General features: G+C 54.0%; 3 protein-coding genes and 8 pseudogenes across 7 annotated transcripts in view; all 11 read left to right on the top strand.

Moving 5' to 3' along the window:
- The window catches only part of MYT1 (myelin transcription factor 1), a 41,640-nt gene extending 40,984 nt beyond the window's left edge, over window positions 1–656 (top strand). Inside the window, exon 23 of the mRNA XM_016146794.2 lies at window positions 134–656. Within this exon, the coding sequence (XP_016002280.2) occupies window positions 134–274 (141 nt within the window). The 3' untranslated portion in view covers window positions 275–656. The remainder of the gene's footprint in view (window positions 1–133) is intronic.
- An 8,542-nt stretch (window positions 657–9,198) lies between these two features.
- PCMTD2 (protein-L-isoaspartate (D-aspartate) O-methyltransferase domain containing 2) lies at window positions 9,199–25,125 on the top strand. 5 transcript variants are annotated; one of them, XM_016146849.2, is made up of 7 exons: window positions 9,199–9,246; window positions 13,028–13,359; window positions 16,574–16,676; window positions 17,389–17,560; window positions 20,316–20,439; window positions 22,905–23,179; window positions 24,158–24,175. In XM_016146849.2, exons 2-7 carry the CDS (start codon window positions 13,053–13,055, stop codon window positions 24,158–24,160), a joined length of 984 nt encoding a protein of 327 aa, XP_016002335.2. In that variant the 5' UTR covers window positions 9,199–9,246; window positions 13,028–13,052; the 3' UTR covers window positions 24,161–24,175. The 5 variants fall into 5 exon arrangements, with proteins under 5 accessions (XP_016002335.2, XP_036085002.1, XP_036085006.1 ...); XM_036229109.1 differs by lacking the exons at window positions 9,199–9,246; window positions 22,905–23,179; window positions 24,158–24,175 and adding an exon at window positions 20,635–21,278 and having other exon boundaries at window positions 9,538–13,359; XM_036229113.1 differs by lacking the exons at window positions 9,199–9,246; window positions 22,905–23,179; window positions 24,158–24,175 and adding an exon at window positions 20,623–20,714 and having other exon boundaries at window positions 9,548–13,359.
- Window positions 25,126–37,226: 12,101 nt separating this feature from the next.
- Window positions 37,227–37,345, top strand: LOC118610269 (annotated as a pseudogene).
- A 6,654-nt stretch (window positions 37,346–43,999) lies between these two features.
- LOC118610080 lies at window positions 44,000–44,123 on the top strand (annotated as a pseudogene).
- A 3,016-nt stretch (window positions 44,124–47,139) lies between these two features.
- Window positions 47,140–47,254, top strand: LOC118610497 (annotated as a pseudogene).
- A 739-nt stretch (window positions 47,255–47,993) lies between these two features.
- LOC118610079 lies at window positions 47,994–48,117 on the top strand (annotated as a pseudogene).
- Window positions 48,118–49,319: 1,202 nt separating this feature from the next.
- LOC118609999 (collagen alpha-3(IX) chain-like) lies at window positions 49,320–53,436 on the top strand (the record flags this gene model as incomplete). The annotated part of the gene is made up of 2 exons (XM_036229573.1): window positions 49,320–49,445; window positions 53,383–53,436. Coding segments are annotated over 2 exons (180 nt in total), but the record flags the coding sequence as incomplete, so codon positions are not given.
- On the top strand, window positions 51,171–51,285 carry LOC118610496 (annotated as a pseudogene).
- On the top strand, window positions 52,025–52,148 carry LOC118610078 (annotated as a pseudogene).
- A 2,382-nt stretch (window positions 53,437–55,818) lies between the features above and the next one.
- LOC118610077 lies at window positions 55,819–55,942 on the top strand (annotated as a pseudogene).
- A 4,667-nt stretch (window positions 55,943–60,609) lies between these two features.
- On the top strand, window positions 60,610–60,728 carry LOC118610583 (annotated as a pseudogene).
- Window positions 60,729–67,500: the final 6,772 nt, after the last annotated feature.

The following is a 67,500-nucleotide window of genomic DNA, read 5'->3' as shown; positions in this document are numbered from 1 at the left end:
CGGTGCAGCCACCGTGGGTGTGCGCTGGTCTCAGGGTGGCGGGAGGTGGGTTGCACACGCCCCCTCCCATCCCCTTCTCAGTGAGCCGGGCTGCCGTGCAGGACGGGGCTGGCTGAACTGTTTTGCCCGCCAGGAGCCGATATGTGAGCAGAACTTCGACGCCTACGTGAGCACCCTCACCGACATGTACTCCAACCAGGAGTGCTACCAAGACCCCGAGAACAAGGACCTCCTGGAAAGCATCAAGCAGGCCGTGAGGGGCATCCAGGTCTAGGCCTTACCTTGCCGATCCGGGGCGCCTGGCACCCCGACTTGGCGCCATTGTTTACCTCCCTCGCCCTGCCCTCCCGGTGGAGAGTCCCAACTCACAGCGACTCTGCGTGCGGCCCCGATGGCCTTGGGGGCTTGTCCAAAGGGAAGCCTCCCGACCTCCCCGGGCGCGTGCGTGTGAAGGCGACAAATCGATTTATTTTTGTTTCCTGACAATAATCTGAAGAGCAGCTTGAAGTCCCAGTGGAAGCTCATGGACAAGGTTCTCAGGGAAGTTCCGGAGTTCGCGACCAGTGTTCCTGTCTGTCTGTCGAGGCCGAGGCCGGGTGGGTTGTGTGTGTCGTGTGGTGCCCGGGCGCGCGTCCGCCCAGCGAGGCCAGCGTGGCACAGGTGTTTCTGTTTTCATTTAACTTGGTTTGGTGTGGGACGAAGCCCTGGCCCAGAGGGCACGCGGGGGGCAGGCCTGCAGCCTGCCCGCTCTCGGGAGCTCGCCTGGGACGACCCTGGCCCTGGCTGCGTGCGGCTGGGCTGTGGCCTTTGATCCAGGTCTGGCCAGGTCCAGGGTCTTCCCCTCTGTGCGTCCACCCAGGCCCGGGACCCATCGCTGCCGACTCACCCAGGTCACGGCAGAGCCTGCCTGAGATGGGAGGGGACAAATCCCTCATTACAGACCGCCAAGGTTTCACTTACTTTTAGATCTATTCGAGATGCAGAAGAAGGTAAATTTTAACTTGACGTGTTAAAAACACAACGTTCCTACATGTAAATAGAGTCGAAGTCGATTGTGACTGCAATTCCAAGTTAGTATTTAAAAGTAGAGAAATTGCTCTTCCTGGAAGAAATTAAAAAGTAGTTAGTTTAATTATTCTGTAAATTATTTAATTTTGTCGAGATGTAAGTATTTATATTCACAATCTTTTATGTTAATGTTTGCTATTTATTTAACATTTTTATTTATTAATTTTATACTATTTCAACTAGACCCCAAACCAGGATACCATGAGAGAAATACCTGATATCAAAGCAAAATTAACTATTTGACTATGAGACAGGCCACACAGAAAATCTCACTATAACAACTTCCAGTTATAATTTCGATGCAACCAAGTTATTTTTAATATATTTTGTTATTTATTCTTTTAATGATGGAATTTTTTAAAAAGTGTTTTGTGCCTGGGGAATGTTGGCAACTCGGGGCATTCTTCCCTCGGTCCAGTGGAAGAAGAGGCTTTTGGTTTTCTGTGCCCTCGCGGGTCCCTCCGCCCCAGGGCGGACGGCGGCGGCGGGTCTCTGTGCCCACGCTCTGCTGGCGCGCAGCGCAGGTGTGTGTGCTTGGTGTGCTCCCCGGGTCGCGTCTGTGTGCCGGACCTCGATGGCCAAGTCATGCTGCTGACGGAGCCCGTCCCTCCGACAGCTGATACTGTGACCCTCCTCCTCAGGAAATGCGTCGGGCCCACAGCACAGCCCTGCTCGGCGCATTCACAGGCTGATTCCCTAATAAAGGTCCACTCTGACTGTGTGTGGGAGCCCTGAGTGCATCTTGTCACCCGCGTGTGCTGTGAGGACGCCGCCTCTGTCCCTGACAGCCCTGACAAGTCACCTTCCTGGGGGTGGGGACACTCCTGTCTCAGGCCTCGTTCTGATGCCACATGGGGAACGCCATCTCCCCCTCAAGGTGGGGTTCCAGGCAGCTAAGTCTCTGCGCCCTGCCCCTTCCCCATGGCCAGGTGTGTGCAGGTTGGTCTCAGGGCAGAGAGGAGCCTTCCTGCCTGGGTTCTTGAGCGGGGCGTGGGGTGGGGATGCGGCCCTGGGCTGGCTTCCCGGCCACCGGAGGAAGTGTGCAGGGGCAGAGGGTGGAGGCAGGGCTGAGCTAGAGAACAGTGGAGCTGAGTGGGGAGGAAGTGGGCGCTCCTGGACCCAGGCGCTCCCGAAGCCCGTCTCCCATTGCGCTCCCCAGTTCTGTGAGGCAGCAGATTCCTTCTTCTGTTTGCTCGGCTTTGCCGCAGCTCCTTGGCATCCGAGCCTTCCGCTTCAGGTGGAGCTCTCGCTCTCCCGGGCTGAGACATGGGTCAGGGGCTTCTGGTCACAGTCAACTGAGACTGTCAGCACGCCATGGCCTCCCTGGGCGTCCGGCCTCCAGGGAGGGAGCCTCAGCTTGGCTTGGGGTCCTGGCTCTATAACAGGCAGGCTGCCAGTGGGGGTTTGTGGGGGGGGGCACCTCAAACCTTTTCAGAAGGAGTCCATTAACCCCGTGTGCCCACATCTGTGGTCTGCTTCCCTCGCCTGGGGGCAGGCTGGGTCTGCAGCCTGGGTGTGCCAGGCAGGCGGCCCCTTGCACCCCACCAGTGACACCTGTTCCCATCAGGGCGATGAGGCGCAGAGGGCAGTTGTGGGTGGGGCAGAGGTCACCAGGCTGAAGCCCTGGTGTGGGTGGGGTGCCTGGGAAGTGGCCACAGAGTGGCACGCAGGCCCTGGCGATGATGAAGCCACCAGACCACCGGCAGCAGCCACAACTGTCGGGAGCCACAGGACTGGTGAAGTCCGAGAGCTGACGGGCAGTCCGCAGGGGACTCCTGTCCCTCGCTTCAGGGTGCTGAGCCCCCAGGAGAAAAGCAACCAGTGGCCTCTGGTTTGTAAATAACGTCGATTCAAGATGTGAGGAGGTGGCTGCAAAGAGAAGGTGAAGGTATTGGTCTCCTTTCACCTTGAGCTAATTCCAGACTGGGCCTTCTTTCCAGAATGAGAGGAGATGGCAGACTGCAGACCAGTGTGTCCGCCTAGTGGCCCAAGGCACCTGGTGCCCCGCTCGGCAGTGTGGGACAAGCCAGGGCAGAGAGTGTCGTAACCAACCGGAGCCCCTGCCTAAATATAGAGGTCTTGCGTTCCCAGGCCCAGAAGACATGCTTCTCCTTGCTCTGGCTCCAGGTCACAGTGCCCCTTGTCCTCTGATGGGACGGGGGTGGACCACTCACGGTATTCTTTCTAGATCGTTCCACCTTCACTGTGAGCTGAGGATGGTGGAAGCCAAGAGGTGGGCCGGGTCAGCTGTCAGGGAGTGGCCTTGTGAGCAGGAAGACACTGGGAGTCTAGTGAACCAGGCCGGCGCCCCCAGGACCCCTCCAGGTGACCCGGGTGAGGAGGCGCTGTCACTAGAACCAGCCAGGCTTGTCCACAATCTCTTCTCCGGACTCCCAAAAGCAGTTTCTTTTGATGCACACACTTTAGTCAGAAGCAGAAAGGAGAGTCATGGTGTTGCATAGGGACCACACCCTCCAGAACCTTCCAGATCATTCCAGAGCCACCTCCTGGAGGCCCCTCGCACTTGTGTGGTCTTAGAGTGTCCAACGGCAGGCTAGCCCTGTCTCACATGCTGAGCCTGGCGGGGCAAGTTCCGGCAGCTCCCACAGAGCCCAGGCCTGGACGCGGGTCTGTGATCACACAGTGGACCCCAAGCACACTTTCTTTGGCAGAGACGAGTCTAGGGGGACCTTTCTGGAGTCCAGAACCCCTTAAAGCTGTTTGAGAAATTATGTGTGCAGGTGCAGAGGGGGATTTTTCTCCTGGTCCACAGCCATCCCCGCATTCTGTGGCACAGGAGGGAGGCCTCCCAGCTCACAGTCCCATGTGTCCTGTGGATATGGCACTCAGGGTGGCCGCAGGCCAGGGACCCTGCTTTGCACCACCCAGGCCCTGAGCAGCTTGGCCCGCAGCGGTGTGTGCACCAGCACGGAACACCCACACTCACTGCAGTGGGGACCGGGCCCTTCTGAAGAATGTGGTGCCTCCAACCCCCAGCTCAGGGGCCCCGGCGAGAGCGGTCGTGACACTGGTGGTGAGCTGCACCCCGCAAAGCTCTGCCTTAAATGCTACCCCCGCCCTCGCAGTCACCTGGCTGCAGCGCCTGGGGCAGCTCTGAGTCCCACGCGCCCCTGGTGGCCAGCAGCATGTGGGCAGCGCCCAGGGTCAGGACTAGCGCCCCAGGAGCACTTGAACCCCCTGAACGGCAGGTCTCATGGAACCCCCACTCCGCTCTGGTGAGGTTCATGGCCAGATGGGCCCTTCCCGTCAGAGGGTCTCTAGTTCCCCCCTCGCCAGCCAAGTACAGAGTCCCGGAGGCCTGACGGGAAGTCAGCCGAGCACAGGGCAGTGTTGGGGGCTGCAGGGCCGGGCGGATCTGGAAGTGTGTCCAGATAGGGCTGCGGCCAGGTCTGAGGGAAGGCCCTAGACGAGTTTGGGATGCTGGGTGAGGTCCCCCTCATGGGGACCCCTGGTTTCTGATAAGAGCTGCAGGTGGAAGCTCTCTGAGCTGGAGTCGGCCCATCTTATAACTGAGAAGTTCGGCAGGTCACTTCCAGACTCTGTGCCTCAGTTTCCTTCTCAAGAAGGGGTCCACGGCATATGCTACTGAAGGAGGAAGGGAAGGAGGGAGGAGTCCAGACCCCACGTTACCTACCACTCCCAACACTCTGAGGACACCCTCAAACCCACCTCCCCTTCCTTGTACCTCCCCATTTGTACCAACCACACCACTCCCGGTTTTGAGATCTGCCCCTGGTGGGTGGCTAGCCCCTCGAGGTCGGACCTCTGCTGCCAGCTAAGCCCTGGGTCTGGAGGTAGCACCCAGGGCTCTCCAATCTGCACCCACAGATCTAGCTGCCACCCACCTGGTGCCCACAGAGTGCATTCGTCTCCACCGACAGCCGCAGTCGGGGCTGGGAGTCTGCTCTGCCCAGCCTGGCCCCATGTCTCTAAGGCTGCCAGCCCCTCACGCTCTTCTCCTCTCCCAGGCCACTGACCTCCGGACAGTGATGAAAACGTCTGTGGTTCTATGTCCTCCCAGTCTTCGGGGTCTTCAGTGTTCCAGATTTTGGCCATTTTGACAGGAGTACAGTGGTGTAGCACTGTTGTTTTAATTTTCATTTCCCTGATGACATCTTTTGAGCATCTTTTCGTAGCTTGCTGGGCATGTGTGTATTTTTTTTTTGCTGAGGCATCTGTTCAGGTCTTCGGCTCATTTTTGTTTATTTATTTATTTTCGTTGTCGTTGAGTTCTAAGAGTTCTTTATATATTTTGGATACCAGTCCTTTATCAGATACGTGTGTTTTGCGAATATTTTCTCTCGATCTGTGGCTTTTCGTTTTCCTAACAGTGTCTTTAACGGCACGTAAGTTGAACAGTGATGAAACCCACCTCACCAATTCCTCCTTTCTCGGATCACATGTTTGAGGCCGAACATGAGACATCATTGCCAAGCTCATAGTCACCTAGATCTCTGTTATCTTCTAGCACTTTTATGTGAAAATTGTGAGGTTTGTGTCTAGACTCATCTTCATGCACATCGATGTCTAGCTGCCTCAGCACTGACTGTTGAAGAGACTGTCCTCTCTCCACTGAGTCGCCTTTGCGCCTTTGTCAGAGCCGGTCGGCTGTACTTGTGGGGTCTGTTTCTGGGCTCTCTGTGCTGTCCACTGACCTGTGTGTCCAGTACTTTGCCAACACCACGGCACCTTGATCACTGTAGCTTCTCTCCTGCAGTACTGCGTTGGCTAGTCTGTGTGGTTTTGTTCTGTTTTCCTCCCAATATAACCTTAGAATCAGTTTGTTGGTATCCACAAAATACCTTAGTAGGCTTTTGATTGGATTGTATTAAATCTATAGATCAAGTTGGGAAGAACTGACATTTTAACAACATGGAGTCTTCCTATTTGTGAACATGGAATATCTTTCCATTTATTTTGATGTTTGATTTCTTCCATTAGGATTTTGTAGTTTTACTCACATAGATCTTAGATCTGTGCTTAAGTATTTCCTTTTCTTTTGGCGCTAATGTAAATGGTGTTGTGTTTTTAATTTGAAATTCCAATTGTTCATTGCTGGCATATAGTCAGTGACAGACCGTGTATATAACGGGGTCCCATACTGTTACAATGAGCTGAAAAACGCCTATGGCAGTGACGTTGTTGCCCAGGAGTTCAAAGGATTTGCCAAGGAGGAGAAGGCTGCAGTTGAGAAGGCAAACGAACTGCCCCGGGGAGTGGGTGAGGAGGACGTGGGGGAGCCCCTGAAGGACCGGAGGGGCCGCTGGAACTGGAGCAGGAATGTGCAGCTGAGGAGGCCAGAGAACAGCAACTGCAGAAGAACCCCCAAGAAAGCCCACAGCGAAGGGGTTCACGGAAGCTTCGCAGACCACAACAAGCTCCTTAAAATGTCTGAGATCATGAGCTTGAACCCTGAAAGGTTTTCATTAACAGAGAGATATGGCACATTATCTGGCTATGAGCAAATCTACGAAGAAAGAAGACACAAGCCAAGCGAACCGTGATGGGCATACCTCTGACGCCTCCTCAAGAAGAGCCTCAGGCAGATCCTTCCAGAGGTGTTCCAGAAGGCGACAGCTGCCAGTGCCCCTGAACACCTTCCAGCGAGTCATGATGCAGTGGTGGGAGACAGTGATACTGATGATCCTGAGCCCGTGTAGCTGAGGCTAAGGCATGTGTTTGTGTCTTACTTTTTAACCAAGAAGTTTAAAATGCAAAATTAAAAAAAAAAATTTTAGTAGGAAAAGGCTTAATACTAAGGATATACAGAAGATATCTTTGTGCAGCTGGACAATGTGTTATTGCAAAAGTTTGTCAAGTGAAAGAGTTACAGTAGGTCCAGGGCGCAGCTCAGTCCTCGCTGCGGTGTGCGGCAGGGACCTGCTGCAAGGTCCCCTCGCGTGCGTCCGCCAAGGTCCACGTCGGTTCTGGGCCAGTTTCAATTGATTGATTTTTCTCATTATCAGTAGTGTTTTCTTCCATCTTTGTATGTCTGAGAATTTTAGATTGGATGCTGCGAATTTGACCCTGTTGAGTGCTAAAAATTTTGTATTCTTATAAATATTTGTAAGCTCTGTTCTGGGACAATTACTAGAACAGTTTGATCCTTTCGAGTCTTTCTTCCATTTATTAGGTGGGGTCTGAGCAGTGACCAGTCTGGGGTAATTATTCCTCACACCTTAGGCAAGAGGCTCCGTGCACTCCCCCAGCTCCCCGGGAGCCATGAGGTTTTCCCATCTGGCTGGGGAACGGGCACCACTTCCTGCTGTGAGGGACTGTGGTCAGTGTTGCCGCTGACGGCTGGTTGCAGTTCTGTCCCTGGCCGCGGGTCGTTTCCTCACACGCATGCTCCGAGATCTTCCTCAGTCCTGGCACGCGGTTTTGTGCTGCTAGCTGCCTTGGTCTGCGTGCAGTTTTATTTCCTCGACTGAGGGAGCCCCCCAGGCCCTGCTTGGGTCTCCCCTCTGCACTGCAGCCTAGAATTCTCACAGCAATAAGACGGGGCAACTGTAAGGCTTGGCCCGTGGCTTTCTCAGGAGTCACTGAGCTGTGTTAGATAATGTCCACTGTCCTAAGAACTGCTGCTTCACACATTCCGTCCATTTCTTGGTTGCGTCGGGCCCAGCTTCTGCGGCTCCATCTTGGTCAGTTTCAGAGTTTCTTGGTATAGAGCTTTAGTTCTGAATGATGAAAGAAATCTGGAGGTGGTGGTGGCGATGGTTACACAACGATGAAAATGTACTTAATGCCACTGAACTCCACACTTCGTAATGGTTAAAATGGTAAATTTCATGTTATCTATACAGTACCACACCAAGAGAAAACTTTTAAAAAGGGTTCCATGCACCAAGGGAGTCTTAGTGCTGTACTCTGAAAACAATGCAACCCAGAGTGACCCCGCCCGGCGCTCATCAGGGGCCTGCAGCACCGTCACTGGCGAGGGCCATGGGTCAGCCCGGGCAGGGTCCACCCGCTGGCCAGCAACAGCCCAGAGCCTGAGGCTGTGGATCACAACCCCTGCTCCTAGACCTGGCCTACCTTCCACAGCCAGGGGCCCCGCCTCCCAGGCCAGGGCGCTCAGGTCGCTCAGCCCCGACCCACCCTGAGATGAACAAGGTGCGCACGCGCTCACCCAGCACCTTCTGTGTGGGGCGTACATACACGTACCCCGAGTCCTCCAAGTCTGTGGGGCCCCCGGAGCACCCTGTGTCTTCACAGGTGGCCCACCCAGGACACTGTCCCGGCCACTTCCTGATCCCCTCTCCCGTGCAGCTCGGGAGTTCGCCGCTCCTGTCCACATTATTGCTATTCGGATCATTAAAAAAAGGTCTCTGCTTTGTGGGACCCAAAGAAATTGTACCGGTCGTCCGCCTTGCCCGAGCTCCACCAGCCCCCAGGTCACAGTCGGTGACGGACCTCGCCGGCCTGCAGGCGGCGCTCTGCGCCTCGGGGCGCCGCGCGCGGAATTCGAGCGCCGGCCCGGCCCGGCGCCCCCGTCGGTCTCCCCTAGACGTGCAGGCGGCTCGCGGTGGCTGCGCGCAGCGAACGCCCCCCCCCCCCGCCCCCCAGGACTCTCTCCTCTTCGGATCGCACTGCGCTGGGCCTGGTCGCGGGCCGAGCCTGCGGCTGCGCGTGACGGCCAGAGCAGCGCCCCTCCGCCCCCCGCGCACGGGCCGGTCGGTCCGCGGCTCGCGGCGCTGGGGGGCCGCGGCCTTCTCTGCGGGCGCGGCGAATGGGGCGCCCCGCCGGGTGCAGAGGGGGGCGGGCGGCCTGGGCCCGTCCGGCCCTGCGGGTCCTCGCTCAACCGTCCCTTCCGAGCCGCCGCCGCCAGGTGCGGCCCCGCAACCCGACTCCTCGTTTCTGGCTGACATGTCGCCCCCTCCACGGAACGGCCCCCGGCCAGGCGCGGACCCCGCGCGCCGCACTCTCAGGTGGCCCCGCGGCTCGCGCGCGGACACCAGGCGCCGGGCGGGCGGCGCACGCGCAGTCGGGGGGGGGGGGGCCGCGCGCACGCGCAGTCGGGGGGGGGGGCCGCGCGCACGCGCAGTCGGGGCGCCCCGTGCGCAGGCGCAGTGCGGCGGGCGGGGCGGCGCGCACGGAGCGCGGACGCGCGGGCGGCGCTCGGCAGCGGCGGGTCGCGGCTTGCGGAGCCCCGAGGTAGAGCCGCCCCGGCCCCCGCCCGGCTGTGGCGGCGGCGACGTTTCCCCCAGCCCCCTGCGCGCTCGCCATCTGCGCCGGGCTGGGGCGCCCCCCCCGTCCCCGGCGCCCCCCGTTCGCGTCCCCGGCGCCCCCCGTTCGCGTCCCCGGCGCCCCCCGTCCCCGTCCCCGGCGCCCCCCGTCCCCGTCGCCCCCCGTTCGCGTCCCCGGCGCCCCCCGTTCGCGTCCTCGGCGCCCCCGAGCCCCGCGCCCGCGGCGTCTGCGCCGCAGCCGGGCTTTCCCGAGCGCCGCACCCCTGGGTCCCCGCGTCCGGGCGGACGCGCCGCTCCCCCACGTCCTCCGCCGGGGACAGTCGCGGTCAGTCGGTCAGTCGTGAGGCGGGCGAGGAGCCTCCAGGGCTTAAAGCCCGGACCTTTTCGGGGGCGACAGCGCATGGACCCCAGCTGTCCCGGCCGTGGCGCCACAGACCCGACGCGGCTGGAGAAGGGGAGCGGCCGGCGCCGGGCCGGTGTTCCGGGTTTCGTAGGGGATGCGAAAAAGTCATCTAAATCCCTTCTCCCTTTATTCATGTACCTGTAATCGTTTTCTTCGTCTTTTCTGGCAAAGGGGCGGCAGAGTAAACAATTCTGGCTGGGTTTTTGGATAGATTTTCATTGAAAAACGGGTGAAGTCGGCTCCCTATAAACCAGCGAGTCCTGGTGGCAGAGCTTGGCATAAAGAGCCCTGCCCTGGGCCGGAGGCCACCTGGGAGTCAGTGCTTCCCCCAGGACTCACTGGCTAGGACCTGGGACATCCCTGGGGGCGAGACTGTCCACTTTATGAGAGTGATTTGTGTTTTGCGATCCCGGGTGTTAGAATGCTTTCCTTTACGTTTCGTAGAAGTTGCTTCCGCCGGGCGTATTTTCCACTGGTCCAGCTTTTGTGAGCCCCGGGGATGTGTACACATAGCAGCCTGTGAAGTTCTTAAAAGCCCCTCTGTGTCTCTGCACGAGGTCTAGTTTTGAGATGAGAATCTCAGCTTCACCCATCACTCCTCCAGCAGGAGGTGCGGCTTTCGCTCCTTTTCCCCTGTCATCCACGTGAATCGCTTTGTCCGTGTCCCCAAGAAGTGACATTCGCATTGGAATGTGGCCCTCCGTGTGCAGGCTGACAAACACGGGACTGGAATCCTGGCCCCCGTTGTCAGGGCTCTGGGCGGTGTTGGCCTCCACCCGTCAGTCCCGAGACCCTCCAGGGCCTGCTGCCGCACAGCCTGTTCTGGCCACACCTGGCACGGACTTGGAAGGAGCCGTCTGAGAGTGAGGCGGGCCTGTGGGGCTGCGGCCAGTTACTGGAATAAGAATTATATTAGGGTTGCAAAGTATAATCAAGGGCAGCATCCAAGAAATCATTTACTGTTACTTTGAAAAATTGGATTTAACCGGATCGTAGATCCAGATTTGGTTTGACAAAGGTGTGTTTGAACCTGTTGTTGGTGTTTTTGGTGGCGTTACGACTGGGCACATTGATGGTCAGTAATAAGCATTGACTTTCCAGTGTGAAGGAAGTTAGATTTCCTGCCAATATTAATGATACATGTCAGACCCTACAGATGGTCACATGCATCCTGCCGTTGGCGACAGGTAAGGTGACCCCATAGTTATTCAGTCTGTCACGCTTGGACACGGGTTACCAGTGTGTGACGTGTGGAAGACACTTGCTTTCTGAGAATTTTTAAAAGCTGCATTTGCTTTGGCCAGGTGACGCTGGACTTGACTTCCAGCCCTCTCCTCACACATAGGTGTGGGATCGTGAGCAACATAACTACCCAGTTTGCCTTATAACGTGAAGACCAAATGAGATCGTGACTAGCAGGTGGTGCCTGTGAAAAGGTTGTAGCTTATTTTTACTAAAATACTTGCCTTTGCTGTGGAATAAATTTTCAAAGTGAGGCAAAGTTGAAAATAATTGGTACCTAACTTAGTGGACAATAAAGCACACCTAATACACAGTTTGAATTTGCTTTCTAGAAGTCAAGTGATGGTGTCGACCTAGAGTGATAGCACGTCACCTGTAGGCTTCTGGGCAGAAGGTGGTGGCATTCAGACCCAGCCTGGAGGATGTGTGGTCCTGATCTTTCCCTCAGCAGACCCAGAAGCAGCCAGGCAGCACTCCATAGCTAAACAGTGACCCACATTTGAAGATGACTGTCCTAGACTAGGGGTGTGGACTTGAGCCTCAGAACCCGGTGGCTTATTCAAGATTAGACTTGACCTCATTAGCATTGTGTGCCATCCGGCCGTGTGCACTGGCCATGGACTAAAACCTAACGAGGGCTCTGAGACTAAACGGGGTGGAAAGCAAGTGATTTGTAAAATCTCATGTTCTGCTCTAAAAATCTTGCTCCTGAAGACAAACTCCTAATCGTAAAATGAAAGAGCGTTTGTGATAAGCCCCACCGTTCACACAGCTGTGTAGGGAGCTGGAGAGTCACGCGTGTGGTCATTTCTCATTCCTGGGTAAATCTCTTCGACCACAGGTGCCGACTGTGTGAGTGGGTGTGTGTGTGTGTGGAGTTAGCAGCCCCAGTGTGTCCGTACGACTCCCCTTCTCTTACACGTTCAGAGGGGAGAGCAAGTATAAACTTTGTGATAACATAATTATAGTATGTTACTTGCTAGTTGCCTGATTCAGAAAATGTGTTAGTCTTGGAGAGGTCAGGTGTTTAACCTCCCCCCCCCCCAACAATTTAGGAGATGTTTTGTAAAACATTACGATTTTATGTGAAGTGAAACCAGTATTCTGAAAAAGTTAGGTGGAGGCAGTTCAGTATAAATTGGAAAAGCCCTTCGTGTGAGTGTAGGGAAGTCAGACCCCTGAGGGCGCTTTCCCTGAGTTCCATGAAGGTGCCAGAGGGGAACACGTGTCCCTTTTTATTCTCAGAGGTGGCTGGGAAGGAAGCAGAAAGCAGCGAAGGCCTGCGAAGGTCGCAGAGCCCGGCCCCTCCTGCGGGGGGGGGGGGGGGCGGGGAGGTGTAGGGCTCCTCTCAACTGTAGCCAGCTCAGACTTTGTGTTTGTTACAGGCACGGTTTGTCACAATATGTTCTGTTGGGTAAGAGTTTTGTGGATGTTGTTTCCGCTTGAAATCTGTGCATCAGAATATGCAGATCAGCAGATGGGAGCTTCCTGGGCTTGGCGTGTATGCGCGCGGAGGGCGTAGAGCTGCCAGATGAAAAGCAGAAGCCACTTATCTCTGAATTTCAAATAAGTGATGAATAATTTAGTGTTTGTTGTTTACCCGAATTTCAGTTACTTTTTTTTTTTTTTTGCTTGAAAGATTTATAAAAAATGACATTACAAAATACCTATTTGAAATCTTCAAACAGAAGTTGCTCTTGGAGTGATTTCTTAGACTCGTCTGCTCCCCTGTGTTCTCAGCCAGCCGCGGTACCCCCTGTTAGGCAGATTGATGTTTAAGATCATTTTAACCCTAAAATCTTGACTCCCTAGATTCAGAACTCATATTTTAATGGTATTTTAAAGTTGTTAAATATTTTTTAGTTTTCATAAGTTCTTTTGAATTCACTTGATACTATAAATTACAAACTAACTTCTGGATGGATATAATTGAATTTCACGTTTAACTGTTTTTCCCCTCTGAATTTGGCATCTTGGGGGTGGGGTAGGTGGGTGTTGACAATTTCAGAATTCAGAATTTGAGGTTGGTATGTGTTCAGAACTTTTACTGTTCTGCTCTTGGCTTTGATGTAAATAGCTCTTTAAAAAAATTTGTTGATTGCAGTGTTGGTCAGAAGTCGACCTTGACCATGGGAGGCGCTGTGAGCGCTGGAGAAGACAACGACGAGCTGATCGATAACCTGAAGGAAGCACAGTACATCCGGACGGAGCTGGTGGAGCAAGCTTTCCGGGCCGTCGATCGTGCCGACTATTACCTTGAAGAATTTAGAGAGAATGCGTACAAAGACTTGGCGTGGAAGCATGGGAACATCCACCTGTCGGCCCCCTGCATCTACTCGGAGGTGATGGAGGCGCTGGAGCTGCAGCCCGGGCTCTCGTTCCTGAACCTGGGCAGTGGCACTGGCTACCTCAGCTCCATGGTGGGGCTCATCCTAGGTAACGGGGGGCTTGGGAGACACGGCCCCCGGGGGAGGAGAGCAGAGTCTGCTGGCGGTTTCCTCGTGGGGACGAGGTGACTGCCCTGGGCCTTCCCAGCAGCTGGGCCATGGCGCTTCCCAGGCCGGGTAAGGGAAGGCCCCTCTCGTGCCCGCCGCCTCCTGCCTGTACCTCCACCGCCTGTTCTGCACACCGCCCGGGGCAGCCTACGGCCTAGAGAGGTGCGTAGGCCTGGGCCTCACTGCCCGCCTTGTCACTCTGCTTCTAAACTAAGGACACTCAGCGTTAAAGTCTCCTGGGAATTAAAGTTCTCTCAAACGGTTTTCTTTTTTTTAATACCATAAGAGATAGTACCTGTAAATTTTTTATTTTTAGATTAATTCCAGGGATGAAAGGGATTTCACAAGTTATCGTATTTGAAGCCATTTAGCCTATTTTTCCAAACAAGTAAGATTTGCAGCTATACTTGGGAATCTGCTATTTTTACTATGTAAACAACAATATCAGATAACTGAGGATTAATTTAATTTCCACTGTGTGTAAAATGTGTGGGCGAAATGTGTGTTAATAACTTTCACGGCCAGAAGCTTTTCTGGGAAAAAAAAAGGGGGGGTTTATTGAGCCCTCTGCAAGCCAGAAAGAGGACTGGGCCCTAGGCCCTTTTATTGCAGTGAATTTGGAAAGAAGCTTGTTGTTTTGAAAGAATTTAGGGTGCCGTAGAGGAGGGGGAGGGTGAAGGCCTCGGTGAGTGAGCAGAGCGCGACGTGCGGGGCCTCGCGGGCTGGCCGGAGGCCTCTGCCTTCGCTGTCTGACTCCCGATCGGCCCCTACCCTCCAGCCTGCTGAGGTGTGCTGGAGGACACCTCCGAGTTCTCCCTCGTCGACATCTCTTCCCACTCTGAGTGAGAACCGGTCTTGCCAGAGTGACAGCAGGGACTGGTCCCTGCCCTAGGGGGAGTGGTGGCCAGTCCATCGGTGCTGGGCATCTGTGCGTTTTGAGGTTGGAACTGACAGGGTTTGCTAAATACTAAGATTGTCTCCTAAGGATTTACCTTGAGTATCGTAACGTCGTCAAGTCAGCGTGAGCCCGTGCGTGGGGATGATGTCAAGTCACGGGGCCAGGGTCAGGCTGCTCTAGAAAATCTCAGCAGTGACACTTGGCTTCTGTGAACAGGGAATGAAATTTTTGGTTTCTTTATACATTTACATACTTTGGAATTTGCTGAAAACCTGTGGCCGTATTTACATTTTGGGTGAGTCAGAATTCCTATGCAGATTTCGACTGCAGGGTTGGTACCCCTAGGCCTGGCCTGGTTCAGGGGCCGGTCGACTGGCCCAGGGGTTCCGTTAGGTGTCGGGCGATCCACAGGGAGGAGAGCGATCCGCAGGGAGGAGAGCTGGGTCTTCGCCTGTAACGGACACCGCGTCCTGCCCTGGCACATTTCATGGCGGTAACAGGAGAGTTTGCCGTCGTGGACCTGCAGGGCGAGGCCCGCGTGTGTCCCAGGCCGGCCTCCGGGCTTTCTGCAGCCTTAGCACCGTTTCTCGCAAATCCCTGCAGAGGTGAGAGCCTTGCTGGCCACGCAGCACCTGCACACGTGACACAGGCCGCGACTCTCTGACCTCAGCAGCCTTTCTGCCTGGCCCTGAACTCCACGTGCCTGGGCTTGTTCTGTGGGATCCCATCCCTGGCTGAGGGCTGGCCTTTCCCGTGGTCCTGAGCTGCGAGGAGGGGACCGAACACCTGCCTCACACATGACACGTGAGCTGTGCAATGTGGGAGCGGCTCTGCCCGGGGCAGCGCGGGGCTGACCTCAGTGCCATGCCCTCTGACCCCGTGACCTCCCTCCCCTGCTAGCCATCTGTTCACGGGGGTGGCTGGGGGGGGGGGCGGTGTTACCACGGCGTTTAGTGCTGGGCCTCTTGGGAGCAGGAGCTGCGTCCTGTAACTCTTACTAGAATCACCTGCCCCAGTGCGTCAGGGAGAGGCGGGCGGCCAGGGAAGCAGGAAGGCAGGGTCTCCTGAAGTTCGCTGTGGTTCGATGCACACAGGGAAGTGTGACTTCCCAGGTGGGGTGTGTTTGACAAGAGCACGTTCAGCAGCAGCCGTGTGATGGCAGGTGGAGGTGTGCCCCTTTACCCACGTCCCCTCAGGACGCTGCTGCCCTGTGCCTGGGCACGTGTCCGGTTCCACGTGGCCTGTTGGTATTCAGAAATTTGGGTGTAACACAAACGTGAAAATGCACTTGTGCAGCTCGGTGGGTTTGCACACACGTCCCCGCCCCCACGTAAGCACATGCTGAACAAGAATTGGCCCCGGAGGCTCTCGTGCCCCCTTCCCCGTAAGGGTCCCCCCCGAGGGTGAGCGCTGCCCCACCCTCCACCTGTACGGATGAGCTTTGCTTGTTTCTGACCTGCATAGAGGTGGTTCTCGCTCCATGGAGACTTACCTGAGGGGCGTGTGCCCGATCTCAGCAGATCTGCCCGCAGGAAGTTTTACACAGAGGGAACGTGACCATCACTAACTGGCTTAAGCTGTATTTTCCATTATGGATAAATTTCCTTTGATATAAAAAGTATTTCACTTGGATGGGAGACCACCTAGGAAGACCAGGTGCCATAGGCGTAAAAATAAACAAACAAACAAGTAAATAAGGATTGTAAGATGACAAGGTCCTTGCAATCTATGAGGTCAACCAAGGGTTGCCTTGCCAAAAAAAAAAAAAAAGGGTTTCATCGTGATTTGGAATTATGGTTTTATTTTAATGATGATTAAAACCTGTTTTATGAGAGTTATTAAAATGTCCACATCTGAGTGTTTGGGGGGCTTTTAATGGAAAATAGTCCTGTATCAAGTTTCATTTGCAGGTACATGTTTCTTCTTCAATTTTTTAGTAGAATCTTGAACTCTTGGTTTCAGACCTTGACTTTTTTATCTTTTTCAAATAATAGTTTAAAAGGTAGAGAGCATGCAGGCTCAGGCTTCGCAGAGCTGTGGAATCCAGAGCTCAGAGAAGTGAGTGTTCGCAGATGCTGAGCAGAGGCCGCCTGCGTGTTCAGAGGTTGGCGCGGGCCAGTGGTGCCCTTAGCCGTCAGCCCTGTGGACCTCTGAGATCACACATACCGAGTCCGACACGTCTCAGTGGATAGATAGAAACGGGGAGTAAGAGTCCTTGCTCTAGGTCTAAAGGCGTTTCTGTTCTGAAACCTCTCAGGTCCTTTTGGAGTGAACCACGGTGTGGAGCTTCATTCGGATGTTATAGAGTATGCAAAGCAGAAGCTAGACTTCTTCATCAGAACAAGCAGCAGCTTTGACAAGTAAGACCGAGTCCTGTCCGTTGGCCCAGGGTGTCCTAAACAAACTAAACCCCCGATGAGACGGAAGGAAGTCGGGTCCTCGGCAAATATGACCGCGGGCGGCGGGAGGCCCAGGAGTGTGCCCGAGTGTGTCCTAACAACCTAAACATATTCCGTGATGGGAAGCGCTTTGGGTTTCTTAGCTGTGATACCTGGTGAAGATTATTCTTCACCAATATAAGAAAAGGAGATAAAATGTTCATTTTACTCAGTTTTCATGTTTCCGGTAGAGACATTTATCACTCTATTATGTCTAAAATGTAATGTTGCGTTTGTCTTTAAACAATATTTATAACTGGCTCTTGCCATTTTTTAACAAGATGTTAAAGCTCCCCGGGATTAACATTTTTAGAAAAACCAGGTGTAACGTTCCCTCATTTCACTTGCTCCGTGGAAGATCGTGAACGAGGTGACGGATCGTAAAAGCGGAGCAGAGACGATGGTGCCTGGAGGGCGGGCGATTCCAGCTCGGGTCGCGCTCATGCTGGTCGCGCTCATGCTGGTCCCGCCATGACGTTTCGTTTGAATTTCTGACGTTCTAGTCAGTGGTCTGCTTCTGGGAAGTCTGGCTTCCAGCCTCTGTCTCTGCACATCAGGACTGCGGTTAGCGCAGATGTACTGTGGAGCCGTGATACGGTGTGATCGGTTTCGTCATGGAAACCCGTCCTTCCAGGTTTGACTTCTGTGAACCTTCCTTCGTTCCTGGCAACTGCCTGGAGCTCTCCCCGGGCTGTTCTCAGTACGACCGGGTGTACTGCGGGGCCGGCGTGCAGAAGCAGCACGAGGACTACATGAAGAGCCTCCTCAAGGTCGGGGGCATCCTCGTCATGCCGCTGGAGGAAAAGGTCAGGCCCCGCGCGCCGGGCGCGGTCCACTTCCCCGAGCGTCCAGGTCTGTGTCAGGAAGTCTGCGTGTGTTTTCCTGGTAGCCCTCGTGACAACGCCCTCCACGTCCCAGAGGAGCAAACGGGCAGGGACAGGCCATGGGGACAGCCGCGGCAGGGCTGGGCCCGGCTCCCGTGGGCTGCCCAGAGCCTCCCCTCCCCTCCCTCTGCTGCCCCTGCCCTGGTCCCCCTCCTCTCCCACGGCTAGTTTGTTAGGCCTATGTCATTGTTACAAGTGGTACAGGAAAAACTGTCAGAGCGAGTCCATTTCGCTTGTTAGTCTCAGCGTTAGAACCTGCGGTGGCATTGTGCAGGACTCCCTTGCCTGGTAGGGAGCTTTGCTCGTTCACGTTCCTGCCTGTTTTCGAGACTGTTTCAGTGGGGGAAACAGTGTCGTAAGTGAGCACATGAATCCGACATGCGTTGGTCATCAGGAAGACTGTCCCTCAGTTAGAGGGAACTAGGAAAAACAAATGATAGAAATTAGGAGATGATGCATTTTTCCCCCAATTTTCTGCAATTTTCAACTGTTAGCATTCAATTAATCTTCTTTGAAAAGTAACTGTTCATTTTAGAAAATCCAGGAGACGTGAGTATTCGGGAACACTGCTCACAGTTCCCGCTCTGATGGCCGAATGGGTGGGCCTTGTACCTGTGTCTGGGCCGTTCTTTTTCAGAAAGCTAACTGTGCGAGTGATTTCGAACGCACGCCCTTGGAGAGTGCACGACTTGTAAGTCGCGTGCCCCCCCCCCCCCCCCCGCAGCACCATTCCTCGTGCTGGGGAGGAGGGTGCTGAGTTGTCAGCCCCAGGTTGTCGTTTAGTTCATATAATTGGACGTTAGGCTGTATGTACTTTGTCACTTATTAACCGTTATCTAAAGACTTATGTGAAAAATTTTATGCATAAGTGTTTCAGTATATATTTGTAAAAGATAGGGGCTCTTTTTAAAACATTATCACAAAACCATCATCAACCTAAAAAATTAGTAGCGATTTCTTAATATCTTCAGATGTCCAAATAGTGTTCAGATTTTCCTGATTGTCTCAAAATTTGTTCGACGAGTTTATTTGAATGAAGCTCCATGTTTAAGATTTATGTATTGCATTTGATTGATATATCTCTTAAGTGTTTTTAAATCTGTAAGTTCGTTCTTTTATACTTTTCCTTTCAGTGTGTTTGTTGAGGAAATCAGGTCATTTGATAGAGCTCCTGCATTTCTTTCCTTGGTTTCACGTACGTTGGGAGTGGGATTTCCCGACCTTTTCAGCCTCGTCCGTCCGTCACCTTTCTCTCATGCTGCAAGTCTCGGTCCCCTCCCCCCCGCCCGCCCAGTTTCCTGTTGGTGCCGCCACTGTCACTGGCTTTCTGACTTCTGGAACTGGTTCAGGGTTTGGGGGCGTTTTGTGTCCTTCTGCTCCATTGGGGAGGTGCACGTGTTCGGCTGGCATCCTCGCTGCGGCTCTGAGGAGCTCTCTGCCAGGGAGTGGCAGGGCTAGACGTCCCGTCCTCAGGCTCCATTCTCTGAATAGTCTTTTCGGTGTGTCAAGCACACGCTTTCAGAGGTCTTGGTTGTATCACAGAAGTATGTGCGACCTTCGATTGGGGTTGCCACGGCTCGATTAACCTGACAGCTGCAGGCATGGCCCTGATGCCCACCCGCTCACTCGGAACTTGGCACAGGGGTCCTAGTTTGTTTAAGGGCTCACACATTGCTTATTGATTATATTTAAATATTTGACATTCATTATAACTAGAAATTTTCCTTTTACAAACGTTTTTGAAAGAGAGTTGTTGCTGGTTTACAAGAATGTGAGTGGCGTCTCACTACTCATCGAGTACGTGGCTGCTCATCTGCGTCTGAGGTTCATAACGTAGAATCTCAGTCTTAGAGGATTTGCCGGCTTAGGTATTTTTAGGTAAGAGAGCATGTGATCCTAGCATGTCAGAGCTGGCCAGAAATAGCACGGTGACCTGTTCGGTCATTTGGAGACTGGCGCAGTCACACAGAACGCCCAGGAGGCCGAGTGGTCGACTCGGTTCTTTCTTCTGATGCTCCCAACACTGGGCTTCACAGCAGTGTTGTGCCCGCGCCTAACCCCGCGTGTCTTCAGGACACGTGGGCGTGTGCCGCCCGAGCCATCTAAGCCCCTGCGCACCCGGGGTGGCCTGGCGCCTCTGAGGGCGTGGCGGTGACCGCAGACACAGCTGCTGTGCGGTCTGCGGCTGCGAGCCCCTGCTTGTCACAGGAAGCTTGTTTTACGGTTCCCATTCTCCAGAAGTGACATTTGGGGTTTAGTGGAGGTCGAAGCCTTGCAGGCGATGGTGTGTGTCTTACGACTTCCACCTCAGAACCGGCCCCCCTTGCCTTCGCCCGCTCTGGACTTCTGTGGAGAGCCCAGGAGAATTGTCCCGTTAGAGTCCCCTTGACCCTCCTCTGATTTTCTCTTCTGCCCTTGACTTCTGTCTCTGTCATTTATGGTTTTTATGAGCACGGGTGAGGTCTGGAAGCTTGAATATATTCAGACTAAACTTATTTGCAAGAATATTAAGTTATGTATGCTTCACGTCATATCATATTGGGGGCCTGTATCGTCAGGTTATTTCATAATTAGCATATCTGTGTCTTTCTAGGTTATATATAGGGATGATTGTATTTAAATATAACGTACCAGGCGCCAAACCGTTTTCCATGTTCTCATTTTGTCTTTGAGATAGTTGACTAAGATAACGCGTACCGGCCCTTCTGCTTGGGAAACCAAAAAGATTCTGGCTGTTTCTTTCGCTCCTCTGATCCAGCCCTGCCATTCCGAGTCAGGAAAGTCACGACTTGTCCAGCTGCGTAAGTAACAAGATCTGAACTTTGAGATCTTTTAAATCTCGTTAGAATTTGAAGGGAAACAAAATTGATGAGGAATCTTTTACTATTAAAGGACGTTTTCTCATCTACGACCTTACATTTCCATGTGATTTTTAGTCATTTAAAAAATTAAGCCTATTTTCAGCAAATTTCACATTATTTTAGCTTGCCTTTAAGTCTTCAGAGCTGTTGCTGGTCATGCTGTCGGAAGCAGAGGACACACGTGGCAGGGAGGTCCCCGCACTGCCGGGCCGGAGCACCCGCGGCCGTGGGTGCCTGTGCCCCGCGGGGCTGCTGTGCGGCCCGTGGCAGCCAGCCTGCTGGCGGGTGGCGGCGGGCTCGCTCGGCCAGGCCCTGCCGTCCAGCCCCTCGGGGGGCAGACTGACTGTCGGCCAGCATAGGGCCGGCACCCATGCACGTGTTGTGTTCTGTGTTAAACAAGAGCTCACACAGCCACAGGAATCCCACATGATTTTACTTAAAATAAAACCATTCGGCATGGACTCTGATTTCTGATCATTTGGAAAATTTGGAAAATGTAAAAAAAAGAATGAAGAAAAAAATTACCTTTAACCTCAGCACCCAGAGGGAGTGCATGTGGGCGAATGCTTTTGGGAACTGTGCTTTTAGTTTACGAGGAATCACCCGTCAGATAGTGGCCTCGGCCGCTCCCTGCTGAGTACAGGTCACGTGGAACATACGTGGCGGCAGCGAGGCAGGGCTGCCGCAGGCCGGGACGCGATGCCGCACGTGGCTCCGCAGGGCGAAGGTCCCTCGGGAGAGCGGCGGGGCAGGCGCCGTCCCCAGTGCGGTCCGCGTGGCGAAGCTGGGCTTGGGCTCGTCACACGGGCTGCAGGGAGCCCTTAGGGCTTTCGCATCCGCGCTGCGGCCCGTCTGTCCTCAGGGCCCCAGTGCCGAGGCGGAGGGTGCCTGTGCTCCCTGGGAACCCCACCCGGCACCCCCTGGAACACGTCAGTGAGGGCCTTGCTGGCGGGGGGCGTGGTCGCCGTCTCTGGGGCCCCTTGCGGGTCCAGCTGAAGACCAGCGTGTCGGTGCGGGGCTCGATCAGGCCTGGATCTGCACCGTGACGGCGTGGAGGGCACCCTGAGGTGTGTGTTTTCAGGCCGGGCTGTCACAGTGAGTGTTGAGTGATGAGAAGTATGATGTCTTTGCGCAGACCAGTTATTTGCAAGTTTATGTTCCTGGGCCACAGTGTCCCAAATGAGGAAAGTTGTGTAGAAGACAAGGACTAAAGAGGCCGTACGGGTGCCCAGGGCGGATGGGGTCAGCTCTCAGGTGCATCGGCCAGTGACGGACTGCAGGCAGGAAGCAGTTCCAAGGCTCCTGGTCTCTTCCAGGTCAGAGATGAAGGTGAAAACCCACACCCTGGCCTCTGCTGTGGAAAGGACTCCGGGCCAGGCAGCTGGGGCCCTTCCGAGGGGGGTATGGGAGTCAGCTGTGGGTGCGGGTTTGCAGGAGGCTCAGGAGCAGGCGGGACTGGGTCAGGACCCTGGGAGTGGCTGGGCGATCTCTCTTAATTGTAGCCACAGGAAGAGTAAGCGTTCGTAGGGGAGATGGTAAAGCCAGAGCCGTGGGCAGCAGCACTAGCCGGGGTGCCGAGGGGCAGCCCCAAGAGAGATTTGCTCCCCACAGCAAACGAGGTTTGTTTCCCCCGCATGCACCTCGGGGAGGCGGGACTGGGGGGAGGTCTGATGACCTGTGAAGAGGTCACGTCTGCAGGCTTAGGAGCAAAAGCAAGTGGGTTGGTGGCCTTCGAGCAGGACGCCGCGCTCGATCGTGGTGCCTGGGGCAAGAAAGTGCTGGAGTCCACCGTGGAGGCAGGGGAGGGGACGGAGGGCGGGGAGCAGGGTGGCGCGCACATGGGGAGAGGGTGCCGGGGCCTGGGCGGGAGCTCTCTGAGACCCCGCTGGGACGGCGGGCGTTGGCCAAGGTTCTGCGCAGCCCCCTTTGGTTTGGGCGACCTGTGGGACCCGGGAGCCGTCCCGAGGGCGGGCACTGGAGGGGACAGTGACGCCGATTTTCAGTTTAACGTGTTTAATCGCGGCCCCGTGTCCCGCTGCGAGCAGCCGCGTTCGCCTGTGTTAAGCTGAAGTTGAATTTGACAGACATCATTTTTCTTTGGTGTGCTTTGGAGTTTTTGTCTCTAGAAATAGGATTTGCGTTTCTGTAATAAAATAAATACGCAATTTGTAAAGCACCACGGAAACGTTAAAATAGGTAGGAAGCTGGGGCCCGGTATTCGCTGCGTTGCGGACGAAACGGTACAGGAATGAGGACGGGCCGTGGAGCGACGGGCTGCGAAAGGCGCGGGCGGGTCGCCCAGGCTCTCCCGGGCGCGTGCGCCCCCCTTTGGGGCGCGGGCGGGCGGGGGCGGGGCGGGCGGAGGGAGCGTGGCAGGTGCAGGTGACGCGTGCGCCTCCCCGCAGCGCCGCCGGCCGTCCGCAGCCTGCAGGACCTGGCCCGCCTCGCCATCCGCCGCGCCATCAAGCGCGCCCTGCAGCAGGAGGTGGTGGGCGCGCGCGGGGCGCCGCGCAGCTCGCCCCGGGCCCGGCGCCGGCCGCGCCGCCGGCGCATGGAGACCGCCGTCTTCCTGGACAAGGAGGTCTTCGCCAGCCGCGTGTCCGGCCCGGCCGGCGACAGCAGCTGTGAGGACGCGGCGGAGGAGCGGCCGGAGCCGCCGGCGAACGCGCTGCGCGAGAAGGTGCTGCGCCTGCCGCTGCCCGCGGCGCTCAAGGGCTACGTGCTGTACTACCGCGAGGGGTGAGCGGGGCGGGGGGCGCGGGCGGGGTACGGGGGGGGGCGCGGGGGGGGCGGGGGGGCGGGGCGCCGGGCCCCCAGCCCCGCGCCTCTCCCACCCGGGCCCCCCCCCCCCCCGCCCCGCGCCCACCCCCACCCGGGTCCCTCCCCCCGCCCCGTGCCCACCCCCCGCCCGGGCGCCCCCCGCGCCCCGCCCGGGCCCCCCGCGCCCCCGCGCAGCTCGCCCTCGGCTCCAGTAAATTAACTAACCCGGATGTGAGTTGTCGGTTGTAATTTAAAAAAGAGAAATCGCGGCGGGGCGGGTGCCTGAGCGCCAGGCTGGGCTCGGCCCGGGCTCCACGGCGTCTCCTCCTGACGCCTGTCGCTACCTTGGAACCGAAGGTCCGGAGCCCCAAGACGGCGACAGCGCCCCGCGGCGGCGGGAGGCGCCGGGCGAGGGCGCGGCCGGCGCTTTCGCCGCTTGGGTTCGCTCTCTTCCTGTTAACCACGGTAGAGTACTGATTCATAGATTTTATCTTTTGTAACTCTGGAGAAAGATTTGTTAGTTTTGTAATTTTTCTTAAGAACAAATATATGCATTTTACTAGCTCCATTGCATTAGAATGATTTAACTCACGGTGACCTGCGAAACTGGCCTGCAGGCCTGGAGGCAAAGGGACCTGTCAGCTGCCCCCACGGTGTTTGGGAGTCACGTGGCCTGTTCCGAAACATCGGTTCTTTCCAAATTCTTTTTCACCTAAAGAAAACAAGAGTGTTAACTGTCAACAGCCAACCCAAGCCCAGTGCTGACGTGGCGTTGTTCACCCCGATTTCCCGATTGACTTTATCCCTTGCCCTCTGGGGTGTTGCTGAGGTTCAGGTGGCTCTGTGGTTTCACCAGCTTAACTAAGTTTTTTTTTCTTCCATTTTTGCTTTTTTGTAGTAGCTGAGTCATTTTTGTCACAGGATGCTGTGAGCATGCAGAGCTGGGAAAACACGGGTATCATGCTAGGTTTGTGAGTTTGAGCTGCTGTCGAGGTTGCTTTACAGCGGGGTCCCTGCCTTTAGACGTGCTCTCTTCCCGTAACCACGTTAGAGTACTGATTCATGCCGATTCACAGCCCCGTCCTTCAGAGAGAGAAGCATGGTCTACGCTGACGTGCTGATGGTTCGCGGTTTGACATTATTCTCACCGATGTGTAGAGAACTGTGCAATACATGGACGTTTTTGGGTATAATATTAAGTAATTGATGTCTGTGAAATCTGTTACATTATGTTGCTTGATTAACTTTCCCCTATAATTATATGAGGGTTTCATTTATTTTAAACCACGTTTGGCGTTATGCTAGCTTGTAAAAACTTTACAATGCATAAGATGTGTTTTTCCCTATATATGTTCAACTTTCCCTATCATTTTGTAGTTATATGTTGTCCATTTGTGATTTTTAAACTAGAATTTGGTTAAAAAATGTATAGATACAACATATATGAAATAGGTTGACGTTTATCTTACAAGCAGAGAACTGTGAGTTTTCCCGTGCTTCAGCACCTGAGTTAGCAGAGTTCAGTGTGATACACTGTTTCGAGCAGATGGATCGTGCAGCCTGTGCTTTCTGCAAGCTCTGTGTTGTCAACCACATCGTAGACAAGTGCTGACTGCTGTGTTTTGAGTAATCTCTATTTTTATATGTGAGTTTTGTCTTGAAAGTAGCAAAGCCATAGACATGTGCAAAACATATACCGAATTCATAAATATTAAGTATGTGATGTAAAAATCAACCGTTTATGTAAAAATGCTTTTGCCGGTCTGGAACTTTCAGGGTATTAATGTCAGAAATTTGAAACAGATTTTAATGAGCTGACATATGTGGATAAATAAAGGGTATCAATAAAGGTAGTTAAGACATTTAGCTTTCCTGGCATTGCTTGTTCCTCTGTGGGGTAGAAATTCCTGACTACTGTTTTTTTGTTTGTTTGTTTTTCAAAAATTTAAAAAATAACCTTTTTCTTTATTAGAGTTGTGTGTTTTCTTTCCCTGTTTGTCTTTTTGCTTACTTCTTCTGCATCATTCTAGTGCACGTAGGAAGGGCATCATTTGTCATTAAACGTGCGAAGTTTGCAGTAGTCAAATGGACAAGTGGCTCTGACTCTGTGAGGGAAGAGGTGTCTGAAGGGAGTCTGTAGTTAGTTTTCGGCACATTTTTTCCAAATCATAAAAACGTCACAAGATAATTGGGTGGTGACAACACATCCTAAGGGCAGCAAGGGTCAGGGTGAGGGTCCGGGCTTCGGGTTTAGGGTCCAGGTTGGGGTCCGTGGCCAGGGCTTCTAGTTTGACACAGTAGGTTTCTGTAACTTTTCATTTCTCCTCTCTAGTTTTCTACAGAATTGTCACAACGAGCACATATCAGTGCATCGTCATTAACTGAAGTGCGTGTCTTGCTCGGGTTCCCTCCACCGTGCCCTTTTCTGCCCCAGGACCCCACCCAGGGCACCGGGGGTCGGGACGTGTCCTTGGGCCGCCCTTGGCTGTGACGGTGTTTTGGACTCCCTTGTTTCCACGACCGCGACAGCGTCTCGCCGCAGGATTTACTTGGTGTCTTTCTCACGAGTGCATCGGGGTTATGGGTTTTGAGGAAGAGGGTCGCAGAGGTGAAGTGCCCTTCGTCGGTGCACGTCAGGGAATGAGGCAGCGCGTCACTGTTGGCGTCAGTCCGGTCACCTGTGCCAGGTTCCTCAGCGTGAGGGTTGCCGTTCCCACCTCCATCCTCCGCGTCCCCCTCACGAGGAAGTCACCGCGGAGCCCACACTTGAGGAGAGCGGCAGTAGCTCATTTCTCCCTGACGGATGGGAGTGTGTCCATACCGATTACTTGGAATCCCTCTGAATAGGAGATTTCTCTTCCATCTCACTTAAAACGCGATGATTTGGTTTTGCCAGTGTGGACGCCGGAACGGCTGGCAGGCTGTCGCTGGCTGCCGCCCCACGCGGCGGTGCCCGGTCCCCGTCAGCCCACGGCGGCCGCTGGGGGCCCGTGCCGCGAGCGCCCGTTCTCCTGCCGCAGAGCGCTGTCTTTGTGGGGTTTTCCTTGTACCTCCTTAGTTTCTGACACTTCTAGATTATCCGTCTTGGTCCTAGCATTAGCCAGTTCTGTAAAAGCCTTGCTTTGTTTGGTGACAGAATGGGAGTACAACCTTACATCTGAGCTAAGTGTGCTCAGCTGAGAGTGCAGGGAAGTAGACAAGTGTACTCCAGCCTCTGCGTGCGCTCCGAACCGTGAAGGTTTCTGCGTGGCCATAGTAAGCCGAAGATGGATCCATGCTGTTTCCAACCCGACCCCCTGTCACGTGGCTACCGTAACCTCCTCCCTTTGCTTATCTGCGACTTCCCGCTGAGCAGTGATCACGCTGGCTCCACCATCTGTCGTTTATTTAGTTTGTAATTCTATAATGACATATGATGTCAAGCTAATTTTTTTATGCTTACTTACCTCTTTAGAAGCCCTGTCTTTAGGTTCAGCCCTACAGGGAGTATCGTCCGTCCTTTGTTGTTTAAACAGTTCAATTACAAAGTTAAGGTCAGACACGAAGTTGGAAAGAGCAGGTTTAAGGAAGGTGCACTGAAGATTTAAAGAGAAATCCTGCGGGTAGAGGGCAGGTGCCCTGGACGGAAGTAGATAAATAACTGCGGGGGATAAAAACACTTCATCAGAGGCAGGTTGGAGGCGGCTGTCGCGGCTCTCGGCAGATGGTTCTTGGGGGCAGAAGTTGTACCCAAGAGGTGAAAATTGAATCAAGCTACACTGATCGTTGGCTCCGGCTTCCTGCGGCAGCCGGCGACATGTGCCGTGGACGAGGAAGGTAGGTGTAGGGGAGGCGGGAGCCCCTGTGCGGGGAGGGAGAAGGGAAGCCAGTGGGCGAACAACAGGACAGGCGTGTGACCTGCAAACCACGCTTGGTAGCGATAAATGAAAACTAGACGGGGCCGTCGCTTCCTCAGCGTCCCTGGGCCGCCTGAGGGCCGACGCTCCCGTCAACCCGGTCAAGGTAGACACCCGTTTCAAATAGACATCTACATCATTAGTATTTTACATTTTCAGGTTTTTAATGTTTAACCAATGCATTTACAAATTATGTGAAATTGATAGAATGTCCACGTGGATTACTCCATTTACTCCAGTGTAACAAGGTACCCCTGAATTTAAGGGCTTAAGACAATAATGTACTACCTCACCATTTCTGTGGTCGGAAACCTGGGAGCAGCGTGGCCGTCTGCCTTCGGCCCAGCATCTCCCGGGGCTCCGGCTGTGCCGTTGGCCAGGGCTGCACGGCCCGCAGCAGCGTCCGAGTCCGATCAGGCCGCCATCATAGGCCGCCACAGGCTCAGTGGCTTATAAACAGCAAAGGTTTGTTTCTCACGGTGCCAGAGGCTGCGAAGTCCAGGATCCAGGCGCTAGTGGGCTCTGCGATGTCCGCTTCCTCGCGGGCACGCCCTCTGCTCTCCCTCTCTCCCTCCCTCTCTCTCTCTCTCTCTCTCATTTTTTCTTTCTTTTTGGCTGCAACCTCACATGGACGAAGGGGCAATGGCTTTCTTGGGTCTCTCTTAGAAGGGCACAAATTTTATTCCTTTGTGAGGGCTCCACGTTGCTGACCTATTCACTCACCTCCAGCATCCTCATTTCGTAATATGTCACGTTGAGCAGTAGGTTTAAACATGAATTTGGGGGACACGAATATTAAATCCATAGCAGGAGGATTTGCTTTCCCACCCACTCCCGTTGCTGGCGTGATTAGACTCCGCAAGTGGCGTGAGTTTGAGGGCCTCGTTCCCTCCAGAGCTGTCGGCTGGAGGCCTCCCTGAAACCCTCGGCCACACAGGCCTTTCCAGAGGGCAGCTCACAACAAGGACAGTAGCTGTAGTTGGAGGGTCAGAGAAGGACCAGGTCCCACTGTGAGAACCCAGAACTTCCAGGTCCAAACTCGCTGTGAAACTTGCTCCTTGCAAGTATTAATTTATCTCTACCATTCGAAAACTTATTTTACTTCATTAAGTGTCCAGTTCCTTGCAATGAAAAGAGTTCTAGCTGACACAGCAGATCAATTCCTGAGACCCCCTGCCCTGTGTCCTCAGTGACACGTCACTGTCCCGGGAGAGGGAAGGTCCAGCACACTGAGAGGGGAGCCCCCAGGGGACAGAGGTCCCAGAAGGCTAATTGTCAGTGGGTATTTCTCTCATTTCAGGGTCCATTTTGGTAATGTTTGTTTATACTAGGAAGTCATCCATTTTTTCAAGGTTTCCATTTTGATGCAATAGGTTTCCTTTATTTGGGTTTTAATTTCTCCAGTCCTTCCAGTTTTCTACAGAACCGTTATAGTTAAAAAATAAACATTGCTACATTAACTGAAGTCTCTATTTCATCTGGTTCCTGCGTTCAAGGCCCAGTCTCAGTGCTGGTGTCTCAGTCTCAGTTAAAGCCCCCACCACCCATCCACCTAGAGAAGTGAGTGCTGACAGTTGGGGTGCCTGGCCGCTGAGTTGGGGTGTTATGCTAGGAAATGAGACCAGGAGAGAAATGGGCCAGACGAAGATTCTCTGCACTATGCCGATCATAGAGACTCTATTCTCCAGGATGAGGAAAGGACGTGGGCCGTTCTGTGCTCAGGAAGATCCCTAAGTTAGAAAGACCGAGCTGGTCCGGTGTGGGGTTGGACTGGACGAGAAGGACAGGAATCGGGGACACCAGTGAGAAGACTGGCAAGAGGTGGTGCTGGCCTGAGCCGAGGCAGAGACTGAGGGTGGAGATGCTCAGGGGCATGAAGTCCAGAGGGGGGCTGTGGTTAGCGCTGCCCTGAGGACAAAGGTAGCACCGACGACGCCAATCAGCGATCAGGGGAACTTTGGCTATTTGGACACCAGTAGGAGAGCTCATTCGGCTAAAAGGACACTATTTGCTAGATTGCTGACTTATGTGGCCCACAGAAGGTGGAGAAAGGACTAAAAGGAAGAGGAAGGGAGAGTGAGTGCTCCTCACATGTTGAGTAGGAGCTGACATCACCACCTCACTGAGCCCTGATGGGGAGCCATTATCCCCATCTGCCAGATGAGGAGACTGAGTTTCCTTTTGTCTGCCTGAAGTCACATGGCTAATAGGTAGTGGAGCCAGAAGTCATCTCGGTGCCTGTCTGGGCTCAGACACTCCCCGACAGGGGACCTGCCACCCTCGACTCTATTCCCAGCAGCCAAGATTCTCTTGTTGGGACCTCGGAGGAAGGGAATATGGGCTGAAAAATAATACATTTTTAAAAGGCCAGAGTACAGCAGAGTGGAGGTGGGGAAGTCGTTCTTATAGGAATCTGGTGCTGGTTATAATCCTGTGAGGGGCTGGGCCACCTTCTCCCACAGCCTGTCCTCATTCCCAGCTGCCTGTCCAAGTCCCACAGCAAAAACCTGCTTGAGTGAACACAGGACAAGCAGCACCATCAGGTTATGTGCAGATTTTATTTAAAGAGAATGATCAAGATTCACCCAAAGCTGCAAAGACTATTTGGATCATTCTATTTTTCCAGGATCCTGGGTTAGTGTAGGGTCCTAGACTCAGAACTGTGGTAGAATCAGTCCAGTTTAAATACCTGTAAAATGTATATGATACACTTCCTGCTTCATTTGGCAAATGGAAGCAATACATTAGATAAGCCATGTGAAGGGCCTAAAACGGGATTAATTTCAAAGTTAGTTTAGTGCCATGAATCTGGAAACTTATTTTAATGAGTGGGCAGAGCCCTTAAGGCAGGGAAGCGCTCTTCTCTGCTGCCATCTCGTGTGCATTTTTAGAATAACACCCAAGTGAATCATGATTAGCTAGGTACTCTTGGTTGCCATCTGGTGTGCATTTTTGGGATAACACCCCAGTGTAGGCCATAAAGTTATTCGTTATCACGAAAATTTATTCTCTACGCTCATCTGGTGGGCATGTTGGCAGTAACAATAGAGTGTATGTAATAAAAAGTTACTCGTTACTTCCAACCTGTGGACGTTTTGTGAATAACACAAGGGATGGTCATGGTGAATATTCATTATCTGTCTTCATCTAGTGTGCATCTTGAGAAAAAACAGCAGAGTAATAAAACTTATGGTTTGCTGCCATCTGGTGGACATTTAAAGATTAACACCCGACTATTTGTCATCACGAATATTCGTTCTCTGCTGCCATCTGGTGGGCATTTTGGGAATAACAGCACAGTGCAGGTTATGAAGCGTTTTATTTATTACTATTTCATGGGCATTTTGAAATAGCACCCAAGGACATGTCGTTATGAAAAGGTTTTGTCTGCTGCCATTTCAAGTGCATCTTGGGAAAAACAGAAGAATGCATACGAAATGTAAGAAGTGATTAAAATTTCATGTCATACTCTATGTGCACTCTTTTGTCATACACAAAATGCCCACCAGATGGCAGAAGAGAATAACGTTTAATTATTTCCACTCGTGTTATTCCAAGATGCACAGTCGATCAGAGCAGAAAATTTATTTTCATGATGGCATACACTCGGGTATTATTCCCAAAATGCCCACAAGATGGCAGTAGAAAATAAATGTTTATGATAACATACGCTAACTTGTTATTTTAAAAATGGACATGAGATGGCAGCAGAGAATAATATTTCATGACATGCACTTGTCTGTTTTTCTGAAGATGCACATGAAATAGTAGCGGACAACTTTTCATAATGACACAAACCTTGGGAATTATTTTCAAAATGCACACAGGATAGAAGCTGAAATAATTCTTTGTGACATGTGCTGTAGTCTTCCTCTCAAAATGGCCTGCAGGTGGCAGATGAGAATTAATATTTATGATGACAGAAGTGTTTTTTCTAAAATATACACCAGATGGCAGCAGAAAATAACTATTTATTACTGACACTCTAGTGTTATGCCACAAATGCACAAAATTTGAGGCAGAATATGAATTCTCATGATGAGCTACACAGGTATTATTTCTAAAATGCCCACCAGATGGAAGTAGAAAAATTTATTAGAATGACACAGTTGCATGTTATTTTCAAAATGCCTGTGAGAAGGTAGAAGAGAATAATTTTTATAACATGCACTCCCGTGTTTATCTCAAGATGCACATGAAATGGCCGCTGACAAAAAAAATTTGCTCAACAACATGCTCTAAGGTTTTATTTTCTAACTGCATGGGATAGCGGAAGAAATAACTGTTTATGACATGCAATGTCTTGTTATACCCAAAATTCCCAGAAGATGGCAGCAGTTAATGAATATTCACGATGACCTATACTCAAGTGTTATTCTCAGATTTCCCACAAGATGATATCAGAAAATAAAATTTTATGAAGACATACAACTGGGTGTTATTTTCAAAATGTCCACGAGATGGCAGGAGAGAATTTGTCGTGTATTCTGATTTTATTCCCAAGATTAACTCGAAATGGCAGCAGAGAAAAAACCTACAATGACAAATCCTGGGGAGTTATTTTTAAAATGCAAACGAGATAGTGGCGATATTATTCTTAACATGCATTGTGGTATTATTCTGAAAATGCCCTCCAGATGGCAACAGAAAATGAATTCTCAGGATAACATTCGGGTGTAATTCCTAAAATATCCACCGGATGGCAGCAGACAATATTTTTTTCCTTAGACTCGTGTAATTTCCTAGATGCACACAAGTTTGGTGGATAAAATGAATTTTCGTGTTTCCTATAGTAAAGTTTTATTCCCAAAATTCCCACTAGATGGCCATGGAAAAATTTTTTGTTGATGATATAAACATGGAAGTAATTTTCAAAATGCCCATGAGATAGCAGCATGGAGCAATTTTTCATGACAGGCACATCCTAATATGTGTTCATCCCAAGATTAACATGAAAGAGTAGCGGAGATAACAATTTCAAATGTCATTCACAACAGACACTATTCTTTCATACACAAAATGCTCACCAGATGGTAGTAGAGAACAAATGTTCATGATGCCAAACATTTGGTGCTATTTCTAAAATGCCCACGAGATGGCATCACAAAAAGTTATATGATATACACTTGTTTGTTATTTCAAAAGAGGCAACAAGATGGCCGCCACGAATAATTTTCCAGGACGTGCACTGCTGTGTTTTTCCCAAGATATGTAAAATGCCCAAGGACAATAAATTTTTATAATAACATGCTCTTAGGTATTATTTTCAAAATCTACAAGATAGCAGCTGACATTACTCTTTATGATATGACCTGTCCACCAGATGGCAGCATAGAATGACTATTCATCAGGATGACACTCAGATTAATTCCTAAAATACCCAACAGATGGCAAGAGAAAGTAAGTTATCTATTCTTATGTCATTCCCAAGATGCACACAGGATTAAGACAAAAAAGTTTTCATGATGACCTACGTTAAGGTTATATCCCAAAGGACCTACCAAATGGCAAGGAAAATAATATTTTTGATGATATACAACTAGTGTAATTTTTAAATACCCACGAAATGGCAGCAGGGAACAATTTTTACGATTTGTGGTGCTGTGTTGTACCCAAGATTAAATGAAATGGGAGCAGAGAAAAATTTCGTAAAGGTGTTTCATTGGTGGTATTTTTTAAATACACAAGAGACCAGCAGAAATAAGTTTCATGATGCGCAATCTGGGGTTATCCCCCAAATTCCCAAAACATGCCTACAAATTGAATATTTATCATGACCGACTTGGAGGATTATTCCTTAAATGACCATCGATGGTAGCAGAAAGTAACTTTTGATTGCATACACTCTGGTGTTATTCCCAAATGCCAGCCACATAACAGCAGAGAAATACATTTAATTCCTTATATTCTGCTCTTTTTCCAAGATACAGAGTAGATGAGAGAGAAAACTATATTTTCAAGTTAGCGTACAATTGGATGTTATTCCAAAATACCCACAGGATGGCAACAGAAAATAAATTTTTACGATTACATACACTTGCATGTTATCATCAGGAGATAGCAGAGAATAATTTTTATGACATGCACTTCCGTGTTTATCCCTAGGTACATATGAAAGTGACACAAAAAGTTTCCCGACGACCATCTCTTCAGTGTTACTTTCTAACTAACTGCATGAGATAGCAGCAGAAATAACTAGCTATGACACGGGTCATGGTGTTATACTCAACATGCCCACGAGATGGCAGCAGAGAATAATTTTTTGTGACACACAATCTTTTTTTTTTTACCAAGATACACATGAAAAGGCAACTGACAACAACTTCTCACAATGATATGCCCTTGAGATTTTTTCATAATGAACATTAGATAGCAGTATAAATAACATTGTATAACATACACTGTGGTTTATACCGAAATTTCCCACCAGGTGGCAGCACAAAATAGGTCTTTACACACGCTGGTAAAATTCCCTATAAGCACTCAAGATGTGGGCAGAAAACTAATTTTCATGATGTCCTACACTCCGGTGTTATTCTCAAAGGTCCACGAGATGGCATGAGAGAATAATTTTTTATGATGACATACACATGGGTGTTATTTTCAAAATACGTACCATAGGAGCAGAAATCACTGTTCATGAGATGCACTGTTCTGTTACTCCCAAAATGACTACCAGATGGCAGCAGAAAGTAAATTTTTATGATGACATGCACTCGATGTGGCCACCATATGCCAGCAGAGAATGTATATTGATACCGAAACTCAGGTGCTATTAATAAAATATGCACTAGATGGCAGCAGAATGTTAATTTTTATGATGGTGTACAGTCTGAAGTTTATCACATATGTCTATAGGACAGCAGCTGAAAAAAGTTATGACACACACATAGGTGTTTTTTAAATGTCCACAAGATGCAGAGAACAAATTTTCATGAGATGCACTCCTGAGTTATTGCTAATAATCACGCATTATGGCAACAGAGAAAAAAATTATAACAAGATCCCTGGCTGTGTTATGGTCTTAATGCAAATGAGTCATTTGCAAAAATAATTTTTCACGACATGCGTTGTTGTATTATTCCCTACACACACACCACATAGCAGCAGGAAATAACTTCTTATATTTACATACATGTACTTGTTATTTTCAAAGTGCCCACCAGATGGCAGAAGAGAATAATTTTTCATGATATGCAATCTTGTGTTTATCACAAGATGCACATGAAATGGCCACAGGCAAAACCTTTGTTTAACCAAATCTCCTCAGGAGTCATTTTCTAACTCCACGTGATAGCAAGAAATAACTGTTTATGATATGAGATGGGGTGTTATGTTCAAAATATCCACGAGGTGTTCCCAAGATTCACACGAAATGACATTAAACAAAAACTTTTAGTTATGACATTCCCTTGGGTTTATCTTCAGAATGCACGTGAGATAGCAGCTGCGATAACATTTCATGACACGCTGTTGTGTTCTTCCCAGAATGTACACCAGGTGTCAGCTGAAATGAATACTCACGTAACCTACACTAGGGTGTTACTCTCAAAATTCCCAGGAGATGGCAGCTGAGAATCAATTTTTATGACGATATACATCCTGGTGTCATTTCCATAATGGCCACAAGCTAGCATAAGGAAATGAGTTTTCATGTTATCAAACACTCAAGTGTTATTACTTAAATATGTACAAGATGGCAGCAGAGAATATCTTTATTACTTACACTCTGGTGCACAAAGAAGAGTGAAAAAAATGAATTTTCATGACCCGTAATCGTGTGTCATTCCTAAAATGCCCAGCAGATGGCAGCAGAAAAAAATGGTACATGGACATACACTTGCATGTTAATGTCTCAATGCCCACGAGATGAAAGCTGAGAATAATTTTTCACGACATGCACTCGTCTTATTTCCAAGATGAACATGAGATAGCCTCGGACCAAAGCTTTGCGTAATGTAATGGTCTTATTTTCTATCAGCTGACATAGCAGCGAAAGTGACTGTTTTTCGTATGGCTTGTGGTGTTAATCCCTAAATTCACAGCAGATCGCAGGTGAAAAGGAATTGTCACGATGAACCAATACCCGCATGGTAATTCTAAAATGCACACAACATAACAGCTGAGAATCACTTCATGACATGCACTCTTGTGCTTTTGCTAAGATGCACACAAAAAGGCAGCGGACAAAAACATTGCAATGACTCACCCTTGGGTTTTATTTCTAAACTGCACATGAGATAGCTGCGAAAATATCTTTTACCGACATGCACCATGCTGTTACACCAAAAATTCCCACCAGGATGAATAATCATCATGAGAAACACTCAGGTGTTAATCCTAAAATACGACCAGATGGCAACAGAGAATAAGGTTTTATTACTTACACCACGTGGTATTCCCAAGATGCTCACTATATTAAGGTATAAAATACATTTGTATTATGACATACACATGGGTGTTATTTTCAAAACACCCATGAGATGGCAGGAAAGAGAAATTATTTTGTGTGACAGGAACTCCTTTGTTCATTTTAAGATTAACACGAAAGGCCAGCAGAGATAATAAGTTCATAACATCATGCCCAACATGCACTCTTCGGTCATACAATACACACCAGATGGTCACAGAGAACGAATATTCAGGATGTCAAACACTCGTTATTCTAAAATGTCCCCCAGGTGAAGCAGAGAATAACTTTTTATTATTTGCCCTCCGGTCACAGTAAATGAGAAAAGAAAATATTTTCATGATGGCATACATTCAGATGTCATTCCCAAAATGCCGACAGGATGGCAGTGGAAAATCAATTTTCATGACCTATGCTTGTTACTTTCAAATAGCCCATGAGATAGCAGCAGAGAACAATTTGTCCTTATGTGCACTCCTGTATTTTCCCTAAAATGCATACGAAATGGCTGTGAACAAATTTTCATTAATACAAATGTTCACATTTTATTTTCAAGAAGCACATGAATTAGTCGCTGATATAATTCCTAATGACGTGTGCTGTGGTCTTGTTCCAAATTGCACACCACATAGCAGCAGAGAATGAATATTCATGTTGAGAAACACTTAGGTGTTATTACTGAAATATACACCAGATGGCAGCAGCGAACAACTCTTTATTACTTCCATTCTGGTGTTATTCCAAGATGCACGGTAGACGAGAACAGAAAATCTATTTTCATGATGGCGTACATTCGGGTGTTATTCCCAAAATGCCCACAAGATGGCAGCAGAAAGTAAATTTTTATAATGACATACACGTGCTTGTTTTTTTTGAAAATTCCAACGGGATGGTAACAGAGAACAATATTCCTGACATGCAATCTGTTTTTTTTTTTTCCCAAGATGCTTTCAAAATGGCAGCGGACAACTTTTCATGACAGCCTGCCCTTGGATTATTTTCAGAAAGCACATGAGATAGCCGGAAACAACAGTTTATAAAATGTGCTCTGTCCTTCTTCCAAAAGTGCCCACCAGATGGCAGCAGAGAATAAATAGTTATGAACATACACCTGGGTGTTATTTTCAAAATGCCTATGAAATGACAGCAGAGAATCACTCTGGGACCTTTGCTTCCTGGGCTCCGCGGGGCCGAGCCTCAAGGGCGGAGGGTGCCAGGCAGAGCGTGAGGTATTGGGGCGAAGCGTTGCCTGGTGGTGTGAACAGTGTCTCCGCGTGGTTTTGTGCAGGTCAGGCTCGGCCCCGGCGGGGAGCGCAGGGGTGGGTCTGGTTCAGGGCGGGGCGGGGATTTAGCAGGGCTGCACCTGCCTAGTTACCCAGGTGGCTGAGAGATTGGTGGGACATTCCAGGCTGGGATTCTGCTGAATGGCCTAGGCTGGGGAGGCAGGTGGTCCAGGGCCTGCGCAGGTTCGGGATGCGAGAGCGCCCACCCAGTCCTTCCGCACGGGTGCGAACCGACCAAGACCCGCGGGCCTTAGCGCGGCCTGAAGACCCTACCCTGGTCCCCTCAAACCGCCCAACCCTGGATATGCAAGCGCGGACTTCTCCGGTGCCCGGGAGGCCAGCCTCGAGCTCTTGGGGTGGTAGGTGACAGGTTCTCGCGTCTACGGCCACACCACCCTGAATGCGCCAGATCTCGTCTGATGTCAGAAGTTAAGCAGGGTCGGGCCTCGTTGGTACTTGGATGGGAGATCGTCTGGGAATACTGGGTGTTGTAGGCTTTTGTGGCCCGCTCCTTTTGCTGTCCTCTGGCCGGGGTTTCCCTGGTGGCCCTGGGGCCCTGCTCGCTAGCTCGCTCGCTGTCTCGGGGGTCCCTGGCGGGCGTCTCCAACTGCCTTGCGCCCGTGCCCTCGCCCGCCCTCACCTGCTCTCCTGTAGCCAGTCCTGGGCTGTTTCCTCTCACCGCTCCAGGCTCTTTCCTTCCTGGGCTCCATGGGACCAAGCCCCGAGGAACACCGTCTCTCACACACGTTGGGAGTGTGCTCGCATTCCTGGGACACGGGACCTGTCACCTCCACCAGCCCCGCTGCACCCCACCCAGCCCCGCCCCGCCAGAGGCCTCAAGCCTCCTCCGACACGCTTCTCCCCGCCCTTCTCACGCGACAGCCAGGTGCCCTCGGGCCAAGTGTGAGGCCCGCCCGCACACCCGGGACGAGAAGCAGGACTGACCAACTGCGTCAGAGAGGCCGAGATGCATGAAAGCACGTGCGTGTGTGCGGCGAGAGCCTTCTTGCTCTCTACAGGCCGCAGTGAACAGCCACACACACACTCACACACACACACACACACACGCACGCAGGCGCGCGCGCTCACACACATACTCCAGGGAGCCTGTGCGTCTTGCCTGTCTGCGGTGGTACCTCGGCAGGACTCAAAGGACAACGAGACGCCCTGAGCCCCGACCTGTACCGGGGCACAGGATACAAGGGTGCCAAGGTTCCGGGAGTTACGGGAGCACCGGGGTTCCGGAAATCCAGGGGTTCTGGGGTTCCCATGGGTTCCGCGGATCCGGGGTTCCGGGGATCCGGGGTTCCCAGGGGTTCTGCGGATCCGGGGTTCCCAGGGGTTCTGGCGGTTCCGGGATTCCCAGGGGTTCCGCGGATCCGGGGTTCCCAGGTGTTCCGCGGATCCGGGGTTCCCAGGGGTTCCGCAGATCCGGGGTTCCCAGGGGTTCTGCGGATCCGGGGTTCCGGGGTTCCCAGGGGGTTCCGCGGATCCAGGGTTCCCAGGGGTTCCGCGGATCCGTGGTTCCGGGGATCCGGGGTTCCCAGGGGTTCCGGGGGTTCCGGGGTTCCAGGGGTTCAAGGGGTTCCGGGGTTCCGGGGTTCCGGGGGCACGAACCGCCTCCCTACCCGATCGCAGCCCCGGCACAACCACCCTCTGCTGTGGGAGCGGCCCCTTCAGGGCGGCCGCAGGGTCTCGGGGTCACAGCCAGGCTCCGTCTCTGTGCGTCGCGGCGCTCGTCTGCGTGTCCTGTCCCGCTCTCTGCGCGGACGGGCACGGGCTTGTGCTCTCTCGGACGCGGGATCTCCTCTCTCGTCTCTCTCTGTGCCTTTCATCTTCAGTGTCTCTCTGTGTCTGACTGCAGCCAGCTCCCGCAGGCCCTCCCGTTGCCCGGCGACTCCGTCCCCTCCTTCGTGGCTCTCACTGGGCCTCCCCGGCTGGCGACCTGTGTTCTCCTTTCTCCTTCCCTCCCGGTCGCTCGCTCTGTCTCTGGGTTTCTCCTGTCCCGCTGTCTGTCAGCTCTTCCTCTCTCTGTCCGTGTGTCTTGTTGGAGAGAGTCGAGGTGAAGGCAAGGGGCAGCGGGTGGGGCGGGTCCCTGGTCCCGGCGGAGGGCGAGGGCTGCGTCGGTCCTAAGCGATACCTCGGGGTGTGGGACCGGGGCCTCCGTTTGTGTTTGGGCAGGTCGGGCACGGCTCGGCGGGGAGGGCGGGGGAGGTGTGCGTCTGGGTCAGGGCCGGAGACCAGATTTAGCCTGGCCGCAGGTACCTAGGTGCCAAGGTGGCCGAGAGCACGGCGGGCCTCGCCGGGGCTGGGGTCTTGCCAAGCGGCCAAAACTGGGGAGGCGGACGGCTGGGGCCTGGGCAGTTGGGGGATGCGACAACACCCACCCAGACCTCCGCACCGCTGGGAACTGGTCAAGGCCCGCAGTTCCTGAGCGGAAACCCACACCCCCACAGGAGGTGTGTTGTAGAGGCGGGCGTCTCTGGCACCCGGAAGGCCAGCCTCGAGCTCTTGAGGCGGCAGGTGACAGCCTCTCCTGTCTACACCCATACCACCCTGAACGTGCCTGATCTCGAAAGCTAAGCAGGATCGGGCCGGTTAGTATTTTGGTTGGAGACCTCCTGGGGCTACAGGGTGCTGTAGACTTTTGCCACGCCCTCCTTTGGCCTCCCTCCAGCCAGAGTGCCCGAGGACGCCCCCGGGCCCTGCTGGCTCGCTTTCTCAGGGGTCCTGGGCAGCCGCCCGAGCCCAAGGGCTACACGAGCGTCCGTGCTCCTCGCGCCACCACCCACCTCCACGTGCTCTCCTGCGGCCAGCAGCCCAGGGCTGTTTTCTCTTTCCTCTTCAGGCCTTTCTCTTCCTGGCGTCCACCGGGCAGAGCCCCAAGGGCCGAGAGCTCCGGATGGAGGGCGAGGTTGCGGGCCAAAGTGTCGTCTGGTGGAGTGGCTGGCTGGTGTGTCCACGTGTCTTCTGGGAGGTCCTGCTGGGCTTTGGCGGGGAGTGCAGGGCAGGGGTAGGACTAGGTGAGGGCCACGGCCTGGCCTTGGCAGTGGCACACCTGCCTAGGTGCCCATGTGGTTGAGAGATCAGCGGGCCACGCTCGGGCCCGGGTCCTTCCGAAGGCCCAAGACTGGTGAGGAGGGTGGCCCGGGGCCTGGTCAGTCCTGGGATGCGAGAGAGCCGACCGAGACCTTTGGCGTGACCGGGAACCGGCCAAGGCCTGGAACGAAGGGGCGAGGCGTGCGTGCTCTCCCTTGGCCTCCCCGCCTCCAAGCCGTGCGCATGGTGCTGGATGGCTCAGAGTGCGGGCAGCCTCTGCCTGGCGAGAGGTCTGCACCGCATCACCTCTGGGGCCAGTGCGGTGGCACGGTGGGGGTGACACCGCCGAAGCGAGGCGTAAGTCGCAGAGGTGAGCGCTCGTCCACACCAGCCATGCTCATGGCTGCCGCTCCTGCCCCCGCTGCTGCTCTGGTCGGTCTAGCGGAGGCCGGCTGCAACTCAAGGCGGGATGGAGACAGGAGAGGGGGACAGGGGCGGGGCTGGGAGGGACCAAGGGAGGGGTCAGGGAGCAGCGATAGGGGGAGAGGAAACCACCGAGGTGGGAAGGTACAGGGGAAGTGGCAGGGGGCGTGGCCCGGAGTGAGAAGGGATATGAGAAGGACAGGAGTTATTTCAAAGTGAGGTAAGCGCCAAGTGTCTGGAGTTTTATTTTAATGGTGAGCAGAGCCCTTAAGGCTGGGAAACGCTCTTCTTTGCTCCCATCTCGTGTACTTTTTTGGAATAACAGCAGAGTTTAGGGCGTTAATTGTTATTCCTTATCCCCTGCTGCCATCTTGTGGAATTTTTGGGAATAGCACCGGAGTTTAGGGATTGAAATATTATTCCTAAGCCTTTGCTGCCATCTCGTGGCCTTTTTGGAAAATAGCACCAGAGTTTAGGGATCGACATATTATTCCTAAGCCTTTGCTGCCATCTCGTGGGCTTTCTGGGGAATAGCACCAGAGTTTAGGCATTGAAATATTATTCCTAAACCTCTGCTGCCATCTCGTGGAATTTTTGGGAATAGCACGAGAATTTAGGTATTGAGATATACTTCCTAATCCTCTGCTGCCATCTCCTGGGCTTTCGGGGGAATAGCAACAGAGTTAAGGGATTGAAATATTATTCGTAAGCCTCTGCTGCCATCTCGTGGAATTTTTGGGAATAGCACGAGAGTTTAGGTATTGAGACATGCTTCCAAAGCCTCTGCTGCCATCTCGTGGGCTGTTTGGGAATAGCAGCAGTGTGTCGACCATGAAATGGTTTTCCCCATCTTCTGCTGCCATCTCGTGGGCTTTTTGGAGAATAGCACCTGAGTTTAGGGATTGAAATATTATTCCTAAGCCTCTGCTGCCATCTCGTGGCCATTTTGGGGAATAGCACCAGAGTTTAGGTATTGAAATGTTATTCCTAAGCCTCTGCTGCCATCTCGTAGCCTTTTTGGGGAATAGCACCTGAGTTTAGGGATTGAAATATTATTCCTAAGCCTCTGCTGCCATCTCGTGGAAGTTTTGGGAATAGCACGAGAGTTTAGGTATTGAGATATGCTTCCTAATCCTCTGCTGCCATGTTGAGTACTCTTTGGGAATAGCACCAGAGTTTAGGTATTGAAATATTATGCCGAAGCCTCTGCTGCCATCTCGTGGCCTTTTTGGGGAATAGCACCAAGTTTAGGGATTGAAATATTGTTCCTAAGCCTCTGCTGCCATCTCGTGGGCTTCCTGGGGAATAGCACCAGAGTTTAGGTATTGAAATATTATTCGTAAGCCTCTGCTGCCATCTCGTGGCCTTTTTGGGGAATAGCACTAGAGTTTAGGTATTGAGATATTATTCCGAAGCCTCTGCTGCCATCTCGTGGACTCTTCGGGAATAGAACCAGAGGTTAGGGATTGAAATAATATTCCGAAGCCTCTGCTGCCATCCCGTGGGCATTTGAGGGAATAGCACCGAGTTTAAGTATTGAAATATTATTCCCAAGCCCTTGCTGCCACCTCGTGGTCTTTTTGTGGAATAGCATCAGAGTTTAGGTATTGAAATATTATTCCTTATCCTCTGCTTCCGTCTCGTGGGCTATCTGGGGAATAGCACCAGAGTTTAGGGCTTGAAATATTATTCCTAAGCCTCTGCTGCCATCTCGTGGCCTTTTTGAGGAATAGCACCGGAGTTTAGGTATTGAAATATTATTCCTAAGCCTCTGCTGCCATCTCGTGGGCTTTTTGGGGAATAGCACCCGTGTTTAGGAATTGAAATATTATTCGTAAGCCTCTGCTGCCATCTCGTGGAATTTTTGAGAATAGCACCAGAGTTTAGGCATTGAGATAGTCTTCCTAATCCTCTGCTGCCATCTCGTGGACTCTTCGGGAATAGCACCAGAGTTTAGGTATTGAAATATTATTCCTAAGCCTCTGCTGCCATCCCGTGGGCTTTTGGGGGAATAGCACCGAGTTTAAGTATTGAAATATCATTCCGAAGCCTCTGCTGTCATCCCGTGGGATTTTTGGGAATAGCAGCAGTGTGTCGACCATGAAATGTTTTTCCCCATCCTCTGCTGCCATCTCGTGGGCTTTTTGGGAATAGCACCAGAGTTTAGGTATTGAAATATTATTCCTAAGCGTCTGCTGCCATCTCGTGGGCTTTTTGGGAATAGCACCGTGTGTCGACCATGAAATGTTTTTCCCTATCTTCTGCTGCCATCTCGTGGGCTTTTTGGGAATAGCACCAGAGTTTAGGTATTGCAATATTATTCCTTATCGTCTGGTGCCATCTCGTGGAATTTCTGGGAATAGCACCCGAGCGATGGCCATGAAATGTTATTCCCTATCCTCTGCTGCCATCTCGTGGACATTGTGAAAGTACTAGCGTATTCATAAATTTTGTTTTCCGCAGCAATCCTGTGTGCATTTTGAGAATGACAGAGTGTAGACCACAATAAAAATAAATTTTCTGATGCCATCGGGTGTGTGTTTTATTATACACACCTGAGCGATCATGAATATTCATTCTCTACTGCCATACGGTGTCCAGAAACGGTCGATGTCATCATAAAACTTTACACTCTGCTGCCATCTGGTGGGATTTGGGGGAATAACACAGCGGCGCATCTCGTGAACAGTTCTCTCTGCTGCTATCACATGCATTTCAAATTAGCGCCCACGTGTATGTCATAAAATGTATTTTCTGCCGTGGTGCGGGCGCGGGCGTCTCCGGGGGCCGGGAGGCCAGGCTCGAAGTTTTGGGAATGCAGGCGACAGTGTTCCTGGTTACGGCTGTGCCCCGCGGAACGTGCCTGATCCCGTCTGATCTTGGAAGCTAAGCAGGGTTGAGCCTGGTTAGTACTTAGATGGGAGACCGCGAATACCGGGTGCCGTAGGCCTTTGCCGCCCCCTCCTTTTGTCGCCCTCCAGCCGGGGTGCCCCTGGATGCCCCGGGCCCTCGCTCACTTGCTCACTTGGTCGCTTGCTGTTCCGGGGGTCCCGGGGAGGCGACCGAGCTTAAGGGCTGCACCGAAGTCCATGCGCCCCGCGACATCGCCCGCCCCCACCTGCTCTCCTGCAGCCAGACCTGGGCTGCTTTCTCTCCACTCTGGACCCTTCGCTTCCTGGACTCCACGGGGGGAGGGGCGAGCCTCAAGGGCGGAGGGCACTGGGCGGAAGGTGAGGTTTCGGGGCGAAGCGTTGCCTGGTGGTGTGGCCGGTGTCTCCGCGTGGTTCCGGCCAGGTCACGCTCAGCCCCGCCGGGGAGCGCAGAGGAGGGGTGGATCTGGTTCAGGGCCAGGTCGAAACTTATCAGGGCTGCCCCTTCCCTGTTGCCCAGGTGGCCGAGAGATGGGCGAGGCACGCCTGGGCCGTGGTCCTGCCAAACGGCCAAGACGGGGAAGGCAAGTGGTCTGCGGCCTGGGCAGGTCCGGGATGCGAGAGCGCCCACCCAGTGCCTCCGCTCAGTCCCTCAAGGGCTGTGGTGGTGCCTTAGCGCGGCTGGCTCTCGCTCCAGCCACCTCTCTAGCGGAACCCCCAGCGCTCCCCCCAAGGAGGAGGTACGGTGTAGTCGTGGGCGTCTCCAGCGGCCAGGAGGCCAGGCTCGGTCTCTTGGGGCGGCAGACGACAGGCTCTCCCGTCTAAGTCCCTACCACCCTGAATGCGCCCGAACTTGTCTGATCTTGGAAGCTAAGCAGGGTCGGGCCTGGTTATTCTATTACTTGGGTGGGAGACCGTCTGGGAAGGCCGGGTGCCGTAGGCTTTTGCCGCCCCCTCCTTTTGCCGCCCTCTAGCCAGGTGGCCCCGGGATGCCCCTGGGCTCTGCTCACTGACTTGGCCGCTGTCTCTGTGGCCCGCCGCGGGCGGCCGAGCCCAAGGGCGTCTCCAATGGCCGCGGGCCCGCGCCCTCACCCGCCCTCACCTGCTCTCCTGCAGCCAGTCCCGGGCCGTTTCCTCTCACCGCTCCAGGCCCTTTCCTTCCTGGGCTCCGTAGGACCGAGCCCCGGGGACCGCCGTCTCTAACACACGTTGGGAGTGTGCTCGCCTTCCCGGGACGCGGGACCGGCCACCCCCACCCGCCACGCCGCGTCCCGCCCAGCCGCGCCCCGCCAGAGGCCTCAAACCTCCTCCGACACGCTTCTCCCCGCCCTTCTCACCCGACAGCCAGGTGCCCTCGGCCCAAGCGCGAGGCCGGCCCGCACACCCGGGACGAGAAGCAGGACTGACCAACTGCGTCAGAAAGGCCGAGACACACGAGAGCGCGCACGCGTGTGCGGCGAGAGCCTTCTTGCTCGCGACAGGCCGCAGCAAACAGCCACACACATACATACTCCAGGGAGCCTGTGCGTCTCGCCTGTCTGCGGTGGTACCTCGGGAGGACTCAAAGGACAACGAGACTCCCTGAGCCCCGACCTGTATCGGGGCATGGGATACAGGGGTGCCAAGGTTCCGGGAGTGCCGGGATCGCCGGGGTTCCGGGGATAAAAGAGTTCTGGGGATCCGGGGTTACGGGGGTTCGAGGGGTTCCGCGGTTCCCCAGGGTTCCGCGGAGCAAGGGGTTCCCAGGGGTTCCGCCGACGAAGGGGTTCTCAGGGGGTTCCACAGAGCCGGGGTTCCCAGGGGTTCCGCGGTCCAAGGGGTTCCCAGGGGTTCCGCGGACCAAGGGGTTCTCAGGGGTTCCGTCGACGAAGGGGTTCTCAGGGGTTCCGCGGACCAAGGGGTTCCCAGGGGTTCCGCGGACTAAGGGGTTCTCAGGGGTTCCCTCAACGAAGGGGTTCTCAGGGGCTCCGTCAACGAAGGGGTTCTCAGGGGGTTCCGCAGAGCCGGGGTTCCCAGGGGGTTCCGCGGACCAAGGGGTTCCCAGGGGTTCCGCGGACCAAGGGGTTCTCAGGGGTTCCGCGGACCAAGGGGTTCTCAGGGGTTCCGCAGTCGAAGGAGTTCCCAGGGGTTCCGCGGACCAAGGGGTTCCCAGGGGTTCCGCGGACCAAGGGGTTCCCAGGGGTTCCGCGGACGAAGGGGTTCTCAGGGGTTCCGTCAACGAAGGGGTTCTCAGGGGGTTCCGCAGAGCCGGGGCTCCCAGGGGTTCCGCGGACCAAGGGGTTCCCAGGGGTTCCGCGGACCAAGGGGTTCCCAGGGGTTCCGCGGACGAGGGGGTTCTCAGGGGTTCCGTCAACGAAGGGGTTCTCAGGGGGTTCCGCAGAGCCGGGGCTCCCAGGGGTTTTCGCGGACCAAGGGGTTCCCAGGGGTTTCCGCGGACCAAGGGGTTCCCAGGGGTTCCGCGGACGAGGGGGTTCTCAGGGGTTCCGTCAACGAAGGGGTTCTCAGGGGGTTCCGCAGAGCCGGGGCTCCCAGGGGTTCCGCGGACCAAGGGGTTCCCAGGGGTTCCGCGGACCAAGGGGTTCTCAGGGGTTCCGTCGACGAAGGGTTCTCAGGGGTTCCGCGGACCAAGGGGTTCCCAGGGGTTCCGCGGAGCCGGGGTTCCCAGGGGTTCCGCGGACCAAGGGGTTCCCAGGGGTTCCGCGGACGAAGGGGTTCTCAGGGGTTCCGCGGACCAAGGGGTTCCCAGGGGTTCCGCGGACCCGGGTTTCCGCTTCTTGGGAATAGCACCAGAGTTTAGGGATTGAAATATTATTCCTAAGCCTCTGCTGCCGTCTCGTGGCCTTTTTGGGGAATAGCACCGAAGTTTAGGTATTGAAATATTATTCCGAAGCCTCTGCTGCCATCTCGTGGGCTCTCTGGGGAATAGCACCAGTGTTTAGGGATTGAAATATTATTTCAAAGCCTCTGCTGCCATCTCGTGGTCTTTTTGGGGAATAGCACCAGAGTTTAGGGATTGAAATATTATTCGTAAGGCTCTGCTGCCATCTCGTGGAATTTTTGATAATAGCACCAGAGTTTAGGCATTGAGATAGTCTTCCTAATCCTCTGCTGCCTTCTCGTGGACTCTTCGGGAATAGCACCAGAGTTTAGGTATTGAAATATTATTCCTAAGCCTCTGCTGCCATCCCGTGGGCTTTTGGGGGAATAGCACCGAGTTTAAGTATTGAAATATCATTCCGAAGCCTCTGCTGTCATCCCGTGGGATTTTTGGGAATAGCAGCAGTGTGTCGACCATGAAATGTTTTTCCCCATCCTCTGCTGCCATCTCGTGGGCTTTTTGGGAATAGCACCAGAGTTTAGGTATTGAAATATTATTCCTAAGCGTCTGCTGCCATCTCGTGGGCTTTTTGGGAATAGCACCAGAGTTTAGGTATTGCAATATTATTCCTTATCGTCTGGTGCCATCTCGTGGAATTTCTGGGAATAGCACCCGAGCGATGGCCATGAAATGTTATTCCCTATCCTCTGCTGCCATCTCGTGGACATTGTGAAAGTACTAGCGTATTCATAAATTTTGTTTTCCGCAGCAATCCTGTGTGCATTTTGAGAATGACAGAGTGTAGACCACAATAAAAATAAATTTTCTGATGCCATCGGGTGTGTGTTTTATTATACACACCTGAGCGATCATGAATATTCATTCTCTACTGCCATACGGTGTCCAGAAACGGTCGATGTCATCATAAAACTTTACACTCTGCTGCCATCTGGTGGGATTTTGGGGAATAACACAGCGGCGCATCTCGTGAACAGTTCTCTCTGCTGCTATCACATGCATTTCAAATTAGCGCCCACGTGTATGTCATAAAATGTATTCTCTGCCGTGGTGCAGGCGCGGGCGTCTCCGGGGGCCGGGAGGCCAGGCTCGAAGTTTTGGGAATGCAGGCGACAGTGTTCCTGGTTACGGCTGTACCCCGCGGAACGTGCCCGATCCCGTCTGATCTTGGAAGCTAAGCCGGGTTGAGCCTGGTTAGTACTTAGATGGGAGACCGCGAATACCGGGTGCCGTAGGCCTTTGCCGCCCCCTCCTTTTGTCGCCCTCCGGCCGGGGTGCCCCTGGATGCCCCGGGCCCCCGCTCACTTGCTCACTTGGTCGTTTGCTGTTCCGGGGGTCCCGGGTAGGCGACCGAGCTTAAGGGCTGCACCAAAGTCCATGCGCCCCGCGACATCGCCCGCCCCCACCTGCTCTCCTGCAGCCAGACCTGGGCTGCTTTCTCTCCACTCTGGACCCTTCGCTTCCTGGACTCCACGGGGGGAGGGGCGAGCCTCAAGGGCGGAGGGCACTGGGCGGAAGGTGAGGTTTCGGGGCGAAGCGTTGCCTGGTGGTGTGGCCGGTGTCTCCGCGTGGTTCTGGCCAGGTCACGCTCAGCCCCGCCGGGGAGCGAAGAGGAGGGGTGGATCTGGTTCAGGGCCAGGTCGAAACTTATCAGGGCTGCACCTTCCCTGTTGCCCAGGTGGCCGAGAGATGGGCGAGGCACGCCTGGGCCGTGGTCCTGCCGAACGGCCAAGACGGGGAAGGCAAGTGGTGTGGGGCCTGGGCAGGTCCGGGATGCGAGAGCGCCCACCCAGTCCCTCCGCTCAGTCCCTCAAGGGCTGTGGTGGTGCCTTAGCGCGGCTGGCTCTCGCTCCAGCCACCTCTCTAGCGGAACCCCCAGCGCTCCCCCCAAGGAGGAGGTACGGTGTAGTCGTGGGCGTCTCCAGCGGCCAGGAGGCCAGGCTCGGTCTCTTGGGGCGGCAGACGACAGGCTCTCCCGTCTAAGTCCCTACCACCCTGAATGCGCCCGAACTTGTCTGATCTTGGAAGCTAAGCAGGGTCGGGCCTGGTTATTCTATTACTTGGGTGGGAGACCGTCTGGGAAGGCCGGGTGCCGTAGGCTTTTGCCGCCCCCTCCTTTTGCCGCACTCTAGCCAGGTGGCCCCGGGATGCCCCTGGGCTCTGCTCCCTGACTTGGCCGCTGTCTCTGTGGTCCGCCGCGGGCGGCCGAGCCCAAGGGCGTCTCCAATGGCCGCGGGCCCGCGCCCTCACCCGCCCTCACCTGCTCTCCTGCAGCCAGTCCCGGGCTGTTTCCTCTCACCGCTCCAGGCCCTTTCCTTCCTGGGCTCCGTAGGACCGAGCCCCGGGGACCGCCGTCTCTAACACACGTTGGGAGTGTGCTCGCCTTCCCGGGACGCGGGACCAGCCCCCCCCCACCCGCCACGCCGCGTCCCGCCCAGCCCCGCCCCGCCAGAGGCCTCAAACCTCCTCCGACACGCTTCTCCCCGCCCTTCTCACCCGACAGCCAGGTGCCCTCGGCCCAAGCGCGAGGCCGGCCCGCACACCCGGGACGAGAAGCAGGACTGACCAACTGCGTCAGAAAGGCCGAGACACACGAGAGCGCGCACGCGTGTGCGGCGAGAGCCTTCTTGCTCGCGACAGGCCGCAGCAAACAGCCACACACACATACTCCAGGGAGCCTGTGCGTCTCGCCTGTCTGCGGTGGTACCGATCGGGAGGACTCAAAGGACAACGAGACTTCCCTGAGCCCCGACCTGTAGCGGGGCATGGGATACAGGGGTGCCAAGGTTCCGGGAGTGCCGGGATCGCCGGGGTTCCGGGGATAAAAGAGTTCTGGGGATCCGGGGTTACGGGGGTTCGAGGGGTTCCGCGGTTCCCCAGGGTTCCGCGGAGCAAGGGGTTCCCAGGGGGTTCCGCCGACGAAGGGGTTCTCAGGGGTTCCAGTCAGACGAAGGGGTTCTCAGGGGTTCCGCGAGCCAAGGGGGTTCCCAGGGGGTTCCGCGGACCAAGGGGTTCTCAGGGGGTCCGCGGACCAAGGGGTTCTCAGGGGGTTCCGCGGACCAAGGGGTTCCCAGGGGTTCCGCGGACTAAGGGGTTCTCAGGGGTTCCCTCGAACGAAGGGGTTCTCAGGGGCTCCGTCGAACCAAGGGGTTCTCAGGGGTTTCCGGGGACCAGGGGTTCCCAGGGGTTCAGCGGACCAGGGGTTCCCAGGGGTTCCGCGGAACGAAGGGGTTATCAGGGGGTTCCGTCGAAGAAGGGTTTCTTCAGGGGTCCGCGGGACCAAGGGGTTCCCAGGGTTCCGCGGACCAAGGGGTTCTCAGGGGTTCGTCGCGAAGGGTTCTCAGGTTGTTCCGAGGACAAAGGGGTTCCCCGGGGGTTCCGCGGAGCGGGGGTTCCAAGGGGTTGCGCGGACCAAGGGGCGTTCAATGGGTTCGCGGACCAAGGGGGTTCCCAGGGGTTCGCGCCGAAGGGGTTCTCAGGGGTTCCGTTAAACGAAGGGGTTCTCAGGGGGGTCCGCAGAGCCGGGGCTCCCAGGGGTCGCGGACCAAGGGTTCCCAGGGTTCGCGGACCAAGGGGTTCCCAGGGTTCCGCGGAGAGGGGTTTCAGGGGTTCCGTCAAAGAAGGGGTTCTCAGGGGGTTCAGCAGAGCGGGGCGCCAGGGGTTCGCGGACCAAGGGGTTCCCAGGGGTTCCGCGACCAAGGGGTTTCTCAGGGGTTCCGTCGACGAAGGGGTTCCCAGGGGTCCGCGGACCAAGGGGTTCCCAGGGGTTCCGCGGACCAAGGGGTTCCCAGGGGTTCCGCGGACCAAGGGGTTCCCAGGGGTTCCGCGGACGAAGGGGTTCTCAGGGGTTCCGCGGACCAAGGGGTTCCCAGGGGTTCCGCGGACCCGGGTTTCCGCTTCTTGGGAATAGCACCAGAGTTTAGGGATTGAAATATTATTCCTAAGCCTCTGCTGCCGTCTCGTGGCCTTTTTGGGGAATAGCACCGAAGTTTAGGTATTGAAATATTATTCCGAAGCCTCTGCTGCCATCTCGTGGGCTCTCTGGGGAATAGCACCAGTGTTTAGGGATTGAAATATTATTTCAAAGCCTCTGCTGCCATCTCGTGGTCTTTTTGGGGAATAGCACCAGAGTTTAGGGATTGAAATATTATTCGTAAGGCTCTGCTGCCATCTCGTGGAATTTTTGATAATAGCACCAGAGTTTAGGCATTGAGATATTCTTCCTAATCATCTGCTGCCATCTCGTGGACTCTTCGGGAATAGCACCAGAGTTTAGGTATTGAAATATTATTCCTAAGCCTCTGCTGCCATCCCGTGGGCTTTTGGGGGAATAGCACCGAGTTTAAGTATTGAAATATCATTCCGAAGCCTCTGCTGTCATCCCGTGGGATTTTTGGGAATAGCAGCAGTGTGTCGACCATGAAATGTTTTTCCCTATCTTCTGCTGCCATCTCGTGGGCTTTTTGGGAATAGCACCAGAGTTTAGGTATTGAAATATTATTCCTAAGCCTCTGCTGCCATCTCGTGGGCTTTTTGGGAATAGCACCGTGTGTCGACCGTGAAATGTTTTTCCCTATCTTCTGCTGCCATCTCGTGGGCTTTTTGGGAATAGCACCAGAGTTTAGGTATTGCAATATTATTCCTTATCGTCTGGTGCCATCTCGTGGAATTTCTGGGAATAGCACCCGAGCGATGGCCATGAAATGTTATTCCCTATCCTCTGCTGCCATCTCGTGGACATTGTGAAAGTACTAGCGTATTCATAAATTTTGTTTTCCGCAGCAATCCTGTGTGCATTTTGAGAATGACAGAGTGTAGACCACAATAAAAATAAATTTTCTGATGCCATCGGGTGTGTGTTTTATTATACACACCTGAGCGATCATGAATATTCATTCTCTACTGCCATACGGTGTCCAGAAACGATCCATGTCATCATAAAACTTTACGCTCTGCCGCCATCTGGTGGGATTTTGGGGAATAACACAGCGGCGCATCTCGTGAACAGTTCTCTCTGCTGCTATCACATGCATTTCAAATTAGCGCCCACGTGTATGTCATAAAATGTATTCTCTGCCGTGGTGCAGGCGCGGGCGTCTCCGGGGGCCGGGAGGCCAGGCTCGAAGTTTTGGGAATGCAGGCGACAGTGTTCCTGGTTACGGCTGTACCCCGCGGAACGTGCCCGATCCCGTCTGATCTTGGAAGCTAAGCCGGGTTGAGCCTGGTTAGTACTTAGATGGGAGACCGCGAATACCGGGTGCCGTAGGCCTTTGCCGCCCCCTCCTTTTGTCGCCCTCCGGCCGGGGTGCCCCTGGATGCCCCGGGCCCTCGCTCACTTGCTCACTTGGTCGCTTGCTGTTCCGGGGGTCCCGGGGAGGCGACCGAGCTTAAGGGCTGCACCGAAGTCCATGCGCCCCGCGACATCGCCCGCCCCCACCTGCTCTCCTGCAGCCAGACCTGGGCTGCTTTCTCTCCACTCTGGACCCTTCGCTTCCTGGACTCCACGGGGGGAGGGGCGAGCCTCAAGGGCGGAGGGCACTGGGCGGAAGGTGAGGTTTCGGGGCGAAGCGTTGCCTGGTGGTGTGGCCGGTGTCTCCGCGTGGTTCTGGCCAGGTCACGCTCAGCCCCGCCGGGGAGCGCAGAGGAGGGGTGGATCTGGTTCAGGGCCAGGTCGAAACTTATCAGGGCCGCACCTTCCCTGTTGCCCAGGTGGCCGAGAGATGGGCGAGGCACGCCTGGGCCGTGGTCCTGCCGAACGGCCAAGACGGGGAAGGCAAGTGGTCTGCGGCCTGGGCAGGTCCGGGATGCGAGAGCGCCCACCCAGTCCCTCCGCTCAGTCCCTCAAGGGCTGTGGTGGTGCCTTAGCGCGGCTGGCTCTCGCTCCAGCCACCTCTCTAGCGGAACCCCCAGCGCTCCCCCCAAGGAGGAGGTACGGTGTAGTCGTGGGCGTCTCCAGCGGCCAGGAGGCCAGGCTCGGTCTCTTGGGGCGGCAGACGACAGGCTCTCCCGTCTAAGTCCCTACCACCCTGAATGCGCCCGAACTTGTCTGATCTTGGAAGCTAAGCAGGGTCGGGCCTGGTTATTCTATTACTTGGGTGGGAGACCGTCTGGGAAGGCCGGGTGCCGTAGGCTTTTGCCGCCCCCTCCTTTTGCCGCACTCTAGCCAGGTGGCCCCGGGATGCCCCTGGGCTCTGCTCACTGACTTGGCCGCTGTCTCTGTGGCCCGCCGCGGGCGGCCGAGCCCAAGGGCGTCTCCAATGGCCGCGGGCCCGCGCCCTCACCCGCCCTCACCTGCTCTCCTGCAGCCAGTCCCGGGCTGTTTCCTCTCACCGCTCCAGGCCCTTTCCTTCCTGGGCTCCGTAGGACCGAGCCCCGGGGACCGCCGTCTCTAACACACGTTGGGAGTGTGCTCGCCTTCCCGGGACGCGGGACCAGCCACCCCCACCCGCCACGCCGCGTCCCGCCCAGCCCCGCCCCGCCAGAGGCCTCAAACCTCCTCCGACACGCTTCTCCCCGCCCTTCTCACCCGACAGCCAGGTGCCCTCGGCCCAAGCGCGAGGCCGGCCCGCACACCCGGGACGAGAAGCAGGACTGACCAACTGCGTCAGAAAGGCCGAGACACACGAGGGCGCGCACGCGTGTGCGGCGAGAGCCTTCTTGCTCGCGACAGGCCGCAGCAAACAGCCACACACATACATACTCCAGGGAGCCTGTGCGTCTCGCCTGTCTGCGGTGGTACCTCGGGAGGACTCAAGGACAACGAGACTCCCTGAGCCCCGACCTGTATCGGGGCATGGGATACAGGGTGCCAAGGTTCCGGGAGTGCCGGGATCGCCGGGGTTCCGGGGATAAAAGAGTTCTGGGATCCGGGGTTACGGGGGTTCGAGGGGTTCGCGGTTCCCCAGGGTTCCGCGGAGCAAGGGGTTCCCAGGGGTTTCCGCCGACGAAGGGGTCTCAGGGGGTTCCACAGAGCCGGGGTTCCCAGGGGTTCCGCGGTCCAAGGGGTTCCAGGGGTTCCGCGGACCAAGGGGTTCTCAGGGGTTCCGTCGACGAAGGGGTTCTCACGCGGATCCAAGGGGTTCCCAGTGGTTCCGCCGGATCCAAGGGGGTTCTCAGGGGTTCCGTCGACGAAGGGGTTCCCAGGGGTTCCGCGGTACCAAGGGGTTCCCAGGGGTTCCGCAGGAACACGGTGGTTCCCAGGGGTTCCGCGGTACAAGGGGTCCTCAGGGGGTCTTCCGCGGATGCAAGGGGTTCTCAGGGGTTCCGCATGAGCCGAGGGGGTTCTCAGGGGTTCGCGGTCCAAGGGGTTCTCAGGGGTTCCGCAGGATGAGGGGGTTCCCAGGGGTTCCGCGGACCAAGGGGTTCCCAGGGGTTCCGCGGACCAAGGGGTTCCCAGGGGTTCCGCGGACCAAGGGGTTCTCAGGGGTTCCGTCGACGAAGGGGTTCTCAGGGGTTCCGCGGACCAAGGGGTTCCCAGGGGTTCCGCGGATGAAGGGGTTCTCAGGGGTTCCGCGGACCAAGGGGTTCCCAGGGGTTCCGCGGTCCAAGGGGTTCCCAGGGGTTCCGCAGACCGGGGGTTCCCAGGGGTTCCGCGGACGAAGGGGTTCTCAGGGGTTCCGCGGACCAAGGGGTTCCCAGGGGTTCCGCGGACCAAGGGGTTCCCAGGGGTTCCGCGGACCCGGGTTTCCGCTTCTTGGGAATAGCACCAGAGTTTAGGGATTGAAATATTATTCCTAAGCCTCTGCTGCCGTCTCGTGGCCTTTTTGGGGAATAGCACCGAAGTTTAGGTATTGAAATATTATTCCGAAGCCTCTGCTGCCATCTCGTGGGCGCTCTGGGGAATAGCACCAGTGTTTAGGGATTGAAATATTATTTCAAAGCCTCTGCTGCCATCTCGTGGTCTTTTTGGGGAATAGCACCAGAGTTTAGGGATTGAAATATTATTCGTAAGGCTCTGCTGCCATCTCGTGGAATTTTTGATAATAGCACCAGAGTTTAGGCATTGAGATAGTCTTCCTAATCCTCTGCTGCCATCTCGTGGACTCTTCGGGAATAGCACCAGAGTTTAGGTATTGAAATATTATTCCTAAGCCTCTGCTGCCATCCCGTGGGCTTTTGGGGGAATAGCACCGAGTTTAAGTATTGAAATATCATTCCGAAGCCTCTGCTGTCATCCCGTGGGGTTTTTGGGAATAGCAGCAGTGTGTCGACCATGAAATGTTTTTCCCCACCTTCTGCTCCCATCTCGTGGGCTTTTTGGGAATAGCACCAGAGTTTAGGTATTGAAATATTATTCCTAAGCGTCTGCTGCCATCTCGTGGGCTTTTTGGGAATAGCACCGTGTGTCGACCATGAAATGTTTTTCCCTATCTTCTGCTGCCATCTCGTGGGCTTTTTGGGAATAGCACCAGAGTTTAGGTATTGCAATATTATTCCTTATCGTCTGGTGCCATCTCGTGGAATTTCTGGGAATAGCACCCGAGCGATGGCCATGAAATGTTATTCCCTATCCTCTGCTGCCATCTCGTGGACATTGTGAAAGTACTAGCGTATTCATAAATTTTGTTTTCCGCAGCAATCCTGTGTGCATTTTGAGAATGACAGAGTGTAGACCACAATAAAAATAAATTTTCTGATGCCATCGGGTGTGTGTTTTATTATAAACACCTGAGCGATCATGAATATTCATTCTCTACTGCCATACGGTGTCCAGAAACGGTCGATGTCATCATAAAACTTTACACTCTGCTGCCATCTGGTGGGATTTGGGGGAATAACACAGCGGCGCATCTCGTGAACAGTTCTCTCTGCTGCTATCACATGCATTTCAAATTAGCGCCCACGTGTATGTCATAAAATGTATTTTCTGCTGTGGTGCAGGCGCGGGCGTCTCCGGGGGCCGGGAGGCCAGGCTCGAAGTTTTGGGAATGCAGGCGACAGTGTTCCTGGTTACGGCTGTGCCCCGCGGAACGTGCCTGATCCCGTCTGATCTTGGAAGCTAAGCAGGGTTGAGCCTGGTTAGTACTTAGATGGGAGACCGCGAATACCGGGTGCCGTAGGCCTTTGCCGCCCCCTCCTTTTGTCGCCCTCCAGCCGGGGTGCCCCTGGATGCCCCGGGCCCTCGCTCACTTGCTCACTTGGTCGCTTGCTGTTCCGGGGGTCCCGGGGAGGCGACCGAGCTTAAGGGCTGCACCAAAGTCCATGCGCCCCGCGACATCGCCCGCCCCCACCTGCTCTCCTGCAGCCAGACCTGGGCTGCTTTCTCTCCACTCTGGACCCTTCGCTTCCTGGACTCCACGGGGGGAGGGGCGAGCCTCAAGGGCGGAGGGCACTGGGCGGAAGGTGAGGTTTCGGGGCGAAGCGTTGCCTGGTGGTGTGGCCGGTGTCTCCGCGTGGTTCTGGCCAGGTCACGCTCAGCCCCGCCGGGGAGCGCAGAGGAGGGGTGGATCTGGTTCAGGGCCAGGTCGAAACTTATCAGGGCCTGCACCTTCCCTGTTGCCCAGGTGGCCGAGAGATGGGCGAGGCACGCCTGGGCCGTGGTCCTGCCGAACGGCCAAGACGGGGAAGGCAAGTGGTGTGGGGCCTGGGCAGGTCCGGGATGCGAGAGCGCCCACCCAGTCCCTCCGCTCAGTCCCTCAAGGGCTGTGGTGGTGCCTTAGCGCGGCTGGCTCTCGCTCCAGCCACCTCTCTAGCGGAACCCCCAGCGCTCCCCCCAAGGAGGAGGTACGGTGTAGTCGTGGGCGTCTCCAGCGGCCAGGAGGCCAGGCTCGGTCTCTTGGGGCGGCAGACGACAGGCTCTCCCGTCTAAGTCCCTACCACCCTGAATGCGCCCGAACTTGTCTGATCTTGGAAGCTAAGCAGGGTCGGGCCTGGTTATTCTATTACTTGGGTGGGAGACCGTCTGGGAAGGCCGGGTGCCGTAGGCTTTTGCCGCCCCCTCCTTTTGCCGCACTCTAGCCAGGTGGCCCCGGGATGCCCCTGGGCTCTGCTCACTGACTTGGCCGCTGTCTCTGTGGTCCGCCGCGGGCGGCCGAGCCCAAGGGCGTCTCCAATGGCCGCGGGCCCGCGCCCTCACCCGCCCTCACCTGCTCTCCTGCAGCCAGTCCCGGGCTGTTTCCTCTCACCGCTCCAGGCCCTTTCCTTCCTGGGCTCCGTAGGACCGAGCCCCGGGGACCGCCGTCTCTAACACACGTTGGGAGTGTGCTCGCCTTCCCGGGACGCGGGACCGGCCACCCCCACCCGCCACGCCGCGTCCCGCCCAGCCCCGCCCCGCCAGAGGCCTCAAACCTCCTCCGACACGCTTCTCCCCGCCCTTCTCACCCGACAGCCAGGTGCCCTCGGCCCAAGCGCGAGGCCGGCCCGCACACCCGGGGACGAGAAGCAGGACTGACCAACTGCGTCAGAAGGCCGAGACACACGAGAGCGCGCACGCGTGTGCGGCGAGAGCCTTCTTGCTCGCGACAGGCCGCAGCAAACAGCCACACACACATACTCCAGGGAGCCTGTGCGTCTCGCCTGTCTGCGGTGGTACCTCGGGAGGACTCAAAGGACAACGAGACTCCCTGAGCCCCGACCTGTATCGGGGCATGGGATACAGGGGTGCCAAGGTTCCGGGAGTGCCGGGATCGCCGGGGTTCCGGGGATAAAAGAGTTCTGGGGATCCGGGGTTACGGGGGTTCGCGGGGTTCCGCGGTTCCCCAGGGTTCCGCGAGCAAGGGGTTCCCAGGGGTTCCGCCGACGAAGGGGTTCTCAGGGGTTCCGTCGACGAAGGGTTCTCAGGGGTTCCGTCAGAGCGGGGGTTCCCAGGGGTTCCGCCGGACCCGGGGTTCCCAGGGTTCCGCTGACCCAGGTGTTCTCAGGGGTTTCCGCGGAGCAAAAGGGTCCCAGGGGTTCCGCGACCAAGGGGTTCTCAGGGTTCCGCGGAGCAAAGGGTTCCTCCCAGGGGTTCCGCGGATCAAGGGGTTTCGCAGGGGTTACTGAACGGACCAAGGGGGGTCTCGGGGGTTCCGTCGACGAAGGGGTTCTCGGGGTTCTGAGGACCAAGGGGTGCCCAGGGGTTTCAGTCGGAAGGGTTTCCAGGGTTCCGAGGACCAAGGGTCCCAGGGGTTCCGCGGAACAAGGGGTTCCAGGGGTTCCGCCGGACGAAGGGCGTTCTTCAGGGGGTTCCGTCGACGAAGGGTTCTCGGGTTCGACGGCCAAGGGGGTTCCAGGGGTTCCGCGGACCAGGGTTCCCAGGGGTCGGGACCAAGGGGTTCCCAGGGTTCCGCGACACAAGGGTTCCAGGGGTTCCGTCGACGAAGGGTTCTCAGGGGTTCCGCGGACCAAGGGGTTCCCAGGGGTTCCGCGGAGCCGGGGTTCCCAGGGGTTCCGCGGATGAAGGGGTTCTCAGGGGTTCCGCGGAGCCGGGCTTCCCAGGGGTTCCGCCGACCGGGGGTTCCCAGGGGTTCCGCGGACGAAGGGGTTCTCAGGGGTTCCGTCGACGAAGGGGTTCCCAGGGGTTCCGCGGAGCAAGGGTTCCCAGGGGTTCCGCGGAGCAAGGGGTTCCCAGGGGTTCCAGGGACCCGGGGTTCCGCTTCTTGGGAATAGCACCAGAGTGTAGGAATTGAAATATTATTCCGAAGCCTCTGCTGCCATTTCGTGGCCTTTTAAGGGAATAGCACCGGAGTTTAGGGATTGAAATATTATTCCTTATCCTCTGCTTCCGTCTCGTGGGCTATCGGCCATCTGGGGAATAGCACTAGAGTTTAGGTGTTGAAATATTATTCCGAATCCTCTGCTGCCATCCCGTGAGATTTTTGGGAATAGCATCAGTGTGTCGACCATGAAATGTTTTTCCCCATCTTCTGCTCCCATCTCGTGGGCTTTTTGGGACTAGCACCCTAGTTTAGGTATTGAAATAATATTCCTAAGCCTCTGCGGCCATCTCGTGGGCTTTTTGGGAATAGCACCGTGTGTCGACCATGAAATGTTTTTCCCTATCTTCTGCTGCCATCTCGTGGGCTTTTTGGGAATAGCACCAGAGTTTAGGTATTGCAATATTATTCCTTATCGTCTGGTGCCATCTCGTGGAATTTTTGGGAATAGCACCGGAGTTTAGGTACTGAGATATTTTTCCTAATCCTCTGCTGCCATCTCGTGGGCCTTTTGGGAATAGCCCCCGAGCGATCGCCATGAAATGTTATTCCCAATCCTCTGCTGCCATCTCGTGGACTTTTTGGGAATAGCAGCAGAGTGTTGGCCATGAAATGTTATTCATTATCCTGTGCAGTCATCTGCTGTGCATTTTGGGAATAACACCTGAAAATAGGTCATCAAGGGTAGCTCATTATGAATATTCATTCTCTGCTTCCATCCGGTGGGAAATTTGGGAATAACATGACAGGGCTGCTCAAAGTTATTTCTGCTTCTTTTTCATGTTCCTTTTGGAAATAACACCCAGGGCATGTCATTATGAAGAGTTTTTCTCTGCTGCCGTCTCGTGGGTAATTTGAAAATAACACCCAAGTGTATATCATCATTAAATTTATTTCCTGCCGTCATAGGTGGGAATTTGGGGAATAACACCGGATTGTACGAAATAAAAATGTTTACTCTTTGCTGCCACCTGGTGGAGTTTTCGGGAATAAAACCTGGTGTAGGTTATCGTAAATATTCCTTCTGTGCCTTCATGCATTGTGCATCTTGAGAAGAACACGAGTGTCATAAAATTTATTCTTGCTGCCATCTGGTGGGCATTCTGGGAGTAATAACGCAGCGCAGATCCTAAAATGTTATCTCTGCTTCTGTGCAAGGTGCATTCTGAAAATAAACCCAAAGTAACGTCATTAGAATCACCTTTTATCTACTGCCATTTCATTTGCATCTGTGTAAAGACACGGGAGGGCACGTCATGAGGTTATTCTCTGCTGCCATTTCAAGGGCATTTCGAAAATAATATCCTGGTGTACGTGAGCACAGGATTCTTTTCTGAGGCCGTCTGGTGGTTACTTGGGAATAATGCCATAGAGAATGTCATGGGGAAAAAAAGTGGTGCTCTCTCGTGTGCATTTAAAAAATAACACCCCAGGGAATGTCGTTATAATTTTTTTCTCTGGTGCCTTTTCAGATTAAACTTGAGAAGAGCACAGGACCGCAAGTAATGAAAAACTGTTCTCTGTTGCCATCTCGTAGAAATTTTGATAATAACACTCAGGTGTATGTGAGCAGAACGATTTATTTTCTGCTGCCACCTGGTGAGCATTTTGGGAATAACGCCACAGTGCGTCCCGTGAAAAGTTACCGCTGCCGCCGTTGTGTGCCTTTAAAAACACCACTCCATCGTGTGTCTCTATAAATGTTTTCTCTGTCGCCATGTCGTGTGAATCTCGGGAAAAACAAAAGTGTGTACGTCGTGAAATCTGTTCGCCGCTGCCATCCGGAGGGCATTTCAGAAATAATACCTGCGTGTCTCTTGTGAATACTCACCTGCCGCTACACTGTGAGCATTTTCTGAATAAATCACAGCACATGCCATAAAATGCAATTTTGGGGCCATCTCACGTGCATTCTGAAAATAGACTCTGTGGAATGTCATTATGAAAAGTTTTCTGATGCCATTCCACGTGCATCTTGTGTAAAACACAGGAGTGCTTGTCGTGACATAATTTTCTGCTTTAGTCTTGTGGGCAATTGGGAAATAATGTCCTACTGTAGATCCTCTCGAATACTCATTCCGTGCTGCCATCCTGTCGTCATGTTGGGAATAACACCATAGCACACGTCGTAAGCCGTTATTTCTTTCGTTATCTCGTACAGTTAGAAAATGACACCTAAGGACGTTTGGTTGAACAAAGTTCTCGTACGTGGAATATCGTGTGTATCTTGGGATAAACAAAAAAAGTACATGTCATGAGAGATTATTCTCTGCTGCTGTCCGGTGGGCATTCGAAAATAACAGGCAAGCGTATGTTAATATAAAAAGTTACTTCCTGTTGCCATCGGCTCAGCATTTGGGGGATGACACAGGAGTGCACGTCTTGAGAAGTTATTTCTGCTACTACCTCATGTGCATTTAAAAAATGACTCCGCAGGGTGTGTCGTTAGAATTTTTTTTTTCTGCTGCCATTTCGTGTGAATCTTGGGACTAACACAGCAGCGCATGTCTTGAAAAATTTGTTCTCTGCTGCCATCTCATGGACATTGTGAAAATACCAGCGTATTCATAAATTTTGTTTTCTGAAGCAATCCTGTGGGAATTTTGAGAATAACAGAGTGTAGACCACAATAAAAATAAATTTTCTGATGCCATCGGGTGTCTATTTTACTATAAACACCTGAGCGATCATGAATATTCATTCTCTACTGCCATACGGTGTCCAGAAACGATCGATGTCATCATAAAACTTTACACTCTGCTGCCATCTGGTGGGATTTTGGGGAATAACACAGCGGCGCGTCTCATGAACAGTTATTTCGGCTGCTATCATATGCATTTCAAATTTGCGCCCATGTGTATGTCCTAAAATTTATTTTCTGCCGCGGTGCAGGCGCGGACGTTTCCGGGGGCCGGGAGGCCAGGCTCAAACTTTTGGGAATGCAGGCGACGGTGTTTCCTTTTTACGGCTGTACCACGCGGAACGTGCCTGATCCCGTCTGATCTCAGAAGCTAAGCAGGGTTGGGGCTGGTTAGTACTTGGATGGGAGAACGCTTGCGAGTACCGGGTGCTGCAGGCTCTTGCTGCCCCCTCCTTTTATCCCTCCGGCCAGGGTACGCCTGCATGCCCCGTGGCCCTGGTCACTTGCTCACTTTGTCGCTTGCTGTTCCGGGGGTCCAGGGTAGGCAACCGAGCTTAAGGGCTGCACCAAAGTCCATGCGCCCCGCGACATCGCCCGCCCCCACCTGCTCTCCTGCAGCCAGACCTGGGCTGTTTTCTCTCCACTCTGGACCCTTCGCTTCCTGGGCTCCACGGGGGGGGGGGCGGGGCGAGCCTCAAGGGCGGAGGGCACTCGGCGCAAGGTGAGGTTTTGGGGCCAAGCGTTGTCACGTGGTGTGGCAGGTGTTTCCGGGTGGTTTTGGCCAGGTCGGGCTCAGCCCCGGCGTGGAGCGCAGAAGTGGGGTGGATCTGGTTCAGGGCCGGGTCGAGACTTATCGGGCCTGCACCTTCCTGGTTCCCCAGGTGGCCGAGAGATTGGCGAGGCACGCCCGGGTCGTGGTCCTGCCAAATGGCCAAGAGTAGGAAGGCAAGTGGTCCAGGGCCTGGGCAAGATCCGGATGCTAGAACCACCCAGTCCTTCCGCACCGGCGCGAACCGGTCAAGACCCGCGGGGCCTTAGTGCAGCCGGCAGACCCTCCCCTGCTCTGCTCAAACCGCCCAACCCTGTACGTGCAGGCGCGGACGTCTCCGGCGCCCAGGAGGCCAGCCTCGAGCTCTTGGAACTGCAGGCAACAGGTTCTCGCATCTACGGCCCTATCACTCTCAATGCACCTGAACTTGTCTGATCTTGGAAGCTAAGCAGGGTCTCCCACTTGGGTGAGAGGCCACCTGGGAATGCCGGGTATTGTGGGCTTTTGCCGCCCCCTCCTTTTGCTGTCCTCCGGCCAGGGTGCCCCTGGACACCCCTGGGCCCTGCTCGCCTGCTGTCTCGGGGGTCCCGGCGGGCGGCCGAGCCCAAGGGCGTCTCCAACCGCCTCTCGCCTGCACCCTCGCCCGCCCTCGCCCGCTCTCCTGCAGCCAGTCCTGGGCTGTTTTCTCTCACCGCTCCAGGCCTTTTCTTTCCTGGGCTCTGTGGGACCAAGCCCCGAGGACCACCATCTCTAACACACGCTGGCAGCGCGCTCGCATCCCCGGGACGCGGGACCGGCCACCCCAACTCGCCCTGCCACGCCGAAGGCCTCAAGTCTCCTCCAACACGCTTCTCCCCGCCCTTCTCACCCGAGAACCAGGTGCCGTCGGACCAGGTACGAATCTGACCCTCACACCCGGGACAGGAAGCGTGACCGACCAGCAGCGTCAGAGAGGCCGAGCCACATGAGAGTGGGTGCGCGTGCGCGGCAAGAGCCCTCTGGCTCGCAGGAGGCTGCAGCGAACAGCCACACACACAAACACACACACACAGACACATACACACAGACACACACACACACACACACAGACACTCCAGGGAGCCTGTGCGTCTTGCCTGTCTGCGGCGGGACCCCTGGCAGGACTCATAGAACAATGAGACTCCCTGAGCCCCAGCCTGTCTCGAGGCATGCTGCACGAGGCACGAACCGCCTCCTTGCCTGAGCCCAGCCACGGCACTACCACCCCTGTGCTGTGGAAGCGGCCTCTTCAGGGCGGCCGCAGGGTCTCGGGGTCACAGCCGGGTTCTGGCTCCGTGCGTCGGAGCGCTCGTCTGCGTGTCCTGTCCCGCTCTCTGCACGGGCAGGTACGGGCTCACGCTCTCTCTCGTGCGCGGGATCTCCTCTCTGTCTCTCTGTCTCTCTCTGCTGTGTCTGACCGCGGCCACCTCCCGCGTTCCTCCCCTTACCCGGCGACCCCATCCCCCCCTTTGTGGCTCTCACTGTGCTTCCCGCCCTGGCGGCCTTCGTTCTCCTTTCTTCTTCCCTCCTGGTCACTCGCTCTGTGTCTGGGTTTCTCTGTCTCTCTGTCTATCTCTCTTGTTGGAGAGAGCCGATGTTGTTGCAGAGATGGTTAGGAAGAAGAGTCGGAGTGTGGAAATGCTTTTACTAATATGGATAAGGGAGAGGAGGAATGGCAAGGAATGGCAATGCTAGCATCTCCCACCCCTGCCTCCACGGCTTTTTATTCTCTCTCACAAAGCTGGCTTTGCAAATCATCGTTATTTACTATCAGGTTAGCGATGACAAACTACAGCCAATTCCCAGACTCAGCCACAAGGCCACTACCGTGTTTTCAGCTATTTCTTCTCAGGTATCTTCTTCCCATCCTTGTCCCTAGAGCAAGAAGTCCCAGAATAGGTCAGGCATGTGCCCCCTCCCTGCAATGCTTCCTCCAGTGCAAGTCCACATCTGCTTCTGATGACCTTGTTGCTCCAAGCACCAGGCATCCCGCCAGGACTGCAGGCGTTTCTCACAACAGATGTGAAGGCCAGGGGCTGCGGATTGGGCTGCTCCCTGGTCCCGGTGGAGAGTGAGGGCTGCGTCCATCCTAAGTGATGCCTCGGGGTGTGCCCAGGGGCTCCGTGTGTGTTTGGGCAGGTTGGGCACTGCTCGGTGGGGAGGGCAGGGGAGGTGTGCGTCTGGGTCAAGGCCGGAGCCCGGTCTTAGTCGGGCTGCAGGTACCTAGGTGCCCAGGTGGCCGAGAGCATGGCGCACAATGCTGGTCCGGGGTCCTGCCAAGCAGCCAAGACTGGAATGGCAGACGGCCCGAGGCCTGGGCAGTCAGGGGATGCGGTAACGCCCATGCAGACTTATGCACTGCCGGGAACCGGTCAAGGCCCGCAGCGCCTTAGCGGAAACCCGCACCCCCACAGGACGTGCGCTGTAGGCACGGGTGTCTCTGGCCCCCAGGAGGCCAGCCTCGAGCTTTTGGGGTGGCAGGTGACAGCCTCTCTTGTCTACGGCCATACCACCCTGAACGTGCCTGATTTTGAAAGCTAAGCAGGATCGGGCATGGTTAGTACTTGGTTAGATTGCAGACCTCTGGGGACTACAGGGTGCTGTAGGCTTTTGCCACGCTCTCCTTTGGCCACCGTCCAGCCAGAGTGTCCGAGGACGCCCCGGGCCCTACTTGCTCACTGTCCCGGGGGTCCCGGGCAGCCGTCCGAGCCCAAGGGCTACAGGAACATCCATGCTCCTCGCGCCACCGCCCACCTCCACGTGCTCTCCTGCGGCCAGCAGCCCTGGGCTGTTTTCTCTCTCCGCTTCAGGCCTTTTTCTTCCTGGGGTCCATGGGGCAGAGCCCCAAGGGCCGAGAGCTCTGCATGGAGGGTGAGGTTGAGGCCCAAAGTGTTGTCTGGTGGAGTGGCTGGCTGGTGTGTCCGCGTGTTTTTTCGGAGGTCCTGCTGGGCTTTGGCAGGGATTGCAGGGGAGGGGTGGGTCTAGGTGAGGGCCACGGCCTGGACTTGGCAGTGCCGCACCTGCCTAGGTGCCCATGTGGTCGAGAGATTGGCGGGCCACGCCCGGGCCCGGGTCCTGCCGAGCGGCCAAGACTGGTGAGGAGGGTGGCCCCGGGGCCTGATCAGTCCTGGGATGCGAGAGAGCCGATCGAGACCTTTGGCATGGCCGGGAACCGGCCAAAGCCTGGAATGAAGGGGTGAGGCGTGCGTGCTCTCCCTTGGCCTCCCCGCCTCCAAGCCGTGCGCACGGTGCTGGATGGCTCAGAGTGCGGGCAGCCTCTGCCCGGCGAGAGGTCTGCACCGCATCACCTCTGGGGCCAGTGCGGCGGCACGGTGGGGGTGACGCTGCCCGAGCGGGGCGCGAGTTGCAGAGGAGAGCACTCGTCCACGCCGGACGCGGCCATGGCTGCCGCTCCTGCCCCCGCTGCGGCTCTGGCCAGTCTAACGGAGACCGCCTGCCACTCAAGGCGGGACGGGGACAGGAAAGGGGGACTGGAGCGGGGCTGGGAGGGCCTGAGGGAGGGGTCAGGGAGCAGCGATAGGGGGAGAGGACACCACCGAGGCGGGGAGGTACAGGGGAAGTGTTGGGGGCGTGGCCCGGAGTGAGAAGGGATATGCAAAGGACAGGAGTTACTTCAAAGTGAGGTAAGTACCAAGTCTGGACTTTTATTTTAATGGTGAGCAGAGCCCTTAAGGCCGTGAAACGCTCTTCTCTGCTCCCATCTCGTGTACTTTTTGAAGTAGCACCAAAGTTTAGGTATTGAAATGTTATTCCTTATCCTCTGCTGCCATCTCGTGGGCATTTTGAGAATAGCACCAGAGTTTTTCTCATGAAATGTTTGTTATTCGTTATGTATTTTGGGAATAACACCTGAATATAGGTCATCAAGTGTAGTTTATTATGTATATTCATTCACTGCAGCCATGTGGTGGGAAATGTAGGAATACCATGACAGGGCTGCTCATAAATTTATTTCTGCTGCTTTTTCATGTTCATTTTTAAAATAACACCCAGGGCATGTCATTATGAAGAGTTTTTCTATGCTGCCGTCTCGTGGGTATTTTGATAAGTAACACCCAAGTGTATGTCATCATTAAAATTTATTTCCTGCTACCATCTGGAAACAGACAAGCTCAGTTAATACAATTCTAAAGAGGAAAAAGAAAGACATTTGGCATAAAGTCCCCTCCCCCATAAGACTCTAAGGGCCCTGCCTGTCTTTACGCCATTTCTGCTTAACAATGGTCTGATGACCCTTATCAATAGTCAGAGGATCTGAGTCCCCAGGGCAATTATCAGAATTTGAAGGAGAGGGCCTTTTTTTTTTTTCCAAAGAAAGAAGAAAGAAATCCTAACTAGGTTTACTAAGAATGTTAATTCTTAAAGTGATGTCCTACTTCATTTCCTGCTAAAAGATTAAGAGTTTTAAAAGTGGTGTCTTGTCTCAAACCCAGGTGTGGCTTCTGTAGGCCATCTTTGCTCTTTTTTCAGTGAACACGTTGGGTAAGGTTCTCAAGACTTTTGGAAGCACCATTGTGGTGAGGTAGTCAGCGTACCTTTGCAGCTCCCAGGTGGTGGGCGGTGGGATTTCCATGGAGGAAATGGTGAGGAGGAGCTTTGTGCACAAGCATTGCTGTGGTGTGTTTGGTAGCGGGTCGAACCTCACGGCACCCAGCAGAGCAATGGTCGTATGTGAAAAACTTTTGGTTATGTTATTTTTTTACTTGGGGTGTAAGATAGTGAGGGTGACTAGCAGTAAGGATTAATTTATCTATTTGTTTGCTTCACATCATAGAGAAACTAAAGATGTTGGTTTCCTTTCCTCTACATGTATGTAATGGGGAATGGTTTCTGCCATAATACGATCTTGCCTTTCCCCCAGGCTAAGTACTCCTTCCACAGATATGCTAAATAGTGGAGAAGCCTTCCAGCACAAAGAGATTTGGAGATTTGGCGGGCCCTTTTTCAGATCTCGCCATTTTCTATGCCCCTCTTCCCTCTCCGATAAAAGATGCTTGGGGTTCAAGTTGTACTTTAGTCGAACTTGAGAAAACTAGGAAGTCACCATTTTGCCATGGCACCAGGAGAATTAATAGCTAGGATATTATCTCCTGGAAATGACCGTAGCTGTGAGATCTGGGACATGTGTCGGCAGAGTTAGGGAGTACATTCGCTCGCCCTGTAAGCCATTTTGCTCGATTTCTGCAACGTTTGGGAAAATTTAGAAGAGCTGGCTGACTTTTTCCTCTCTAATACGTTAGATGTGCATGAAAACTATTTGTGAAAGTAAGCTATTTGGACCTTGTGACTCCCAGTTCTCTATATTGAAACTTTCCTCGCAGAGTGTTCATGTTTTTCTGTGCATTTGTCTTTCTCACTGTTATGAGATGGAAATACTATGGGGATAGGAATCCTCGGCTTCCTTGGCTAAGCTGTAAAATTTCTTATGGGTTTATGTCATCGCTCAAATTATTGGGCTGAGGATTGGTTCTCTGTAATGGAGAAACTTTTAAGTTGGAAAATATTTATGGAAACTCAGGATAGGAATTGTTTCATTAATATTAGTAGAAATATTACATTCTCAAGACAAATGGACAGGAGCCAAGTGAATTATTCTTAATGTTTGGAATTAAGATCTTTAGCTTCTAGGGTATTATACGTGGTAATATCAACGTTAGGATAAAAAAGCGGTAAGGAAAAAATCAAAAAGTTTTCCAACAAGGTGGAACTTTAAGAAATTGATAAAGATGTTGAGAATTGGTATTGATCTCTCGGTTTGGGCAGAGTAAGTAAAGAATGGAATAAATTGTTGGGTTTACATTGTGTAGGGTGTAGCTTAAATCTTTGTTTTCCTATTTTTCTCTATGATATTAGTAAACATCAACAGTATGGATAAACATTTGTTAGTCATATCTGTAGGAATTTTCTTTTGTTCTCTGTTTCTCCTTGTCTGGTTATAGGGATGATCAGGCAGGTTTAGAAAGCTAGCAGTACCTCGCATGTTCTAAAAGCAGTCTGGTTTAATATTTATCAGTTTGTGTAGTTCTCCTTCTTTATCCTTGTATTAGTTTTTGGAACAGATTTTAAAAGATGTAAAAACATCAGAAATCTGACCAAAACGGAGGCCGATTTTTCAAAGTCCGATCATAGTTACAAGGCACATCTCAGCATCTTCCAGGGTCTTCCTGCTGAGTCTATTATAAATGCAAACATAGGCTATTACTCCCTGAGGCAGTTTGAGGTAAACTAAGGAAAAATATTTGAAAGGGTCACTTTAAAAACAGCAGGTCTCCTTTGTGTATCCCTAATCCTCTTTTCCTGTCCCTTTTAAAAATTGGGAAGAACTATTAAAAAAACCTTTGCAAAATCAGTTTTTCAGTAGACTGGAAGAGGCTCCAAGCTATCGGCTTCTATAGATATGCT

The sequence above is a fragment of the Rousettus aegyptiacus genome, unplaced genomic scaffold, assembly GCF_014176215.1.
Source record: "Rousettus aegyptiacus isolate mRouAeg1 unplaced genomic scaffold, mRouAeg1.p scaffold_m13_p_12, whole genome shotgun sequence".
NCBI classification, from domain to species: Eukaryota; Metazoa; Chordata; class Mammalia; order Chiroptera; family Pteropodidae; genus Rousettus; species Rousettus aegyptiacus.
Note: the sequence above shows the minus strand (reverse complement) of the source record. Positions and strands in the feature narration are given on the sequence as shown.

Excerpts from the sequence above, each read along its gene's own strand:
- PCMTD2 (XM_016146849.2), top strand. The coding sequence starts at position 13,053 with ATGGGAGGCGCTGTGAGCGCTGGAGAAGACAACGACGAGCTGATCGAT. Across the intron at positions 16,677-17,388 it reads ACAAGCAGCAGCTTTGACAA|GTTTGACTTCTGTGAACCTT; the intron begins GTAAGACCGAGT and ends CCGTCCTTCCAG. Across the intron at positions 20,440-22,904 it reads GTCACGACTTGTCCAGCTGC|CGCCGCCGGCCGTCCGCAGC; the intron begins GTAAGTAACAAG and ends GCCTCCCCGCAG.